The sequence below is a fragment of the Peromyscus californicus genome, unplaced genomic scaffold, assembly GCF_007827085.1.
Source record: "Peromyscus californicus insignis strain IS unplaced genomic scaffold, ASM782708v3 Scaffold_8__1_contigs__length_139910024, whole genome shotgun sequence".
Taxonomy (NCBI): Eukaryota; Metazoa; Chordata; class Mammalia; order Rodentia; family Cricetidae; genus Peromyscus; species Peromyscus californicus.
This window is the reverse complement of record NW_026294606.1, coordinates 86,490,933-86,561,853: the sequence shown is the minus strand read 5'-3', so window position 1 is coordinate 86,561,853 and position 70,921 is coordinate 86,490,933. Positions and strand designations below refer to the sequence as shown.

Genomic DNA, 70,921 nt, shown 5'->3' with positions numbered 1-70,921 from the left:
AGCAGGCAGGGAAAGGTGGAAAGCAGACAGAGAAAGGTGGAAAGCAGACAGGAGTAGGAGCATAGAGGAATTTAAGAAGCAAGTGACAGGGAAGGAGACTTCAGGTGATTTGTTTCCCTTCTAAGCAGAGCTGTGTTCCACGAAGTCAAGGTGAGCATGCTCCATTAGCATTTCTCACACTCCACTGTGTCTCAGCTTTGCGTGCATTGGAAGCTGGCTCTGAGTTATCTCAGCTTTTCTACATAGACATCTAAAGAATCTGGATGTGGGGATGGAGGTGGTGGAGGTGGAGGAGGTGGTGGGGGTGGAGGTGGTGGGGGTGGAGGTGGTGGAGGTGGAGGAGGTGGTGGGGGTGGAGGTGGTGGAGGTGGAGGTGGGGGTGGAGGTGGGGGTGGAGGTGGGGTGGAGGAGGTGGGGGTGGATGTGGGGGTGGAGGTGGGGGTGGAGGTGGGGTGGAGGAGGTGGTGGAGATGGTGGGGGGGGATGGAGGTGGAGGTAGCGGGGCGTTGACAATGGTAATAGTAATGGTGGTGACGCCGGAAGAGAAGTAACAAACAGCAGATGACCTGACATCCTACAGTTGTAATCCCACAACGAATAAAATAAAATCAAAACAGAGCAAAAGAGATATCTGGGGGGAGTATAAAATACATAGATTTTTCTAGGATTTTTAAAATGCCACAGATCTTAGAAGTTCAAAGACTGACTCTGAGGCACACTCAAAGAGCAGCACAGCTGGCACATCGCAGTCAATCTCCTAAAAACTCAAAAATGCAGAGAGAAACCTTAAAGGCAACCTGAAATAAAACAGCTTGTGTGGGGTTCCAAGTTGGCGAAACTGCAGTCGGCTGCCCAACAGAAGCCACGGCCACCAGCAGGCAGCCCGGGAAGAAAAACCTGCTGACCTAGGATCCTATGCCAAGAAATAACATCTGACAAAGCTGAGAGCAAACTAAGGTTTTCAAACAAGCGAGGGCTGAGACCTGTGCCTCGGGGACCCTCCTTCTGCAGACTGACCTAAGACCCGTGCCACGGGCACCCTCCTTCTACAGACTAACCTAAGACCCGTGCCACAGGCACCCTCCTTCTGCAGACTGACCTAAGACCCGTGCCACAGGCACCCTCCTTCTAACAGACTGACCTAAGACCCGTGCCACGGGCACCCTCCTTCTACAGACTGACCTAAGACCCGTGCCACGGGCACCCTCCTTCTACAGACTGCCCTAAGACCCGTGCCACGGGCACCCTCCTTCTACAGACTGCCCTAAGACCCGTGCCGCGGGCACCCTCCTTCTACAGACTGACCAACGAATGTCTTCGGGAAGAAGGGAGATAATGCAGACTGCAGGAGGGCGGCCAGGTGTGGGGACATGTGTGTGGATGTTTTAAAGGCTTGTGCCTCGGATGTGATTCCTTAAAAGCAGGGACGAATCGCCTGTTTTCTGCTTTTGAACACAGAAAGCTTTTACAAGTGTGTGCTTGTTGCTGGGGTGGCCCTGTGACAGAAGGGAGTAATTGTAACACAGACTTGTGGCCCTCACGTCTGGGATCTTACAGAACTCATGCCACTGCTGGTCTAAATCAAACTGTGGAGCTAACCTCACGTGCAGCATATAACTTTGCTGGCCTCAAGTCCTGCCCCTACCTCCCAAGTTCTGAGATTATAGGTACACACCTTCACACCTGGTTTACGTGGGATTGAACCCATAGCTTTGTATAGGCTAGGCAAGCCCTCTACCCACAGAGCGACAGCCACAGCCCAGAAAGAAAGATTTCATTTCCGATCCTGTTTCTGCTGTACCGTTTAGGATACATTTACTTAAAACAAAAGCCACCAGTGTTGGCGGAGTACCGGGGCTTTATTTCATTTGTTTAAACAGAACAAGCAGGCCCAGTGAGATGGCCCCGCCCATCCTATCTCTCTGCATGTCTGTCTCTATTTCTGTCCCTAGCTCTTTCTCTGTTCTCTCTGCCATCTGCTAGGTTACAAAGAATCTTTAGTAACACGTCTCCATCTCTCTCACAGCTTTGGAGGCTAGAAATCTGCAACGAGCATAAAGGCCTGACTGGCATCTTCCAAAGCTAAGGGCCTTCTGACCCAGCCCCTCTACATATTTTTTGGCTTATAGATGCATCACTCCAAGCTCTGACCTGCTGTCATGGTGTCCCTGACCTATGTATAGCTCTATGTCTCTCCTCTTTCTTTTTGTCCAAAACAATGTTTCTCTGTGTAGCCCTGGTTGTCCTGGAACTCTCTCTGTAGACCAGGCTGGCCTTGAACTTAGAGATGCTCCTGTCTCTGCCTCCTCCCGAGTACTGGAATTAAAAGGTGTAGGCCACTACCACTCAGCATATCTCCTCTTCTTTTTTTTTAAATTAATTTTTTTTTTGAGACAGGGTTTCTCTGTGTAGCTTTGGAGCCTGTCCTGGATCTCACTCTATAGCCCAGGTTGGCCTTGAACTCACAGAGATCCCCCTGCCTCTGCCTCCTGAGTGCTGGGGGGATTAAAGGCGTGCGCCACCACCACCTGGCCATCTCTCCTCTTCTTAAGACATAAAAGAGCATTAGATTAAGGGGGCACTCCGAAGTCCATGTCTTCCTTTCTTTTTACAGTGTGTGTGCGCCCATGTGTGTTCACACATGCACATATGTGGTGCATGTGGAAATTAGAGGATAATTTGCAGGAGTCAATTAGGTTTTTCCGTTGTTTGGATCCCAGGGATTGAACTCAGATTGTCAAGCTTGCTGTCAAACACTATTAACCAATAAGGATGCGCCATCTCAACAGCCCATATCTTTTCCTCCTGTTCTTTTGTGACATGTATGAGTGCTTTGCCTGTGTGTGTGTGTGTGTGTGTGTGTGTGTGTGTGTTTGTGTGTACCATATACATGCCTGGTACCAGCGGAAGTCAGAAGCCAGTGTCAGATCCCCAGAACTGGAGTTACGGATGGTTGTAAGCTGCCACCAAGGTGCTGGGAACAGAACCTGGGTCCTCCCCCAGAACTGCAACTGCTCTTGACTGCTGAGTCATCACCCTAGCCCATGTCTTCTCTTTCAAAATAGCATGTGCAAAGAACCTTTTTCCAATAAAGGTACATCTTTGAGGTACACAATTCAACCCACAGCCCTTTTATAAACTGCACCTTCCATCAGCAGACGAGATGCAGTGTCTTCATGGCTGGCCACCCTTTCCAGGCCACCCGGCTCTGTCTGAGCCGGCTAGGAGCTACACTCTGGATGCATAAGCCGCCAGGGGGCACCACAGGACCAAAAACTGATGTACAACACTGGATGAAATTGGTCCTGGACTGCGTTTCTAAAGTGAAGGTCTTCACAAACTGGATAAGGCAAAGAGATGGAGGATGTCCTGGTTTCTCAGTTGCAGGTGCTAAGCAGCTTTAAAACTCACTGCCATGGGAGATGGTTGACCGTAGCTGGAAGTGTTCCTGTGTCCCACCCGGTCCTGCAGCTGCTCAGACACAAATAAACAAACAGAAACTTATATTAATTACGAATTGCATGGCCATGGCCTACGGCTCAAGCTAGCTCTTATAACTAAACTCAGCCCATTTCTATTAATCTATATGTTGCCATGTGTTCCATGGCTTTACCTGTGTGCCATTACATGCTGCTCCCTGGACAGATGGCATCTCCTGCCTCTCCTTTCTCCTCTCACTATCTCCCTTGGATTTTCCCACCTGGCTCCATCCTGCCCTGCCATAGGCCAAACGGCTTTATTTATCAACCAATCAGAGCAACACATATTCATAGTGTACAGAAAGACATCCCACAGCAGCTGACCCCAGATCTCTCCAGAATTTGAGAGTTGATAATGGAGGAGTTGGATGATGTGTCCATCAGGCAATAGGTTAGAGTAGACGGCCAGTCTGAAGGTGGAGATCCAGCTTCCTGGAGGAGGGCATTTTCAAGGTAAGCAAAGCTCCAGCCAGGAAGGACATCTGAGGTGGCCACTTCCCTGCCAGTCCAATCATTGGTCTCCTTCATAGGCAGACACAGGTCTCTCCAACTTTTATGTGACAGTATTGTGCAGCAGGCTTCACAGAGCCTCCAAGTCCTAAAAGCTTCTACAAACCAATTTCCAGTTATCTTACACTCAGTGGTAAGCAACAGTCCCTCCTTTCTTAGGGGGAATTATAACATTCTCTCAGTTCTCTCAATAGGGGCAGAGGAAAACACACACACACACACACACACACACACACACACACACACACACACACACACACACACACAGAGTGAGGGGTCTCAGACAGGGCTTGACAACCTCAGTGGGGAATCTCTGTCTTGAGATTTAATGCTTGGTTGACCTTAAACAAGCCCAGGCTCCTGGGCTGAGTCTTAACAGTGGTTCACACAAGCTCCACCACTCCTTTTCTGGCTGCTGAGGGCAGTGACAGCCCTCTCTAGTTCTGCTTCATTTAGTCCACAAATGTTTGCTTGGGACCTGAAATGTGCCTGTGTTGGAGCCCACTAGGTTTCTTAGTGGCTGTACCCAGCAAGACTGCATGGGAGGTTGATTGGACCACGGGCCTGGGTACCAGGTGACTGTAACTAGCAAGAGGGAGGTCTTTTGCTCCACCCCTTGGCTTTGTTATAAATAGACCTTTGAAATAAAGTTCTGGGCCGGTGGATAAGGATCCAGGCCCACCCGAGTCTATCCTGTGTTTTCTCTCTGTGTCTCTCTCCCCCCTACTTCTAACTAACTTGCTTATCCCTCATTCCTCAAGAGTTCCTGGGGTAAATAAGTGTGGGGGCTGGTCCCCCACAGATGGCACCTGAACTGAGGCAAAGTAAAAGATTGAAAAAAAAATTCCTAGGGCTTGGTAAAAGGATTGTAGGGGGTGTTGTGAGTGTGGGCATGCCGATAAGGAATTGAAAAATGAAGGCAACGGTATTTTATTCTCTGGTGTATAAGCTAGGTGGTGAAGGAAATGCCAAGAGGCTGCAGCATTAGAAATCTCTCTCTCTCTCTCTCTCTCTCTCTCTCTCTCTCTCTCTCTCTCTCTCTCTCTCTCTCTTCTATCTATAAAAAATAAGGAAGGTAGAATGTATCAATATAGTGCAGGACCTATTGAATGTAACTAAGACTTAGGTAAGGTTTAGGCTTAAGTGAGACTTAGGTGAGGTTTATAAATACAGGTTTAGAGTTTGAGAGAGTTTGAGAGTTTTAGTGTAAGTTAAGAATAAGAAGTAATATGTTTCTTTTAGGTGTTCGCTAAGTTAGATATTTGAAAAAGTACTAGAGTAGTCCTATAGAATGTAAGTTTATTATGTAGGCTTGAATGATAGAATGTAGGTTTAAATAGGTCATAGATTTAGTATAAAGTGAGTCAGAGAAATGTAGGTTTAGAATATATAGATAGGCCTTAGGTTTGAGGATATGGTGGAAAAAGTAATTTAGAGTAGGTTTTCCCAACCTGGGACTCGGAGAGCAATGTTCACGGTGGACTGTGAACTTGGCAGTTCCAGAAACCACCCATATTAGCAAAACAAACAAAAAACAAAAAACCATACAGCTCCAGAGACTGCTAGCTTCAGAAATAGCAGCCAGAGGGTCTCGGAAGCTGAGACCCTCAAGGCATCAACACCTTGCAGATGGCAGATGCACGAGGGTCTACAAAATTTCTACCGAAAGAAAGCCACGGTGAAAAATGAACAAGCTAAGCCACGAGAGAGGCTAACGACAAGCAGCAGTTTGGAAAGCCCTGCAGAGATGCTGCGCTGAGGGAAAAGTGAACAGTTAAGGTTCTGCAACCTTTGAGACAGCGAGAAAGGCGAACGGTAGAGAAAGCCCAGCGGTTTGCGTTGCCTTGGGAAAGATGAACAGCTAGCAGAGCAGCGATGAACATCGGAAATGGCAGAGACCAGACTGCTTCCAAGCGGTGTCAGTGCTGAACAAACAGCTGAGACACGTGGGAACTGCTGAGTGCTCCAGACTGAACAGCCAAACCAAAACTGCGAAAACTGCTGACTGCTACAGAGGATTCCAGACCAGGTTTGCTGAGCACTTGGACTGTCAGTGGTGCAGGTAATAGGTTTTCCTCCCAAAGTTTGGATTGCCCTGGAAGGCCACAGTTTCAGCTCATGGCAGCTGAAGGAGCCTTGAGCCCATGTGGCTATGAGATAAAGTTCTCTAGCCTAGTCCGGGACTGGTTACGGAAGGTTACAGACAGCAAAGTGCAGCAGTAGCTGAAATCTGAGGTTTCAGAGAGACTTGCTTGAACTGAGACGTTTGGTTGTGGGACTTCTATTTGAAACTGTTTGCTTCAGAGTCATTACGATTCTGACAGCTAAACACAGACTTAAGGGCAGCTGAAAAGCCAGGCCCTGACTATGAGCACTCAAAGGAACTTTTAGAAATGGTACCAGAACTCTTTTTGAACTTTTGAACTTAAAAAATAAAATGGATAGTAATGATTTCATTACAATGGGACAGTTTGAATTTACTTATGCATATAGACTATCAACAATGATGACTTATGAACTGTTTGTGGAACTGTTTATGTAAAAACGGAACTAGAGAAGTTTGGTTTGGTTTTGTTTTTTAAAGAAAAGGGGGCACAGAGAAACCCTGTCTCGAAAAACCAAAAAAAAAAAAAAAAAAAAAAAAAGAAAAGGGGGAATGTTAATATTCCTCAGTATATTTAATTTAAAAAATACTTTCGTGTTACTTGAGTGAATTAATGTTACGTTTGGTATAGTTCTAAATTGTAGGTTGAGAGTAGGCTTGTATGTTGAGAGTAGGCTTATAGGTTGGGAGTAGGTTTGCAGGTTGAGAGTAGGCTTATAGAAATTACTATGTTATCCTATTGATATTGATGCACCATGGTTTGGTGAAGTTAAGAAAGTATTTAAGTTTAAGATGTATACATCAGAAGTTCATTATATGTTTTGTTAGCAAGAAATAGTAAGAGTTTGCTTTAAGATGTAAGATTGAGAAAATTGTAACTATACATAGCAATATTTATATTAGAATTATGTTAAACTGATTGTCTTTAAGTTTGATGCGGTTACATCAAGAATTTTTTCTTTTAAAATATAAAGAAGAGGGACCTGTTGGAGCCCACTAGGTTTCCTAGTAGCTGTCCCCAGCAGGACTGCATGGGAGGTTGATTGGACCACGGACCTGGGTACCAGGTGTTTGTAAGGGTCTGACTAACAAGGGGGACGTCTTTTGCTCCACCCCTTGGCATTGTTATAAACAGACCTTTGGAATAAAGCTCTGGGCCGGTGGATAAGGATCCCGGTCCACCTGACTCTATCCTGTGTTTTCTCTCTGTGTCTCTCTCCCTATTTCTAATTAAGTCTCTTATCCCTCATTCCTCAAGAGTTGCTGGGGTAAATTAATGTGGGGGCTGGTCCCCCCCCCCCATGCCTGGGTCTGGGGAAAGCGCTAGAGGAGTCAAGTATAGCACCAAAGGCTGGTCCCTGACCTCAGATCCCACATCTAGGGGCAGCGGCCACAAATTCTGGCTGAACAGAATAGAACTCCTGGAGGAGGGGCTAAAGCAGGAAAGGAAGTGGGAAGGTGTGACCAGTGAGGAAATCAGCTATCTCAATGGTACAGTGGGTGTCAAGAACTGCTTCCAGCCAAAACCCTCCCTGGGAACCACAGAGAATTCAGAAGGAAGGATTCTGGACAATGCAGAGCCAGAGCCATCCCCCTTCTGGAGTGTCTTCTAGGCCTGAATCCTGCAGTTCTCTGGTGGAAGAGGAATGCATGGAAAAGGAATCTCTCCCACTGGAAGGAAACTGCCACCACACAATAGAGAAGGTATCCTGGAAGAAACAGGCCCTGGGACATCTGACCATCGCAGATCATGTCCTAGCCTCCAGATGGTGACAACGTAACTGTTGTACAAGCCTCTGAAGCTATGGTGCTCTGTGAGGGCAGTTAGATCAGAGCAACACTGAAGAGCAGCATGGTGTTCGCGGTGTATGTCAGCTGGGCAGCTGGTCACACATGTTTAGCAAAGGAGGAAAAACCTGACTCTGACCTGGATCTCTCTGCTGTTATGAAGCCCAGGTTAAACTCCTAGCACTGAACAAAAGATGCACGGTTCACCAAGTTGGTGGGTGGAGATGGCGTTGGCTATCTGTCTGGGCCCAAATAAAGAATGAGAATGGAAGAGCATGCTCAATTGCTGAGGACAAGAGACGAAAGCCAGAGGATCCCTCCAGCCTAGGAGTTTATGACAAGACCCTGTCTCAAAAAAACAAACAAAAACCCAGCATGGGTGTTATACCACCCCAATACTCAGAAGACAGAGGCTGAAGGGTCAGGAGTTCAAGGCCAGCCTGGGCTACATAGTAAGACCTTGTCTCCAAACACTAAAGAATATTTTAATAAAAAAATTAATAAAGAGCCATGGGTTGAAGCTCAGTATTAGAGTGCATGCTTACTATTCAATCCCCAGTACCAAAGAAATGAGTTCCTAGTCCCACTATTTATAACAGAATACCTTTAATTCAAGTATGTTGTGTTGAGTAGAATGCTCTCAGGATGTGGTGGGCGTTAAGTTCTTTCTAAGTGATTTATCGGCATTTCAGAACAAAGCTCAAGCATATCGCATCATCTCTTAAGTAAACATCCCCATGTCTGACAGTCAGTGACAAAGCACCTGGCCCGTGACGTGGGTAAACACTGCCCATGAGGAAGAGAAAAGTCAGCCGCTAGAATGGCCTCGCAAATCCCCTACACAACAAAACTCGGCTGAAAGCAAGACGAAAATCGTCGTTGGAACTATGGTCTGGGCTGGGGAGACGGCTCAGCCTGCCAAGTGCTTGCCCTGTGAGTACAAAGATTCGAGTTTGATTCCCAGAACCCACATTAAACAAGCAAAGAAACCCAGGCTTGCTGGCACAGGCTTGTATTGCTAATGTTGGGGAGAAGACAGGCTGATCTGTTGTGTGCGGTCTCAGTGGGGCTCACTGGCCAGCTGTCTAGTTTAATGGGCAAGCTGCAGGCCAGGGGGGATCTCCTAAGGAATGAAAGCTAAGATTTCTCTCTGGCCTCCACAAGCACATGAACAGAATTTCATGTACATCTACACACACACACACACACACACACACACACACACACACACAAATGTACATACACAGACACAACATAAAATAGACTGTGCAATCAAGAAGCTGGAGGAGAAATGGGAACTAAATGTACTCCCAGGGTTCAAGGACTCACACTCCATGAGAGAAGCATCATAGTGCCTGGGGGTGTGCAGGCAATGTGGACACCCATGGGGTCCACAGCAAGAAGATACTGCTGAAAGATTCCTGAATTTAGAGACGCAAAACCAAGGAATTATACAAAACCAAACAGCAAAAGGATTCAGGAGAAACGTAAATCCACGTATCCTAACGAACTCCCACGGACAGGAAGGGGTGAAAACATCTGAAAAGACAATGGTTGAAAACATTCCAAGTTGGATAAAAACCATAAACTTGCAGAACAAAGAAGCCTAATAAACCCAAGGACAAGAACCATGATGAGAGGTCCATCAAGATCAAATTGCTTAAAACCAGAGAAAAAGACGAAACCATTAAAACTGAGCTATGTGACCCATTTCACATAAAGAAACGAAGGTAAAAGTGACGCACACAGTCGTTGGAAACAAGTTCGATGAGCAGTAGACTATGAGAAACTGTCAGCTTCTAAGTGAGTTGGCGCTTCAGGGGCAGACTGTTCAATACACCTTCAAAGTGCCCTTTATTTATTTTTAGCTAAACCTGTGTGCAAGCTGAGCATGCCTAGAGGCATTCCTGTCCACCATTTTAACCTTTCAAACACATGTTCCCTGCCCCAAAATGTGTCTGACATCTTTCTTACTTCAATTATCACTTTCAGTTGAGCATATTCAGGACTGCACTGCTTAGGGCCACATGTGGTGCTGAAGGAATTCTCTGCCAGTACATTCACTTCCAGGTCTGTTACCAGAGTCCTCTGAGCAGAAGGAAATGGTACCAGGCAACATATCCCCAGTGTAGGACTTAGCTGATAAACGTAATGTGCTTTTCTTTTCCTTTATTTTCTTTTCTTTTGTTTTCCATTTACTTATAAGTATGTAGACACACACCTGCTACTCAGAAGACACGTTGGGGGACTCAGTTCTCTCCTTCCACCACGCTGGGTTCGGGATCAAACAAACGCCTTTATCCACTGAGCCACCACGCTGCCCATAAAATCTTTTTCTTAGTGCAAAAATTATTTAAAAGAATTGTCTAAACCTAGTATGGTGGTGAATGCCTACAATCCCAGGATTTGGGAGGTGGAATACTGAGGATCAGAGTTCAAAGCCAAGCTGGGCGGTGGTGGCACACGCCTTTAATCCCAGCACCTGGTAGGCAGAGTTAAGCGTACCTCTGTGAATTCAAGGCTATCCTGGTGTACAAAGCAAGTTTCAGAACAGTCAGGACTGTTACACAGAGAAACCCTGTCTTGAAAAAAGAAAAGCAATAAAAGTTCAAGGTTGTCTTCAGTTATATAGCAGGTTCAAGGCCAGGCTGGACTACCTGAGAATACATATAGCATATTGAATAGTGATTGGCCAATGAAAGAAACCAGGCTGGGGATGTGGCTCAGTTGGCGAGGGGCTGACCTCAAATGCACAGGGCCCTGGGTTCTGTCCCCAGTACCACGTAAAACCAGGGGTGGTGATGAAGGCTGTGATCCCAGCACTTAGGTAAAAGCAGAAGGATCAGAAGTTCAAGGTCATCCTCACTACATAGTGAGTTTGAGGCCAGCCTAGGCAACATGGGACCCTGTTTCCAAAAAGAAAAGAAAGAATTTAAATTCTTTTGTTGTTGCTGTTTTGATTCTTTGAAATAATATGTTACTCTGTAGCCCAGGCTGTCTGGAACTGCAGTAACCCTGCCTTGGCCTCCCAGGTGCTGGGGTTAGAGGTGCAGGCCACCACACTTGGCTAAGAAATTGCATTTGGGAGCAAACTAGGAAAGCAGCAAAGTTCAGGGGACATGGGAAGGGAAGAAACACCTGAGCTTTTAATCTGATTACATTTCCGGTAGGCTCAGAGTCAAGAAACTTCAACACAATTGACAAGATTGCCTGCAACAAATGAATCTGCTTGCTTAGGACCAGAAGGTGACCTTTGGGTTTGACCTATCAGCGCCCCTCTCTTAAACCTAAACTTAAACAATACACCTCCTAAGCCACCTTACCATTCAGTCACCAAAGGAAATTCTTTAAGCAAACAGGCAAACCAGCTGATTGGTTTTTACTTAATTTGTTTTTACTTAATCTTTAAATGTGACCTAATTTTTAAACTTTGCTTATCTTTTAACCTCGTTGTACGTTATGTCTTTTGAGTAATACAACTCTAAAAACCAACAGGTTCACATATGAAGATATTAAGACTCTCTGAGGCCTTTTACAACACTCATACTTGAAACTAAAGCATGTACTGCGTCTATCTCTACTTAATAATATCTCTGTCTCTGTCTCTGTCTCTGTCTCTGTCTCTCTCTCTCCTTTCTTTCTTTCTTTGAGGCAGGAGCTCATGTAGCCGAAGCTGGCTTCCACTCTGAAATGTAGCAGAAGACTTTGAACTCCCGATCTTCCTGCCTTACTTCCTAAGTGCTGGAATTAATGGGCCTAGTAGGTCGTCAGGCCTGAAATTCCTTACTGCATCTAATCAAGGGCCTGCTTCCTCTGAGTGGAGGTCCCTGAGGGCAGCCAAGCCATGTCTCCACCTGAGGCCAGTCACCAAAGGACACATGGTGTCCAAGGTTAATTTTGTGAGGTTCCTAGAGGGGTCGGGTTTGTCCAACAGAAAGCAAAATGAGGTCTGTAGACGCTGGAGAGGAGGGAAATAAAGGTTCTGTGAAACAGTTTCAGTATCATCCGTTTAGATGGCTGAGATATAACTTTTGTGTGTTTTCATACACACACACACACACACACACACACACACACACACACACACGGGGGCGGGGGGGGGTGGCTGCTTAAAGCAGACATTAGTAAGGTAGAAGATACAGCACATAGCCAGAACCATGACATCCAGATCCTGGGTGCTGGCAGAAGTGAATGGTAATTGTCATAAAGTTCTTATATTCCACAGGAAGTATGTGTAACACCACTGGAAGTGGACTGAGATGATATAATGAGTTATGCTAGAGTCCCTAAAGCCACCACTCAATGAACCTTACAAGACATTATTATAGAGACGCAACAAAAGAAACCACCCAGATCACTGGACACAAATGTGTTGGCTGAACCGGGTAAAAAGCCGTGGCACCTGCAACAGGAAGTGCAGGTTTACACACGTGTCGAACGATCCAAGCGTTAGCTCACAGTGTCCATCATGCTTCAATAAAGTTGTTTCAAGTAAACGAAGAATGAATCACCTAGAGTTGGAAACTTCAGTGTGATTGGAACAGCTTCCCACAAGTCCTCTCTTTCCCCTGGGGACATATTTCACTTCTTATCTGTGTTCTTTAGAATTATCTATAGTCAATGATTTCTCCAGCCTGTTAGTTCTTGGAGACATCTTCCTTGGGTGATACACAATGTCTCATTTCCTGCCCTCACCTGAGTGATTTGAGAGTGTGTTCAAGATGCACCTGATCAGCTTGAGGCTGACAGGGCCACAGTGAACCACATCAGCCAGTCTAGAGGTGCCAAGATTGTCTGAGCAGGAACTGAACTTCACTGTGTTAAGCACAGATGCATTGGGATAGCTCTGCTCCTGCAGCTAATCCACCCCATTCAGGCCAATAGTCCCTGAGAGCGGGTATGTCGCAGAGATCTGGGGTTTTGTTTTTGGTGTTGGAAGGCTGTCCTCCAAGGTATCTTCCCGCTTGGTGGCAGTCCATTCATTCATTCATTCATTCATTCATGGGAGTATTTCCACCCGCCTGGGTATAACTAAATTCACACTGTCAAGCTTCCACACGTAGTTGCAAAGCCTGGCTCCTCCTTGAGGTAACACCCAGATGTTTCTGAATACCAACTGTTGGATGCAGTTGGCTCATATTCCTCAACTCCCGCCATAAAGGGCCACATGCTATGGAGGGCCTTCACTGAGTCTGACCCCAAGGACCCATGTCACAAAGTCCTGAGCATCAAACTGTCATCATTAAATATGAGGTCCTGTCACACTGTCTGGCATAGTCTAGAAGCAGAAACATAGTGCCAGTTTTGTGGAGGACCCACAGACCTGGGAAGGAGTGGGATTCTGCTTTCCTTAGGACAATCCTTCCCCTCCTCCTTCCCCTAGATAGGTCCCCCTCACCCTCACTCCCACCCCCGACCCCGGCACCTGGACCTGCTTTCAGTCTGCCAAAAACCTCCTCTGAGGAGAAGGAAGGCAGTTAAAGATGAATGCAAGTTAATATGTTGGTAAAATTTCCATGCACAGCCAACAATGTCTCCGGATCAGAGCGGCCTCTAGGGACACCAGGAGAGGCTTACTTCCTCCTGGACCCAAACTGCTGAGATACCAAGACCTTTCACCCTGCATTCAGAGAATCTGGCTCTGTCAAAACTCTGCCGTTTCTTGTTCTAGTTTTCACACAGACTTCGCTGGTGTGGACAGAAGTATCTCTCTGGGTTTTGTCTTATTTGTCCCCTAAACAGTATCCTTTCCCAAGGTCTTTCGGCCTTCAGTTTTCACAAAACAATATTATATATATATATATATATATATTTATATATAGCTTTAGAGGAAAGCATGCTTTTTTATTTTTAAGACTAGTCAAGTCCAGCAGTGAGAACAGGGGAGCGTGTAGAACAGGAGTTCAACCTGTAACTGACTGAACAACTGAGATAACTCACAACCTCTGACCAACCAAAAAAAAGCATGCTTTTCTTTTCCCTGCCACCCTGAGCAAGTTTCCAGTTTCTGTCAACACACAAATTAGCACCATACCCAGTGACTTCCTCCTGGCCAGCAGCAGTGTGGGACAGGAAGGAGGAGGCTGATCTCAGGTAACGCTGACCTCCTCCTGGTCTGGGAAGCCCAGTTCTGCTGAATGCTTTAATCAGAAGCAGTTGGCTTTGCTCAGAGCCTAAGCCCGCAGAGCAGCAGAAGGCCAAGCAATAGGGTACGTGCCTCAATCCCAGCTCTTGAAGACCTAGAAGCAAGGATAGATGCCAATTCAATGCCGGTCTGGACTACATAGTAAGTTTGCCAACCTCCGCTACAAAGTGAGACTTTGTATCAAAAATAAAAGCAATAACAACAAAAGGAAAGCAGGAAAGGAAGTACCTGAGTCCTGGAAGAACTAGATACAAAATAATTCTAGGAAATTATAGCTCTCAGTATTTCAACAGTGAGGTCCCCTGCATGGAGGAAGGAGATGGAAGGATATTCATTCGCTATTAGTATCAGCAACAAGGAACAAGAGACAGCTCTAGGCAGCTGCCTGGAGCAGTCCGAGTTCTTTTCAAAGACCGCTTATCAGGGGAAGCTGGGTTTTTTTGTTTTGTTTTGTTTTTTTAAGACAGGATCTATCTACCTAGAGCCCTGGCACTCACTATATAGACCCAGCTGGCCTTGAACTCACAGAGATCCACCTGCCTCTGCCTCTCAAGCACTGGGATCAAAGATGTGCACCACCATGCCCAGTTGAAGCTAGGATTCTTGACTGCACAGCAGAAAATAATTTCAGAACAAGCCAGTATGAAGCAAAGTTGGAGTTTATTAAGAAGATGGGGGGGGGGCTGGAGAGATGGCTCAGTGGTTAAGAACATTTGCTGCTCTTGTAGAGGACCTGGGTTTGGTTCCCAGCACCCACATCAGGTGGATCACAAACCCTCTGTAACTCCAGTTCCAGGGAATCTGATACTCTCTTCCGGCCTTCAAGGTCACTTCCATGCATGTGATGCACATGTATGTGTTCAGGCCCACACATGTACACATAAAATTTTAAAATAATAAATCTTTTTTTAAAAACCTTGTTTAGCCGGGCAGTGGTGGCACACGCCTTTAATCCCAGCACTCGGGAGGCAGAGGCAGGCGGATCTCTGTGAGTTCGAGGCCAGCCTGGGCTACCAAGTGAGTTCCAGGAAAGGTGCAAAGCTACAGAGAGAAACCCTGTCTCGAAAACCAAAAAAAAAAGCCTTGTTTAATTTTCTCTTACATGTGTAGGTATTAGACTGCATATATGTGAACCATGTGTATACAGTGCCCATGGAGACCAGAAGAGAACATCGATTCCCCTGGGACTGGAGTTACCCAAGGTCGCTAACTGTCAAGTGGGTGCTGGGAATTGAATTTGGGTCTCCTGGAAGAGCAGCTGGTGTTCTTTCTTCCTTCCTTCCTTTCTTTCTTTCTATCTTTCTTTTTTTTCTTCCCGAGACAGGGTTTCTCTGTGTAGCCCTAGCTGTCCTGGACTCACTCTATAGACCAGTCTGGCCTCGAGTTCAGAGATGTGCCTGTTTCTGCCTCCCAAGCGCTGGGATTAAAAGCATGTGCCACCACCTCTGGCTACAGCCAGTGTTCTTAATAGCTGATCTCTCCAGCCCCCTTAAGGTAATAAAGATTTGATCACAGAAATTAAAAGATAGAGAAAGAAGAAGAAAAAGACAAGGGTGAGAAGGCGTTCTCAAAAAGAGTGCTGGCTAAAGACAGGGCTCAGTTGGTAAAGTGCTTACTAAGCATTCGTGAAGCCCAAGCTCAATCCTCAGAGCTGCATAAACCAGGCCTGGTGGTGCAAAGCTCTCATCTCAGCACTCAGGAGGCAGAGGCGGGAAAATCAGAAGTTCAAGGTTATCCTCAGCCTACATATAGCAAGTTGGAGACCAGCCTTAGTCACATGAGATCCTATCTCAAAACTAAAAATAAAGAGAGAGAGAGCACTTCACGTGTCTTAATAACAGCATATATATGATTTTGGTTTTTATTTTGTTTTAATTCTTTTGTTTGTTTGTTTATTTAGTTATTGTGTATGTGCCTGCACACATGTATGCTTACTATTTAGCTTGTGTGTGCATGATTGAGCATTGGGGTCAGAGGATGAACCTTCTATCATGTGGGTTCCAGGCCATCAGGCTTGGTGACAAGTACCTTTACTCACTGGACCATCTTGCCAGCCCTGGTTGTGTGTGTGTATGTGTGTGTGTCTGTGTGTGTGTCTGTGTACAGGTGCACGCATATGACTGTGCACATGTATGTAGAGGCTAGATGTTGATATTGGGTATCTTTCTCTATCACTACCTTCTTTTCTGAGACAGTTTCTTTTTAAATCTGGAGGTTACTGATTTAGCAGGAATAGCTGACCAGCAGACCCCATGGGTCACTTTTCACTTCTTCCCCGTGTTAGGATTACAGGTGCACCCTACAGTACCCAGCTTTTCACACTGGTACTGAGACTCTCAACTGGGGTGCTCATGCTTTGTATGGCAAGCACTTGACCAAATGAGTCATCTCCCCAGCCCTCGCTTTTCTGATTTGAGGCAGGATCTGTCTTAGTTGGGGTTTTCTATCACTGTGAAAAAACACCAGGGCCAAAAGCAACTTGAGGAAGAAAACGTTTATTTCAGATTATACTTGCACATCAAAGTCCATCATCAAAGAAGGTTAAGGCAAAACCTGGCAGCAGGAACTGAAGTAGAAGCCATGAAGGAGTGCTGCTTACTGGCTTGTTTCTCATGGCTAGCTCAGCCTGCTTTCTTGTATAACTTGGACCACCTGCTCAGTGGTGGCACCATAGCGGAATGGGCCACTAATTAAGGAAATGCCCCATCAGCTTGCCTACAGGCCAGTTTTATGATACTAGCTTGTGTCAAGTAGACAAAAATACCAACCAGGACAGAGTCTCATGTAGCTCAAGCTGGCCTCACACTTACTATATAGCTAAGATGAGCCGGCTTGAGTTCTCAGTCCTTCTCCCTCCATTTCTCGAGGGATGGGGCTACAAACATGCCACCACACTTGGCAATGTTGATGCCCCCTCTTTCTTTTTAAAAAACGAGATCATAGAGTTGTTTCTGAAGTACACTTCATAGAATTAGAAGCCAAGACAAAAGCATAGGTCACAAGGGCCAAAAGATTCTCTACTAAACTAAGTCACAAAGGCTAAGACATGTTTTTGTTTGTTTGTTTGGTTGGTTTTACCTAAAACTCACTATGTAGACCAGACTGGACTCAAACTCAGAGATCTGCTTGACTCTGCCTCCCAAGTTCTGGAATTAAAGGCCTGTGCCTCCATGCCCAACTCAGACGTGTGTTTTGAATGTAATCTTGTTTGTGAGCTCCTCAGAAATAATACCGAATTTACAGCTTGGAAACGTTGCGTACTGGGGCCTTAAGCACAGTTCATTGCTATTTTAACATTCTTATATAAAATATCTCTGTATTTAAAAGTTGTGTAAGCAATCAATTTTGTTATTTTAAAACATTTCTTTTTGAGCTGTGTCTCTTTTATAACCTTGTTTCCCCTCCTTGCTGTGTAGCCCAGGCTGGTCTCCCACTCAAAACAATCCTCCTGCCTCTGCCTCCCGAATGCCGAGATTCCAGACAAGAGTCACCATGTCAGGCAATCTCAACTGCAACTTGTGCATGCTGCACCAGCAGGAGACTTCAACAAGACTCTAGGATGAGGGCTCCTTTCCCTTCCCACATCTCCTTAATTTTCTGTGTCACAAGACAAAAGAGTGAAATACTGGGCCAGGCAGCACCGGGCAGGCGGGAATGCCTGGTGATAGATCCGTGGCAGAGCCAGATGGCCTAGGGTAAAAAGGTACACAGTGGCCTTTTCCACCACCCAGGCCTCTGTTGCTCCTGGGAAGAAGGCAGGCTCTCAGGCCCTGGTTTGCTCAAGGGGGCCAAATTCCTGACCCCAGTTTGCCTTTCAATAAATGTCCCCCGACCCCTTTTCTTGGGAGTAGGAGTAGGTTCTGACCTGCATTGCTTCCTAAGCCGAACACACCTTTGAAATTAGAGGCAGTAAGGGCCAGGCAACACTGTTCCCCAATCTCTAATGCACAGTCCCCTGAAAGAGGTGAGTCGGGGAGTTCAGGTGACCAAACACACCTGCTTAGGGTAAGAGCTTGGCTTTCTGCTGGTGAACCCTCTTCCCTTCAAAGCAAGCCCTCGGGCGGGCTGCTGTTCACCCTAACCTGGTAGGTCACACTTAAGGATGACTGAGTTTGTGTTGCAATGCCATCTGGAAGGATCTGCCGGGTGCAGGCACCCCTCCCGAGCCCCGCCCCTCCTTCCTTCCTGGTCCCCCTTCTTCATCCTCTCTCGCCTCCACCTCCTTCTCCTAGTAGGAGCCTCTCACCAGTTCTCTGGCTCTCCCTCCCTCCTCTTCCCCAGCCCCGCTCCTCCTTCCTCCTGCGACCCCGCCCCCTCCCCCCTCTGCCGGGCTCCTTCGCCGGGCGGCGGGGCGGCGGTGCGCAGGCGCGGAACCGAGTCCCGCTGGGCCGCAGCCGGTGGCCGGCTCGCAGTGGGCCTGTACCCGGCCCTTCACGCTCCGTTCCCCCTCGCTCTGTGGAGACTGGAGGACGTACCAGATCCCACGGAACTGTGGCGGCAGGATGGCGCAGACCGCCATGTCCGAGACTTACGGTAAATCCCGCGGGTTCGCGCTTATGTGTGTAGGGGGGGGGGGGCAGGCCTTGGGGTCCCGAAATGTGTGTGGCTGGGGTCAGGGTCTCCAGAGCCGGTGTTTAGAATATCGAGATGTTGGGGCTGGGCTGGGATCCTGAGAACCTCGTGGTGTCAGAGGCCAGGTGGAGATACTGAGAATCTTGGGGTGTTTAGGGCTGGGCTGGGATCCTAGTAATCGTGGAGTGCCAGTAGCTGGGATTCTGAGAATCTAGGTTTCAGGGCTAGGTGGAGATACTGAAAATCCCGGGGTGTCAACTGCTGGCATCCTGAGATTCTTGGGGTGTCAAGGTCGGGCTAGAACTTGAGAGCGCCTGGATGTTTAAGGCTGGGCTGGAATCTTAAGGATCTAGGGGTATCAGGAGCTGGGTTGGACTCTCTGGCCAGCAGGTGCCCCCAGCTGTGCAGAGCATTGTGATCCTCTCCTCCAAGTTCCCTCCTGCCTTGACCCTGGTTTCACCCTACATTCCCCTCCTTGGATTATTTAAATAGCTCAAGGTTGGGGGAATCAGTTTATCATTGATTCTCCCCCCTCCCCGCTGCAGCACGGAGCGCAGGGATGGGGGCTCAGGGCCACGCCTGCGTTCAGTGTCTTTGGGGGCATGGCTGTGGGCCTCTCAAGGCTTGGAATTCCTTTCTTTGCATTGAGATTATAATGAGTTTTAAATGGATGACTGCATCTCTTTTCTGGAGACCCCTGGCCTTCCGTATCTTTCCCTCCCTCCCTCCACCCTGTTATAGGTCGCCTTATAGCTCTTTATAAACACATATCCTCTTTATGACCATAAGCCTTGGAGATGGAGCTGTATCTTCTTCATCTTTGTCCCAGTTTCCAATGCATGTGCTGGGTGCTCCCCCTCCCCAATCGAGGTAAGAATAAACTGGTACTATGCATGGTTACCAGTCCCTACTTGAGGCTTGAGACTTTGATTTGGTATGTGCTGGTTCCAGGGAGGGACTCCCATGGAAAAGCATGGTGATCAGTCCGGGTTATCCCAATGTGCCCCCTGATTCCTTCCTGCCACAGGGTGGGGCCAGAGGCCAGCCAGGAAGGTTCTAATCATTGTAAAAAAGTGCCGTGGAAACTTCCCCAAGAGTTTACAGTCCAGTGAGGAACAGATGGTTAATTCGGTTGTGACCTTAATGGATAAACAGTTAAAATCCAGGCAGCAGTTCTGAGGAGTATGGTCTGGCCAACTGTGTGAGAAAGAGCTGACACAGATAGGTCAGAGAGGGGCAAGTGGACAGGCAGAGTTCAGGTCTGGAGCATGGTGTGGGCCCCTTAACTTGAGGAGAGCGAGGAGGCAGTTGAAGAACCTTAAGGTTTGGACTTTGAGAGGGCGGGACCCTGGGAAGGGTAATATGAGGCACACAGCCGCCTGGTTCACTGTCTCCTGGCACCAGCACTCCTGGGGCACTGAGGCATAATGTCTGACCCTATAAACTTCAGGCACTATCCATGGGTGACTGGCTTTGTCCGGGCCACAGGTGTGTTTGTCTTTCCCTTCATTTCAAGGTATTTTCCAAATATGCCTTTATTTTTTAATTTTGGTTTTTGTTTTGGTTTTTGTTTGTTTTGACACAGTTTCTCTCTCTCTAGTTCTGGATGACTTAAAAATCAGTGTAGCCCAGGCTGGCCTCACACTTGTGGCAATATTCCTGCCTCTGCCTCCTGAGTGCTAGGATTATAGACATGTGTCCCCGTGTCCAGGTTTCTACTTTTTAACTAAGTCTGAATGTAATCTTTCCTTTCAAGGGAGAAAACAAACAAACAATGAATAGAAACTAAAAAGTAGAAGTCTAGCTTTAGAAAGAGGCAAGAGGGGTCTCTAGAGCTGCTGGCGTAGAAGAATAGTCACCCAAAACCAAGGCAGAGGCTGTCACCTTCACTCATCCTTGACTGTGTTTATACAGTTTTGTTCCCCAAATTAAAACAACCAAGACCTCTCCTTCTGGACGTTTGCCTGTTGGCTGGCATAGGAATGTTTGCCTAACCTTTAAGTTCCATGTGTTCGGGGCTGGTTTTCTCTCTTCTGTGAAAGGAGGTTCTGTGCAGCTTGGTGGAAATTCGATGAGACATAGGAGCCCGTGTTTTACGGCTACTAATGAGCTGGCTGCTAACGGCCTGTAGAACAGTCCCTGCACCTTGCACTGACTGAGTGGTGTCCAGCATTTTCTTGATCTGAAGTCCCTAACTCTGTGAACCTGTGCTTTAGATCACATAATATCATAATATAAATTGGAATGTTAAATAGGTAGGCTTCTCATTGAAATGTGGTTGACCTAGTCCACTTGATTAAACTGAGACACTAGGATATTAGTAAAGTGTACCTGTGGGTGAGTCTGTGGTGGCTTTCTAGGCATGATTAGATCCCGAGGGCTCCAAACTAATCAATGAATTAATCCCTTGATATATTCCTGATCTGATGTTATTATGGCCCGTGATCCAAGGTTGGAGGTAGGACATGACTGGAGGAAACTGGGGGGATGTCCTTGGAACTCCATCTTCCCCCTGCCTCTTCTTGTAGTCCCACTCTCTGCTTCCTGGCCTCTGCTTCCTGGCCTCTCACATCAGTGAACTGTCCCATCACATATTCCCAGCTCCGAGGGGCTGACTCCTGGGAAACTGAGCCAAACAAATCCTTCCTCCCTTCCCTTCTCTCAGGCATTTTGGTCCCAGCTAACAAAAGTAACACTGACCCTCAACCTGAGTGTCCCTAACCTGAAGGGAGCTTGTCCTAGTGATTGTTAGAGACACAGCATCATCCTATGACTGTGTTCAGTGAGCGCTAGCTGGGCCAAGGACTCATGTCAGCAGCCTGAGACCCGAGAGTTTGAAAACTCTCCTTAATTCCTGACACCAAATGGTCAGTCGCAGAAATTGCTAAGCAGTGTATATGGTGGGAGAATGCCAGGGAGCGTTTAAAACTTCAGTTGCTAGAGAAGAATGGCACGGAGGAAGAATTGATGCCATGTACTATTTGAAAATCTCCCGAGACAGAAGAATTCTGCTCCTGTTGCTGGCCTCGTGGTTGTTTCTACCATAGTATATTCAGTATAGTATATTCCACTTAGAAAATAACGCACAGCATTCTAGTGTCTAAAAGATAAGGTTGAGATCATCAGAGTATTTTCTGCTAACTACACAACCTCATTTGTGTATGTGAGGTTTGAATTGTGTCCTCAAAGTCACACTTAAGTCCCAGTTCTGGACCTGTGCATGTGACCTTATTTGGAATAGGATCTTTGCCAGTGATTATTGAAGGTGGAGTCATGCTGGAGTCGTATGCCCCAAACTCAGTGACTGTGTCCTAATGAGACCAGGGAAACATGGACACAGACATACACAAGGAGAGTGGGCTGTGGCAGTGAGCCTCAGGTTAGAGAGGTCCAGTACCCAGCCAATGTACCCCCCAGCGTAGCTGGCAACCACCAGAAACTAGGAAGAGGCAGGAAGCACCCGTTCCTGAGCCTGCAGGAGCTCAACACTGCCACACCTCACTGCAGCCTCTGGCTCTGACAGCAGATACCTGTCACGTTAAGCCATTGGACTTGAGGAACTTCGAGGTGCAAAGCCTCCGAAGCTATCTCACAGGTCTTAGTTGTTATGCAATGAGTCTTGAAGAAATGTAGGCTTGATAAGGCAATTAGGATTGACAAGGATATCTCAAATAAAAAAGCAACATTTTTAAAGCCCTTTCATTCATAAAGTAAAATTAATTTCCTGTTAGGAGAATCCCCTGAATCCCCGTCGCCTTAACTCACAACTGACAAAAAATTTAAACAGTTCGAGCAGACATCAGAAAAAGAACATTTGTTTGATTCAGTACATTTTTGATTGCCAAAGTCGTAGTTTTCTTTTTCTTATTCACTGAAAACTTACTGGTGAGCATTTCAAGAAGCAGGGTCTGGGCCTGGGGTGGGAGGCATGTCCATGATCCCGGCACTTAGGATGTGGAGGCAGGAGGATCAGAAGTTGCAAATTATACATACTCACAGTAATAATAATAATTTATGTGGTTTCACCTGTAAAAGGGTCAGTTCCAGGGGAGAGGCTCCCCTAAAGCTCCAGATGTAGAGGTGCTGTTGGCTCAGGAACTGTGTTTGAAATCTTTATTAGGCGTGTCCAACCTTTTGCTATTACATGATTTTGTAGTCTACAAATGTGTTGAGCAGCATTCTTAGCTATCCTGGGATGCTTGTGACCATGGGTAGAGGTCAGACATACATTAATGTAGTTGATATGACTGTATTGTATCACAGCTTATCCAAGAACATTGGAAACATGATTCTTTGGCAGAACAAGATCAGTATTCCTCTCATGGTCATCTGGGTGCTAAAGCCTGTGACTTTACTTCTGATTCTGGGATGCCTCCGATTATATAGTACCAGTTCACCATTAGTTCCTAAGGATCTTATTTCTCCATCCCCTCCCTAACTATTCCACCTGGGTGCCCCCAGAGAATCAGAATACAGTGTGTCCCGTGCCCAGTCACATAACCCTCTGCCTACCCGGGCTGCTGCTCTCTGAGTCCCCACCTGCCTTGGAGAAAGCACCATTTAGACTGTTCCCCACCCTCAGCTCCTGAGTCCAGCTCTCTGCTAAGTCTCCAAGACGCCTTTCCACAGAGTTCATGTTACTGTTCTCCCTGGAAGGGGCAAAAGGTAGTTGAGTCAGGGCTGCTCGGCCAGATCCTGAATAAAGGGAGGTTCTCTTGGTTCCCATCTCAGTGACTTGGCAGGTATGGAACATCCTGAGGCTTGCTGCTAGCACATCTACCCCTGGATCTGCAGCTTCTGCAGGCTTCTCATGGGACCTACAGCTCCCTGGATGTGCATGAGAGAAGGGGCCTTGAGAAAATTATGTTGGAATTCAGTATCATTGGAAAACCATGATGATTGAGTAAATTAAATTCCCCAAACTTTCCAAATTCTCCAAAAAGCAATTTCGTGTAAACATAAGTTTGAAATTTTCTTCTTGCTGTAATAGTGGTCCTTCTTTTAAAGACCATGTCGGTGGGTTTTTTAAGAATTCACATGTTGGCCGGGTGGTAGTGGTGCACACCTTTTTTTTTTTTTTTTTTTTTTTTTTGGTTTTTCGAGACAGGGTTTCTCTGTGTAGCTTTGCGCCTTTCCTGGAACTCGCTTTGGAGACCAGGCTGGCCTCGAACTCACAGAGATCCGCCTGGCTCTGCCTCCCGAGTGCTGGGATTAAAGGCGTGCGCCACCACCGCCCGGCATGGTGCACACCTTTAATCCCAGCATTCAGGAGGCAGAGGCAGGTTGATCTCTGGGAGTTTGAGGCCAGCCTGGTTTACAAAGTGAGCTCTAGGACAGCCAGAGCTGTTGCAAAACCCTGTCTCAAGCCGGGCGGTGGTGGCGCACGCCTTTAATCCCAGCACTCGGGAGGCAGAGCCAGGCGGATCTCTGTGAGTTCGGGGCCAGCCTGGTCTACAGCGCGAGATCCAGGAAAGGCGCAAAGCTACACAGAGAAACCCTGTCTCGAAAAACCAAAAAAAAAAAAAAAAATTAAAAAATTAAAAAAAAACCCCTGTCTCAAAAATAAATAAATAAATAAATAAATAAAAATAAAATTCTGTATCAATTATTCTTAATAGACTTTTTTTTTTTTTTAACAATTCAACATTGACTCATTGTGTAGATCAGACTGACCTCAAACTTAGAGATCCACCTGCCTCTGCTTCCTGAATGCTGGGATTAACCCAGCTATTTTTTGTTTTGTTTTGTGTGTGTGTGTGTGTGTGTGTGTGTGTGTGTGTGTGTGTGTGTGTGTGTGTATGCCACATGTATGGGTGCCCACAGAGACCAAAAGAGGACATCTGAGCTCCTAGATCTAGCATTGTAGGCGGTTGTGAACTGGGTGCTGGGATTGAACTCTGATTCTCTGGAAGGGCAGGAAATGTTCTTAACTATTGAGTCATCGCTCCAACCCTGAACATTTCTTTGAAATGAGAAAAGGTTCAAGTTGTTTCTGGAATTTCTTCTCTCAAACCCTCCTAGGGGGTGTGGTCAAACTGAGTTGAGTTTTTTGTTTGTTTGTTTTTTTGTTTTTGTTTTTGTTTTTTTTTGAGGCAGGATTTCTCTGTGTAGTTTTGGTGCCTGTCCTGGATCTCGATCTGTAGACCAGGCTGGCCCCGAACTCACAGAGATCCGCCTGGCTCTGCCTCCTGAGTGCTGGGATTAAAGGCATATGCCACCACTGCCCCATGAGCTGGTATGTTTTTATCATTCTTAGTAATTCTAGCAGAACGTTGCCCAGTTAAAGATTTGGAAGCCTCTGCTAGCCTGCATCCTGGCCTGGGCCTTAGCCCTGTTGCTGTGATGGAATTTCTGAGATAGGGCAGTTGTGTTTATCTGTTTGTTAAAGACTTACTTAACTTTTATGTGTATGAGTGTTTGCCCGGATGTATGCAAAGATACCGTGTGTGCCTGGTGCCTGCAGAGCTCAGAAGACAATTGGGTGCTCTGGAGCTGAAGTTGGGGGGATTGTAATATGGATCAAGCCCTCACCCGGTGTCATTGTCCCGTTTCACGGCTGGGTTGTTTTCTGTGCACTTGAAGGCTGTGTGACATTTGCTAGTCAGTGGCTATAACTGTGGCATAAAATATAAGATGACACAGGGCACTGTTGCTTAAAGGGTAGAACTGGGTGTCATGCCTATAGTCCCAACATTTGTGAAGTAGAGGTAGGAGGGTAGCCTGGGCTATATGAAACCCAGTCTTTAAGAAAGATTTTTAAAAAAAGGAACCACATTATAGCAGAGAACATAAGGCAAGTAAGTACCGTGTACTTACACATTTTATTTTATTTTATTTTATTTATTTTAAGCTTGTCTAAGAGTTCCAGGAACTGAGTAGAACAGCCTTCAATCCTAGCTCTCAGAGTCAGAAACGAGCAGATCCAGTCTGGTCTACACAGAGAGCCACAGGCCAGCAAGGGCTGCAAAGTGAGACTTTGTTTCAAAAGTAAGAGTTCCAAGGGTAGTTGATGTTGTGAAAGACTTGGTCAGTACAAACAAGTGTGTGATGGCCGTGGATCTGACGTCTAGTAGAACCCGTGCTCCGGTGTGCCTCCAGCAGCAGCTCACAGCACTTAGTGGCTGCATCTTGTGGGTGTTTCTGCTTCTCTCCTCTGGTTTTGTGTTGTTGTTTCAAGACAGGGTTTCAGGCTGGAGAAATGGCTTAGTGGTTAAGAATACTTGCTCTCTTCCAGATGACCCAAGTTCAGTTCCCAGCATGCATATCAGGTTGTTCACAACCTGTAACTCCCCTGTTACTCCTGTTACTCCAGCTCCAGGGGGTCTAATCACCTCTGGCCTCTGCGGGCACCTGCATTCATGTGCATATACCCACACAGACACACATATGCTGTTTTAAAAATAAGAAATAATAGGGCTGGAGAGATGGCTCAGAGGTTAACAGCAAGCACTGGCTTCTCTTTCAGAGGTCGTGAGTTCAGTTCCCAGCAACCACAAGGAGGTTCACAACCATCTGCAATGAAATCTGGTCCCCTCTTCTGGCAAATCTTTAAATCTTTAAAAATAAAAATAATAAAAGAGACAGGGTTTCCTATAACCCAGGCAGGCCTCAAACTTGCTTTGTAGCCAAGGTTAGACTTGATCCTGATCCTTCTGCCTCCACCTCCTGAAACAGACTACCTGATTGAACCACCATACCTGGCTCCATCTCCTCACAGGTGTGGCATGCTTTGGCATTTAAACCTTAAGGAGTCATGGTATTTGGATGGGAGAAGAAAGGACGCTATTCATAAAGTGCTAATAAATTATGAATGTAAGGTCTATTTTAGAGAGACATTTATCATTTTCTTTTCAAACATAAATTTTTAATCACACAGAAAAGCACTGGAGACTCAAGAACAAAAGCAGCCCTCCTTCATCACCGCTGTTCATATAAGTAGAGTGTGCGTTTAGCAACCCCACTGTCTGCTGGTGTACCTTCCACAGCAGTTATTAGGAGAATGCTCACAAAGTAAACACAGGTCTGAGCACAGCCCATGGATCCTTGTGCAGATCAGCTCTTGCTTATGATCAAAGCAAAAACTTCCTTTCAATGCTAGTCTTCAGGAACAGAGGGTCCAGGTGAGCATCTGCCTTGGTCCTCTGTACAATCCAGGGCACAGCCAGCCAAAACAAGCTTTGATGTGAATCCATTTGAGAAACAATTTTGCTCTCAGTCAGAGAAGATAAAACAAAAAAGACAAAATAAATAGAAACTTGACTTGGAGGCCTGGTTTGACTATTTTCTTTGTGGTAGAAGTCAGACATTATGTTAGTGGAAACAGAACTCTAATAAAACCCGTTCTGGAGATCAAATTTCCTGGACTGACAAGGTCACGTGGGTACTTCACAGCGTCTGAAAATAGGGAAAACAAGCGTCCCTGCTGAGGACCCAGATCTGAAGCCAAGGCCCTGCCAGGCCTCTGAGCCAAGTGTGGGAGGACCTGGTTCTGCAGCTGCCAGATTCATGTGACGGTCGGATGAAAGCTGGGCAGCCAAAGAAGTGACACGGTGACAAGCAGGCTGTAGGAGACCTGCCCAGGTACTGCTGGGCAAATCTGTGCCCCGCACTCAGCTTGGAACCCCAGTGGGGTGCTCTCATTGGAGAGCCCCTGTGCATTCAGGTGTCTGGCTTCCTTGTTACTGATTGCAGAGGGAACTCCTGTTTGTCCCAAGTCATGATGACATGGTAGCCCCTCATTTACTTTCCTCTCCAACTCCCTGTGTAGACAACTCCCATCCACTTCTGATGCTGCTGCCTCCGCCCTGAGTGCTGAGATTATAGCTGTGCACCACCACGCCCAGTTTAAGGACACTAGGTATCAACCCCAGTGCTTTGTGCATGCCAGGCTGGCTCTCTACAGCCATAAAAACATTATGGACGCTCTGGTCTGTTTTAGGACTGCAGTTCACGCTCTTTAGTTGCACATGCCCATGAATGGACTATCTCTAGCTGTTGTCAGGCCTCAGCTTGACCGCTGTCTGACGCCCTTCTGACACCAATGATAGTCCTGTGCCCAGTGCTACACTGGGGACTTTCCCCACGCAAGCAGCAGGTATGTGCCTGAGTGGGCAGTTAATCTTACCTGCAGATGGGGGTGGAGTCCGATAGTCCAGAACTCAGACCCACTGTGAGGTGGGCCTAGGTCCCATGTACAGGGGGAGATGACCAAGAGGCTAGCCTTCAGCAGTTCTACTGATGTGACCAGATCTTGTTGACTCACTGTGTTCCATACAGAGCAAAATCTGTCTGTGGATCCAGGGCTAACTAGAGCTAAAAGGTGAGAGTGCATAGTGGTACCACAGACTTCGGAGGCCTCTAGAGCACAGACACTGGCCATCTGAACAATGTCCCATTGCTAGGTCACGACAGCAGGAGGTCAGACTCTCAAAGATGATGAGACCTCAAGTCTCTGCCCTCCGTTGTCAAAGCTGACACCTCATGAACCAGCTCCCCATAAAGGAGGAGCTGAGAGCGAGTTGATTGTACTCTGTCTAGCATGCTTACCTGCTCTCCCAGTAGGCCATGGCATGTCAGGAAGGTCCTTTGGGTCGGCCACAAGTCAGGTTAGCTATTCACACTGGGTGGGGTCACACACACTTGTAATCCCAGTACTTGGGAGGTGGAGGCAGAAGCCTAGACTGCATATTAAGACCCTGTCTAACATGGAAAAGCTGTTCAGCTCTCTCCCTCTTTCTCTCCTCTCTGTCTCTCCTCTGATTGAAATATTTTTTAAGTCATCTTGACAGATTATTTGCCCTTATTTCTTTATAGAGTTTGGCAGGCTTCATCCTCCTGTTAACCTAATCAAATTCGACAGTCTACTCCTTAATACACCCCAAATTTGTTCCTCATTAAGGGCAGCTGTTCCAATCAGACCTCTTTATCTTTAGTTCACTGTGTCCTGCACTGGCAGCTGACTTCCCATTCTGGGCTGCTGACCCCTTAGGAGGGCACCAGACTTTGCATTTCCTGAAATACGCACCCCCTTCATGCTGAGCCCCGCCAGCCCGTTAGAGTTGCCGTCGTCCATGGACATTCAGGCTAGCCATCGTCAGGTCATCTGCCGAGCGTCCTGCTTTGTCCTCAGCTCCTGACGTGGTGCCCGAAGCGTCTGTACAGAGGACAGGTCAGCTCCTCAGCCTCGCGGCTCGGCAGGGTCAATTCTGGTCATCTCCTCTCCTGCTTTAGGTATTCAGTTCCCTGACTTCAACCTGGGCATCCTCTGTCCAGTTCCTATCACTGACCACATCCATCCTGACATGGAAGTTCCTGGGCCTTTGAGAGGCCATGGTCTGCCTCCCTTCCAGATACCCTGCCCTCCACCCCTGGCTCCAGCATCTTTATCTGTTGCCACTGCTTCTCTGTGCTTCTAGGACATGTGCTTTGCAAAGTCCTGGCCCAGTCCTTAATCAGACCTGCTGCGATAGGACAGAGAGCTTTGTAGGGGGAGATGGGGGCAGGGGTGCAGCTTGTTCACCCCAGCACTCTCCTGTATGTCAGCTGTCTTCCACATCTCAAGCCATTATCCGCCCCGGTGGAGCCCACCAGTAGATGAAGATACTGGCAGAGGATGTGCCCACCTGTTCCAGTCAGCACATTCATCTGTGCCTTCCCTATTGTCTCAGAAGGAAGTCTTGCCATCCAAGATGAACCGGCCTTCTGCACAAGCTGTCCCCAGGTCTCAGTTGCTGCATCTCATCCCCTCCCCTCCTTCTTTCCTGGTGTATCCACTACTCTGCATCCCCTTCTAACTCTCTACCTCTTCCCTCCCAGCTTCTTGGACGAGCTGCCAGTATTTCCATCCACACAGTATCACTTCATTCTTCAGCCCACTGTAGTCAGGATTCTGCCATGCCTCAAGGGCACGGACTTCACCTTTTCACGGTCAACCCCTGTGAGGGATGCTTCCTGTGGGCTCACCTTGTTGGCTTGCAGGTGTTATCAGCTGAATCTGCCACTCTGTATCTCAAAATAGATTCTTCTTGCAACCTTTGGCATCCCTTATATGGGTCTTCGAATTCCAAACTAAGCAGGAAAGTAAGAACCGCTCCCCCCCCATGCCTCCATCCTACCTATCCAAAGCTAAGTGCCATCCAGCCTGAACCCTTTCTGTCAGGAAGAGGGACCCCTGGAGAGAGTCCTGCAGTTCAAGGGCCTCCAACCTACCATGGCATGCAGAAATCTTAGCATCAAAGTGGCTACATGAAGGGAAAACCAGGACGGTGTCAGAACTTGTGTTCAAAAGCTCTCCACTGTGAGGTTGGCAGCGTGCATGAGGGTGGCTGTCCTGGAAGGAGGCCACTATGTTTGTGTCTCACGTACCTCTTTCCCCTTCCTTAGAGAAGTGGGCAGCATTCTTGGGAGGACCCGGATGCTGTCCCCTGAAATCTGGTGTTGACACAGACTGCAGGTGGCAAGTCCCCCTCCCCGCATAGCATCCTCTCATCTTGGGGGTTGCACATCCCAGTTCCAGATCAGTTTTATGCTAACAGTCAGAAGAAAAGAGCAGGATCCCATGATACAGAGTGGGGCCATGGTCTGAGACTGGGAACAGGCCCAGGATTAAAGCAAGATGGAGGTCACAGACAGCAGCAGCTCCACAAGCAGAGGCGCCGTTACTCACCAAGCCTGAGGTCACTGGCACGGGCTGTTTGGTCATTTTGACCTGTCCCCTACTGCATACCCTGCTTCTGTGCCTTAGCTCATGGTCCAGCTGTGGGTCTGCTGGGGTCTGGGGAGGAGGTAAGGGCACTGAATGTCATGTCCTCTGGCAGCTGTGACTGTTTTTACTCTGTAATGCCTCCATGGAAGGGTGGCTGATGTCTCCCCACTGATTGCTGATTGCTTGATAGCTTTCCCATAATCCCTTCTGACATTTATCATATGGAAAGTTAAAAGTACACTGGTATAATGTCCCATTTTAGCATTTCTATTTTGGGATACAGACTTTTCCCTGCCTTCAAGCTAATTCCTCCCTGAAGAAACCATTACCTTGTGAGTATAATAACCATGGGGTTTTCAAGCGGATTCAGGGAAGAAATACCCTAAGAAGAGAAATCCGTTCCACTATGATTTGGGAGGAAACAAAGGTCACAAAAACAAAACAAAACAACGCGGAAGAACCCACAGCTCAGCGTCTACTGTGCTGTCACTTGAGCAGCCCCTTTTCATGTTAGCCAACCCCCCTCTGCTCTCTCCCTTTTTGTTGTTTGGTTGGTGGATGGGTGGTGTGTGGTGAGGGCTTGTTTTATTTATTATTGTTGTTGAGATAGGGTCTCACAGAGCCCTGGTTGGCGCCTACATCCTTAAACAGCTGAAGTGACTTTAGATTCCTGATTCTGTTGCATTCATCTCCCAAAGTGTTGATTACACCACACCGGTCCCACACAGTTCTCATTACAGTGTTTTAGTGGTTGCTAGGGATACAGCATTATACACGTGCAATATGTCATCACTGGCTGTTGCCATTTACCAGATCCAGGGGAGAACCCTTGCCTTCCTTTGCTCCTACCTTCCCTTGATTATAAGATGTTATGTATGTGTATGAGTGTCTCACCTGCGTGGATGTCTGTGCAGCACATGTATGCAGTGCCCTTGGAGGCCAGGAGAGGGCATGAGATCCCCTGCAACTGGAGTTACAAAAGGTTGTTGCCTGCCGCATGGGTTCTGGGAACTGAACCCTGGTCCTCTGCAAAAACAGCAAGTGCTCTTAACCTCTGAGCCATCCCTCCAGCCCCCTCTTTGTATTTCCTTAACTTCGCCATTTCTCACTTACTTAGGCAATTCTAGTACGTATTTCTACAATCATGTCGGACAAAGTCATCATTTTGTTTTTAAAGCAGCCATACATAGTTTAGAACTAAAGAGAAGGAAGGCCAGTTGCACTTGCTCATAACTATGTTACCAGAATCTGAGAACTCCTGACTCTCAAAGGAAGAGGAACACCTAGGCGAGTAGCTGTTGCGCCCATCACTCTGACCTTACAGTTGGGGCACCCCATCTCCTTGAGGGAGTCTTCCTTCCTGCTGATTGCGCCACACTCTCTGTCCACTTTGTCCTTGTCTGTGTGTACACTTACTCCTCTCAGCAGTTCAGTGTTATTTTTATTATGATAATTTTTGTTTTAATTTTTTTTTAATTATTATGGCGTGTATGTGTATGACGGGTGGGGCACATAATGTGCCACCATGCTCCCACCTTTACATAGGCTCCGGGGATTAGTCTCAGATCATCAGGCTTGCCCAGAAAGTACCTTTACCTGCTGAGCCACCTTGCTGGCCCTTGTTTTGAAGCAGGGTCTCACACTGTAGCCCAGGCTGGCCTTGAACTCTTAGTGATGCTCTTGCCTCTGCCCCCCAAGTCCTGGGACCTCAGGCATGAACTACCACACCCAACTGATTGCTTTAATGTCATATATATATATCACTGTTTCTTTTGGTGTTGATCCCTCTTTTACAGAAGTTAGAGTTCCCTCTGTCCTCTGTGTCTTTGGGGTTCCCCTGTTTTCTTGGTGACGCTCTGTTGTCTGCTAGTAATTTTCCTCCAGCTTCTGCTCCGCTCCTTCTGCCTTCATTTTGTCCATCTCCTCTTTAACGTATTTTTGTTTTGTTTTCTCAGCACTGGAGACTGAACCCAGGCCCCTGTACACACCGGGCATATGTTCTCTACCTAGTCATTAACACATGCCCAGCCCTCTTCTTCTGCTTTTCATTATGAAACAAACTAAGTTGTCCAGGCTGGCCTTAAACTTGAAATCCTCTTGCTTCATCCTCTCAAGTAGCCGGATGGCAGGCCTGTAGCACCAGGCCCTGGGAGAACTTACATTTAATGGTTGTCTTTTCTCTCCCTAGGCAATCTAGACTCTATTCTACCCATTCTCTCAAGCCTCCTGTTCCTTCACTTTTAACTACATTTTCATGTTATTGGTCATCCCGATGACCTCTTACCAAGCTGCCCTTTAGCAGGTCCTGAAGACAGGGTCTGCACACATTGAGGCACTGAGATGATTCCCATGCCCACTAGCCCCTGTTCTCTGTGTGTGAACTCCAGGAACCTCACATAAATGGGATCATCAACATTTGGCTTATGTCACGTATAATGTCCTCATAAGGAGTTGTTTCTTTGTGTGTTTTATAGCTTTAGGTTGTAAACATCTTCAGAGGGCCATGTGTGGGGAACCTTTGTGTCTCTAGTCAGGGTGTGCCCTTCTGAAGTGATCTGCATCGCTTTCTGGGGCATATTATTGTTGATTTCCTGATTCAGAGTATATTGTCTGAAATAATTACAGTATCAGCTCATAATTCATTGTCAAAGGGGAATGTTTCCATCCTCTTGGGAGGAATGAGTGGGCTTTACTAGTTGTCGGGGCACTCCAGACCCCACCCCACCAAGGCTGCACTCTGCTACTGTTCCAGAAAAGCAACATCATTCTGTTTTCCTAAACGCTCCATTGTACTTCGATATTTGGCCAAAGTGATTTCGAACAAGCTGTTTTCTATGTATAGCCTCTTACTTTTTGAGCGTCGGTGTTTTGTTGTGATTGTGTATCTTGCCCGTCCCTTCTCCATCACGGTATGCCGAGCTGTCACCCTTTGGCCGGGTGTGGCAACGGTGCAGTCAGCAGTTAGTTTATAAAGGACAGCTCAGCAAATCCCAGCCCGTGTCCACACTGGGCTATGTGAGTCCAAGGTCCAGAAGCAGGGATTTATGCTCTTCGAGCAGTCTTTAGTGTGCCCTGGGAGTCTCCCTTTGCCTGCCTGTTGCCAGCCTTTACCTTCTCCCTCTCCTAAGGCAACAACAGACCCAACTTTAGCTCTTTTTTATCTTCTCTTTATAACTTATACAACTTTGTTTCCTAACAAAAGAGAGTGTTGAATAAGGTTGAGAAACTTCAGTTCCCTTTAGCCTGGCCATCTTAACCAACTGAAATTTTGAGTATACATTTCAGTGATATTAGAGTACAGTCGTATTTCATGGGGTTGCTAGAGAGATGGCTTGGAGGTTAAGAGCACTGGCTACTCTTCCAGAGGACCCAGGTTCGATTCCTAGCACCCATATGGCAGCCTCAGTCCCAGGGGAGCTAACTCCTGCCCTGCAAAGGCACTGCATGCACATGGTGTATAAATATACATGCAGGCAAAACACCGATACAATAACTCAAAAATAAACAAGCTCTCCACTAGAGAGCAAAGACGGAAGCACAGTCACGTTGTGGAATACGGTGTCCACCACCGTCTCTTGAATTCTCCTATTTCCAAATGGATGCTCGTGCCCATGAAATGGCAAGTCTCCAATTCCACCCCAGGCCCTGGCAATCTCTCTCTACTTTCAGTCTACTCTGAAGACCTCACGTAAAAGGATTCCGTATTTGTCATTTTATGACGAGTTTATGTCACTAGCGTCCTTCAGACACTGTTAGAGCAGTTATTAGGAGCTCTTTCCTCTTTAAGGCTAAGCCCTGTTCCATTGAATGGAGATAGCACATTTTAGGTATCTGTTCTACTGATGGACATTTGAGTTGCTTCCCTGTTTTACTACTGTGAATAATGCTGGTGTTAAAGTTTTATTTTATTTTATTTTTTTTTTGTTTTTTTCGAGACAGGGTTTCTCCGTGTAGCTTTGCGCCTCTCCTGGAACTCACTTGGTAGCCCAGGCTGGCCTCGAACTCACAGAGATCCACCTGGCTCTGCCTCCCGAGTGCTGGGATTAAAGGCGTGCGCCACCACCGCCCGGCTAAAAGTTTTATTTTTTAATTTTATGTGTTTTGTCTGTGTGTATGTAAGTGCACTGTGGGTGTACCTGATGAGTCAGAGCCCAGAGGAGGATGTTGAATCCCCTGGAACTGGAGTTAAAGATGGCTGGAAGCTGCCATGTGGGTGCTGAGAAACCAACCCAGGTCCTCTGCAAAAGCAGCCAGTGCTCATAACTGTTAAGTCATTTCTCCAGCCCTTATAATAACTTGTTTTTGAACCAGAGTTGAAGTTTATTAAAAGTTTTTGTTTTGTTTTGTTTTTCGAAACAGGGTTTCTCTGTGTAGCTTTGGCGCCTTTCCTGGAACTCAGGCTGACCTCGAACTCAACAGAGATCCGCTTGCCTCTGCCTCCCATGCGCCAGGATTAAAGGCGTGCGCTACCATCACCGGGCTATTAAAAGATATTTTGATATAGATTTTATACTTAATGATTGAGAGAAAGAGAAGCACTCAGGAAGAAAGTCAGACACATGCAAGAACGTGTGTGTAGGCATCTCAAAGAGGGGCGGCGTCTCCATGTCATGCTTTAAAAACATACAATGAGAAGCTGGAGTGACTGGTGTTTAAATGCTGGCACAATTCTAATGGCACTGTGCCATGATTTTCTGCCACCATTTGGATATCACTGGAGACCAAATAGGCTTAATTTCTGAGTGATGATTATAGTTCTTGGAAACTGGTAACAGGGCCATGCCGAAAGCCAGCAGCTGCCTCAGCTTAATGGGGGAGAGCAGGGAGTGGCTAGGATCATCAGCACTTGGTCCTATCTGGAAGATGATGTGGTCTGGCGAGACTTAGGAATACAGAGCATGGGTACCAGGCAGAGGAGGAGGGGGGGGGGGGTTGCAGTAGGTCAGGGTTAAGACAAGGTTAGGCTAGGCAGGTCCATTCAGAGGACAAGGAGCCAATGTGTGGAGCTCCCAGTTGGGCAGGACTAGAGTTCGTACTAAAGAGAAAGCAGTTGGCTGGGTGAGGTGAGTGCCTTTAATCCCCGCTCTCAGGTGGGCAGGCATATCTCCAAGTTGAAGCCAGCTGGTCTACAGAGCAAGGTCCAGCCAGCTAGAGCTACATAGTAAGACTCTATCAAAAACAGAAAGCAAGCTAGCCATCATGCCTTTAATCTCAGCACTTGGGAGGTGGAGGCAGGCAGATCTCTGGGAGTCTGAGGCCAGCATGATCTACATAGTAAGGTCCTGTCTTAGAGAAAGGGGGTGGGGGAGAGAGAAGGAAAGAGAAAGAGCAATTGAAGTGCTGGGTATGATAGTACACTTGTAGTAGTGCACTTATGAGGCAGAGGCAGGAAGATCAAGAGTTCAAGACCAGCCTCTGCTACACTGAAAGTTTGCAACCCTGACTTTCTGAAGCTACTTCATACTAATTAACAAATTCCATCTTGGAAATCTTTTATTTCAATCTTGTAAAAGGAATATACCAAGAGCTGGAGAGATGTTGCAGAACAGTAGTTCTCAACCTGTAGGCTGCAACCCCTTTGAGAGAGGGGGTCAAATGACCCTTTCATAGGGGTCACATATCCTGTATATTAGATATTTATATCATAATTCATAACATTAACAAAGTTATAGTTATGAAGTATCAATAAAAATAATTCTATTGTTGGGGTCACCACAACATAATAAAAGGAACTGTAATAAAGGGTCACAGCAATTAGGAAGGTTGAGAACCACTGCCTCAGAAGTTAAGAGCATTCATTGGCTGATCTTCCAGAGGAATCAAGTTTGATTCCTAGCTTCTGCATAGCAGCTCACAACCATCTGTAACTCCAGCTCCGGGGCATCTGTTGCCCCCTTCAGACCTTTGCACCGCACACACATGGTCGGTACACAGACATACAGGCAAAATACCACTACACATAAAATAATACATTTTTAAAGGAATATTCCAAATTACGACCCTGTCTGCACCGAATCAGACACTAGACCTTGCAGCCTGAACTTGGCCTCAGCTGCCTTCCAGGAACTACAGCCAAGGGATGAGAAGTGATGCATGGAGCTACATGCCTGGGAACTCACCTCTGTGTAGAGAAGAAAGGAACAGATTTTGCTTGCAACTAAGTCTGTGTGTTTGTAGTGGTTAGCAGGGACCAGTTTATTCACTGTCAAAGTTAATTTTCAACCTTCAGGTTTCTGAAGTTGTTGAAGGAGCAGTTTGGAAAAGCTCCGAATATATCCGAAATATGCAAATGTAAAATGTGTAGACATGAAAAGGCAAGCCAGTGTGTGTTTTCACAGAAGATTCAGTTACCTCCTCTATCATATCACTAGATTCTATGACCATATTCTGAGTGTGTTCATAGCTCCCTTTAAAGTTATTTCTTATTCTTTTTTTTTTTTTCTTTCAGACTTCTTGTTTAAATTCTTGGTCATCGGAAATGCAGGAACCGGCAAATCTTGCTTGCTTCATCAGTTCATTGAAAAAAAATGTGAGTGAGACCAGACATTTTTGTAAAGTCTGAGCACCCTGGGCACAGAGGTGCTTATGGGAAATCTGAGCTTTCTGGAGGGGGAACCCATAGCTTCGAAGTACTTCAATTCTAAGTTTTTATTATTTGAAATTTTCATACATGTATATACTTCGATCATCTCCACCCCCAGCCCCTTATCCTCTCCACCTCCCTCTAGAACCCTTCTTCCTAAGATGCCCCAACCTCTCCCTACTTGCATGTAACATCACTGAGTTTGATTAAGGTTGCTTGCATGCGTATGTGTGGGGGGTTATTTACTGCGTCATCGAGAGCAGACAGCTCACCACTGGCTACACTCTGAAGTAAAGTGACTCTCCCTCCCCTAGCGGCCATTGACTGCTAATATCTCCTCAGCTAGGGCTAGTGCCTAGTGGGCCCCTCACCCATCCATGCCGGAGTGTTGACGGCCCCACTTCGTGCAGGTGACTTCCCGTCAGTGCGGTGAGTTCGTGACTGCAGTGGCCGCGCCGTGTCCAGAGACAGCATTTCACAGCAGCCCTCCCCACCCTCTGGCTCTCACACTTTCACCTGCTCCCCCCTCCCGCCCACTTCTCTGTGAGCAGCAGCCAGGCTCTGTCTTCAGCACTTTGAGCAGTTGTGGGTCTCTGCATCAACTTCTGTCCACTCCAAAAGGAAGCTTCTCTGACCAAGGTTGAGAGCAGCACTAATCCACGGGTAGAATCATAAACGTTTAGAAGGCAGCTTGACAACATGTCCATTTAGCAAAACAACTATACTAGGTTCTCCGCTGAGGTCTATAACCTCTCCAGCATGGGCTTTTGGCCAAGATTACAGTGCTAGGCATGAATTTCCTCCTGTGGGGCAGGCCTCAAATCCAGTCTGAAGGTGGCTGGTTCCTTCTGTAACATCCAGGCTACTGTTGTGCCAGTGGGCGTGTCTTGCCTGGTGGGTCAGTATTGTATCCCACAGGGTCTACCACTAGGTCAAAGGACTTTTAAGTAGATTACAAGGTTGTGTTTTGGGTTTTGTTTCGTTTTGAAATATAAGGTCTTGTTATGTAGCCTTGGCTACATGACTGAAACTTACTATGTAAACCAGGGTAGCCTTGAACTCAAAGAGATCCACCCAATGCTCCTTGCCTTCTGAGTGCTATTATTAAAGGTCTGTGCCCAAATAGGTTGTATTCTTAGACTTTTACATGACAGAATTTTTATTAATTTAGTATTTCAGTTTAGTAGTGGCTCAGTTATCGTCTTTTCCTATCCTAAGAGATGACAAGATGGTTAGCATAGCCAAGGATTCTTCAGCAGGGACCCTGTTTCCGGCAGAGCAGCCAGATACACATTGGAGTGCAGTTGGGCAGGTTATAGCCTTCAGTTGCTCTGGGTGGCCTTTAGTGCCTCTCAGGCCCTTCTGTCTCCTGTCCTGTCTACAGGCCAGGAAGTGAAATGGAGAACTCAGAGGTGCTCCTGGGAGGAGTGTCTGTTACGGGGGACTCTGGACACAGCCCCACATGCTTACGTTGACTAGTAACATTTAGGAAAGGGAGATTTGATCTTTCTTCCACAATATATGAGAGTATGGAAGCCGGTAGGCTCAAAAAAGCCCTTAGAATAAGCAGAACTGTGATCACAGTGTAAAGAGCTGTGGAGAGTGATCTGCTAGTTTAGGGCCGTCAGAGGAAAGCTCGACACAGAACTGGCGTAATAAAGTGCACCTAAGGTGGGAACCCCTCAGGTGGGGAAGAGTACAGAGTGTCTTGACAGAGAATGAAAAGATGTTTCTGGAATTTATTCTGCCACTTCCTCTGCCCAGCATAGGCTCTAGTGTGGTTTACCAACAGAGGTGGTTGGTTCTCTGTACGTTCGCTTGCTTTTGATTTTTGGAAACAGGTCCTCACTCATCCTTTAGCTCTCGGGCTATAGCCAACTTGGTCCCAAATCCATGCCGGTCTTCTTGCCTCAGCCTCCCAATTGCCAGGACTGCAGGCATGAACCAATACCCCTGACATCCTTTCCGTAGCTAGTGTCTGCTCCATCTCTGAAAAGAACAGAGCAGCCAGGCAGGGTGTGTATCCATCCCTAACTGTCCCCAGAGCCTCAAGGACGAGCTCGCTCTCTCCTTGTCACAACAGCACGCCTCCACCTGGGCTGCTGCCGAGGTCCTCCGTGCAGTGTGCCTGGGGTGGGGGGGAGGGGCTTCCTACCTGATCACACTGAGTCTGTCTCTGGCGTCGGCTGGATTCACTGTCTAACCTCTCATCCTTCTAGGAAAAAAAAAAAAAAGACGCATCAAGTGGCCCCCCTGATTTCAGCAGCAGTCCGCTGTGTCCAAGTCATGATGGGAGCCGGCAGGGGACAGGAGTAGCATTTGTTCTAACTCATCCTTTGTCACAGCCACCTTGTACTGATGGCATGTCCCAGGTGTATTTAGAAGTGATGGGACTCTGCAATAAACTCATTCAAAGTTTTGCTGTGCAATGCTAGAATTAATGAACATTTGGCACCAGCAATACACATAAGAAAGGACAAAAAAAATTTTTTTCCTCAGACAGACCCCAAATCAGAGTTCTATGATCAGGTTATCCTTGGGGTCCCCTCTGTTCAGTTCTTTGGAATAACTGCACTTTGACCACCTCACTGCTGACCAAGTGTCCAGCTGGTTACCAGGCACATGCCCTACTGTGCAGCAGGCTGGTGTCAGAAGGTGGCTGGTGTCAGACTTCTCCATGGACAGTAGGGTGTCACAGGCTCAGGGCAGCCTCTTCCAGTCACTATAGCACGTGTTAGGAGATGGGGGAACACCCTACTGTCTCTTTGAGAAAAGGAATCACGTGATTTAGTTAGTGTCATTCGTCAGCTGACTGTTAGAGATGGATGGCTGAAGCTAACAGCCTTCCCATCTGCAGAGCCCTTGGTATGTCCCCTGCTGTGGGAGGTCTTTCTGTACACTGTGAATATGTGTTGCTCTGATTGGTTGATAAATAAAGCTGCATTGGCCTATGGCAAGGTAGCTAGAGACAGGCAGAATTCGAAGCAGCTAGACAGGAAGAGAAAGGAGAGGCAGAGAGATGCCAGCCTGCCACCCAAGGAACAACATGCCAGCAGACTGGTAAGCCATGCAACATGTGGCAAAATATAGATTAATAGAAATGGATTAATTTAAGATATAAGAGCTAGCCAGCATGAAGCCTGAGCCATTAGGCCATACATTTGCAAGTAATATAAGCCTCTGTGTGTTTACTTGTCCTAGCGGCTGCCGGATGGGCAGGACACAGGAAAACTTCTGACTACAGTCCCCTGCCCCACTTCTTTTTACTATTTTTATTTTAGCCCTTGATCCTAACATTACTGTTTAAATCTGTGAATTGTTAACTTCATGTTCTAAAATGTAATTATTTGTTCTGTTTTTCTTTTTTAGTCAAAGATGACTCAAATCATACCATAGGAGTGGAATTTGGCTCAAAAATAATAAATGTTGGTGGTAAATATGTAAAGTTACAGATATGGGACACAGCCGGACAGGAGCGATTCAGGTAGCTCTCTTAATTTACTAAGAATACTTGAACTTGGACTCAAACTATTTAGCTAGATTCCCTCACTGCGTGTGGTCTCAAACCAACATGTACACTGATTTCAAAAGCTCCAGCTCAGCCTGGAAGTTCTCACTGCTCAGAGTACTGACTGGACCCCAGATACCAAAACAAACAAGCAAGAGACAGCACTAGATAACTAGAACCTCTGAGGTGGCGGCAACTCAGTCAGGAGGCTGTGACGCTGAGCATCTCTGTAGCTGGGTTCAGCTTTCGTGATGTCTGTCCTTTGGTGTTTTGAGGCAGGGTCTAGCTGAGCAGTCTGGGTAGACCTCAGGCCCATGACCCTCTTGTGTCATGCTCTTGAGTGTCAGGATGACGGGTGTGTAGCACCATCATAGCTGTAGTATGCTGCAACAGGACCAATGGCTTTTTCCACATTACACTTCTGTGAGGAATTTTCCACATTACACTTCTGTGAGGAATTTTTAAACACCCATGGTGGGTTTTTATTCCTTTACACTAACTGCTGTACAGCCGCTATGAATCCTGCAGGACACTCCTGCACAACTGACCCCAGGTCCCTGCTAATCAGGTTGTGTGGTTAGCATCTTGTAACAGTGAATGCAAGACAGTGTGTGAACATTTTAGTCATGCTTTCTGCACAGTCCATCAAGTCATGGAGTCACCCCCACAGCAGACTTTTCACTTTTTAACTAAAATTGGGGCTATGGTATGGTGGTACCTATAGTCCTACTTTGGAGGATGAAGCAGGAGGATCATTTAAGTCCAGGGGATCAAGGCCAGTCTGAGCCATACAGTGTGAGACCATAGGAGGTGCCAAAGCAAATGTTACTTTGCTAGTATAAAAAAAAAAAATCTACCAAGATGGCTCAGTAGGTAAAGCCGGGCAAGCCTGACGATCCGAATTCCATCCCCAGAACCCCTGTAAAGGTGGAAGAAGTCACGTCACAAAGTTGTCCTCTGACTTCTACATACATGCCCCACCCCAACGTCATACACACAATAATAAAGTTTTTTTAAAAAGCTAGCAAAGAAAAATTGGCATTACAGAAGAGAAACAGATCATTGAGAATGTGAAGTGGACAAAAGGCCAGTCCTCGTAGAGCAAGCAGTAAAGAAGGGTGTTCCATGGGGCAGAGTAAATGTGGGCCGACAGCAGGAATCTAGGCTGCTCCCATCCTGGGCTTTTCTGGGGAAGGAGGGAGAGAATGGCACAGGACACCCGCAGGTGGCAGACAGAGATGGGAAGGTTTCCCAGAGCTTGGCGCCCACATAGAGCTAAGGACATTTGGGCCACATGCAGACGCCAGACCTCCTGTGCCTAAGGAGCTGCTCAGCAGAGCTGCCCCTCTTTGAAGAGAGTGCCCCTTGTCCTGGCTCTGTGTTGTGGTTCACAAGGAAACATGGTTTTTAATGGGGAGAAGTAAAGGCCTCGATTGTTAGAAGCCTGTCATTCCTTTAGGTCTGTGACCAGAAGCTACTACAGAGGTGCAGCAGGGGCACTCCTTGTCTACGACATCACCAGGTAAAGTCAACTCCCCACCACAGAGGCCACCTGGTGTTCTGCGTCCCTGTGTTGGTGAGATGTGTGATTCACTTTGGTCTAAGAGGGAGCATGGCTGTGCCCAGCAAACCTCTGGGCCCTCTCCTGGGGATTCATAGAGGTCTTTTGTGTTTGTCTGTGAGCTATTGGGTCTGAAACAAGCCTTCTGCCTCATTGTTCTTCTTCACACCATGTGGGACACATTCCGAGGTCTGCAGGGCTCTGTGAATTCGCAGAAGTGAACCAAGAGGCTGAAGATGTAGACTCAGATCACCTGGGTTCAGATCCCAGCTCCAGCCAGTGACTTTGTGATCTCTGCAGGCCCTGACCTCCCTGTTCTGGTCTTGGTTTCCTCATCTATAAGATGAGGGTAACATTCTCGGACCCTCAGAAAGCCATGGGGGAGGGGTTTAAATCAACTAATGAAATACTTGCTGCAGTTGCTCGCTGCGTGTAACAGCTTAGTTCCACTCCTGAGTTGCTCTGGCCCCATTTCAACTCCTCCATGCCACATGTGGCTGGTGACCACAGGGTTGGCCAATGCAGGTTGCAGCACATTCCTGTCCTTGAGGACATCTCATCAATGCACTGGCCTCAGGGTTTGCAGCATTGCCCTGGAAACACGTGATCCAGAGGGTTCTACTAAGGGGCCCTTCCTGGGAGGAACCTGACCCGAGAGAGAACAGCACAAGGTTGTCTGTCTCTTCTGAGAGGCGGATAACATTCCTGACTCCACCCTCCTCATTCCCCAGTGCCATGAGAGGCTCAAGCTACCAGAGTGTGATATCACTTGTGCCAGTCCTTAAATGTGGGAGCTAACCTGCAGGTCTGAGTTGGTCCTGGGTGGACAGAGCCAGGGAGTCCTGCATGTCCCTGAGCCCCAGCTCCTAGTGGCAGGAGGTCCTTGCAAAGTCATTGTGGTGAATTCCTGTGGGTCAAGGTGCCCACAAATCTACAGGTAACAGTGATTAGTGTTGCAAGCCAGGCACATACCTTGTACATGCTCAGGGCTTAGGTGCATTTGTGAAGTGAATGAAAAGTCCCCTTTCCCTTTGAACCCAGAGTGTCTGACTCATGGATTTTGTTGTAACAAAAGCTAAACATAGCCCATGGGTCTGATGCATCACCAGGCATTGAGGTTCCCAAGTCACTTCTGAGGTGCGTTTGCCCTTGCTGAAATGTTGTGCATGGTGAGGATGACTGGAAAGAGTTGCTAGTTTTATAAAATACATGTATTATTTCCACAATCTTATGTTACACAGCCGAGAAACCTACAATGCGCTTACTAATTGGTTAACAGATGCCAGAATGCTGGCGAGTCAGAACATTGTCATCATCCTCTGTGGGAACAAGAAGGACCTGGATGCTGACCGTGAAGTCACCTTCCTTGAAGCCTCCAGGTTCGCACAAGAGAATGGCAAGTGACTGTTTCCTCTTATAGCTTCTCACAGGGTGGGTCTGGGCACAGTGACATTTATTTGGGTTTAAAACATCTGGTGGAGCCGAGATTAAATTATCTTAGGAAATTGTGAAATCTCCACTGTCAACTGACTAGTTCAGCATAGCTCAGTATGTCTTTCTGCTGACAAAGGCCGGTGCATGGAAGAAAGCAAGGTGTTTACCTTCTGTAAGGACTTTTAGGTCTCTGGGATATCAGCCGTCTTTGGGTGGCAGAGTTTTATGTATCTTGAAACATGGTTGGCAGTCATCTCACATAGAAAGGAAGCAGAAGAAACACTCAGCTAGCTGGCTTCATTTTCTTACATTAAGTCATTTGTTTAAAGGTAACAGATCTCTTGTTTGTTTGTTTGTTTAATTGTTTTTGAGATAGACTCTATGTAGTCCTGGCTGTCCTGGAGCTTGCTATATAGACCAGACTAGGTAACAAATTCATTAATGTTAAAACTCCATTTCAAAATCAGCCACTGTTTATAGAGATAACAGCATTATAAACACATAGAGCCAGCTGAGACTAGGATATCCTTATGTCCACATTTGGTTGGACTCAAGGACAGAAAACTGTTTTCCCAGCCTGATGGGTTCCTACTAGGAAATAAACACGAACCAGGCATGGTGTTGGCCTGTAGTCCTTGCATTTAGGAGGGAGAGGCAGAAGGATTACTGAAAGCTTGAGGCAAGCCAGGACGATACAGTGAAACTCTGTTCCAAAAGCGGGGTGGGAAGAAAAAGGAAAGTTAGTGCAGTGCAGACCGTGTACATGAGATGATGGTTTAGAGCAGTGGTTCTCAACCTTCCTAATGCTGGGACCCTTTAATACAGTTCCTCATGCTGTGGGACCCCAACCATAAAATAAAATTGTTTTCCTTGCTACTTCACAACTGTAACTTTGCTACTGCTATGAATCGTAATCGTAATTGTCTTAGGCGACCCCTGTGAAAGGGTCGTTCCACCCTCAAGGTGTCACGACCCACAGATTGAGAACTGCTGTTCTAGAGCTATTTAGAAAGCAGGAGCTGTTTAGTGTGGCAAGTCCTCCACTAGTACGGACCAGAGGCCAACAGCTGTGGTGCAGCGAACCGCACAGAGCAGACTTTCCACTGGAATCAGCCCCTACTCTGGGGATAAAGGAGCATGACTTCAAGTGGGACTTCAGGGATAGAGAGTTAGCTCAGTGGTTAAGAGCCCTTGTTCTTGCAAAGGACCCAGGTTTAATTCCCAGCTCAACCCCTCCTTTGGCACCAAGTACGCACGTGGTGCACAGACATACATGCAGACAAAATACTCACACACACAAATGATAAGTAGTCAAGTGAGACTTCCACCCAACCTCCCCAATTAAAACTATCAATGATTAGAGAACTAGTAAAAATATCTAGGATACCCAAATGCACACATTTTCAAATTGAATGCAAATTAAAAGCCCCGGATGGGGATGGCTTTTCTTGGACAGCAGGGCTGTATCTGGCTTGGACGGACATGGGTCCTGCTTGTGTGTAGTGCAATGTAGTGATTTATCAGCTCCGTGTCTGCATTCATGGTGACTCGCAGATCACTTGGAGAAGAAAATTGGGGCTCTAAGTCACAATAGCCAGTATGCTTACTTCACCCTGTCAGTTCAGGGGAACTGATAGTGCTCATTCTTCAGTGGACTCCCCACCACTTAAAGTATCAACATCCCCGGATGTGATGGTACCTGTGATCCCAGCACTTGGGAGACAGAAGAGGTAAGAAGACCAAGATCAGTCTCAGCTACGTGAAACCTCATCTCAAAAAACCAGACAACAACAAAAATATATATTTATGGTTATAGGAATAGAGGAGTTAGGTACTGGATTGAGTTTTGCCTGTCACTATATGAGAATGCTGAGCAGTCTGTTAGCAGTTGAAAGTCACTGTCACTGGGCCAGCAAGATGGCTCGGTGTACAAAGGCACTTGCCTCTACGCCTGAGGACCAAGTTCCATCCCGGTGACCCACGTCGTGGAAGGAGAGAATAACTCCTACAAAGTGTTCTCTGACCACCACACGTGCCCCATAGCACACACTCTTCCAAAATGAATGAATAACGATAAAACATTTAAAGACCACTAGCTTCTAAATGTGCGTCCATCTTCTTTGATATCATTTTTAGAGCTGATGTTCCTGGAAACGAGTGCCCTGACTGGTGAGAATGTCGAAGAGGCTTTCATGCAGTGTGCAAGGAAGATACTTAACAAAATTGAATCAGGTAACCTTCTTCCCTGGTCTTATCTGTGGGTTTTGCCCTGTAGCTCAACAGGGCCCCCTGCCGGCTGTTATGAGCAAGGCTGTAGTAAGGCGCCCTAAATAGCATGCCAGTCATACTCAGGCTCACAGATGTATTCTTGGTCCTCAGGTGAGCTGGACCCAGAGAGAATGGGCTCTGGCATCCAGTATGGAGACGCTGCCCTGAGACAGCTACGGTCACCACGGCGTACACAGGCCGCAAGTGCACAGGAGTGTGGCTGCTAGGCATGCCAGCAATACAGGTGGGTTCTAGAGGCCCTGCATGCTGGACAGAACAGAGGGTACAGAACTGCAATGGGAGGGTTGGGGAGAGCAGGGGAGGAGATCCACAGGGATAGTCAGAGGTCTGCCCAGCAGCACTGACCCTGCAGGAACTCCTCCCAACCATTCAGAAGCAAAGGCAGAGCACACAGAGCTCAGTGGTACCTGCTGTGGTAGTTCCTTCTCCTTAAACCATGGAGTAGACTTGGCCTAACTGAGGCCTCCACAGGAACATATCTAGAACCAGCAAGCTCTCCATTAAACTTTTTTTTCCCTGTGTATCCCTGGCTGTTCTGGTACTTGCTCTGTAAACCAGGCTATCCTAAAACTCAGAGATCTGCCTGCCTCTGCCTCCCGAGCGCTGGGATGTATGCCACCATTGCCTGTCTACTATACTTTTGAAAGCTTTCTCCCCCATTTACCACAGTGGACTTTTTGTCAGGGAAGTTGAAGCAGGAGCTCACCGTATAGCCCAGGTGGGCCTACCACCTTATGGCAATCCTCCTGCTCAGCCTCCCAAATACTGGGGTTACAAGTGTATGCTAGCCTGCTCAGCTCACGGTGGCACTGTAAGCCGGTGTTAATGAAGGGTGACACTGTCCTGTTGGGCTCTGAGCTGTTTTGCATGTACAACCACACAAGCATCTAATCCCGCTTCACATTTCTCAGGTTCAGTGGTGGTTTCTGGAGCACATCTGCTGGAGCCTGAAGGGGCTGAAGGTTTTACTACCATCTGTTCTACTCTGCACGGAAGTAGATCTTCGTGGGGGAAACAACAGTGCACACCGGCGGACAGGACTCAGCAGCCATACTGCAAACTAACTCAGCGGACAATACCTTTAGAGGCCACATGTATGCAAAGATCCCTGCCCCACATCTGCCCCTCCTGTTCTGTTAAATCATGCTTGTGCTGCACACAGCCCGGCCCGTTCCTCCAGCAGAGCCAGTGTGACATGATAGAATCCTGCACTCAATGAAGCTTTTTTTTTCCTTTTCCAACTCACAGGAAATGCAGTTTGTGAATGTGAGCGTGCTCCTCTCATTGTGTTGGCTACACACGTGACTCAGTATCAAAGGACTCTGGCGCCACCAGCCAGGGCGTTTCTTATTTAATCCCTCTTACCCTTTTTACACTGTGTCTCTGTGATCCACACCTGAAATGCTAAACCCACAGGACTAACATCCGGAAATAAAGCGGAACCCAGTTTCTCATGCACAGTACACTGTCCTGCTCTGTGGACTGTAAGGCTCTTAACTGAGGTCAGTACAAGAGCTGTCGTGGGCCCAGGTCAACCTGCCCATCCTGCTCGGCTTCCACATCACCCTCAACCTCCACTGTCTGTCCCCTTGCTAGAAGACCCATTATAAGGGCATCACTGCCTCTTTTTCCACTTCTTACATTGTTTTGTAGTCCCTTTCAGCAAACTCACTACCTCTAGCAAAGGATGCTGCTTATTAAGAAATCTGGGCTCAGTAGTAAAGTGCTTCACTCAGCATGTGCAAGGCCCCGGGTTTGATCCCCAGCAAGCACCTCCCCATCATACACATTAGCATTATGCCAGGGGTGGTGGCACACATCTGTGATCCCAGTGCTCAGTAGATGGAGACAGTAGGAGGCTATCATGAGCTTGAGACCATCTTGAACTAGAGACTGGAATGAGTCCAGGGGAGAGGTGAGTCACACAAAATTTCCTTGTGGCTCTTCTTGGAGACATAAATGCCTTACTGTATACAATTATCAAGTGGTTTTTGAGACAGGATCTTACTATGTAGCCCTGGAACTTGATATATAGACCAGGATGACCTCAAATTCAGAGATCCACCTGCCTCTGCCTTAAGAGTTCTGAGATTAAAGGCATGGACCACCACACCCAGCAAAACCTGTTTTCCTAACAAGCAATGTTTCCTGAGCACTACCTTTCTTGTGCAAATTTTAATATGACTAAACTTCATTTCTCGCCTATTTAAAATGTTTTCCAACTTTGATACTTTCTCTTTGGCAATTTATGTGTGTGCTGTTGAATTTCCACCTGACCAGATCATCTGTCACTAATTTCTAGTTTAATTCTACCAGTCACAAACATACAATGCATAATCTTAATTGACTGGCAAGGTCTGTTTATACAAGAGGATTGGTGTCTTGGTAATTGGTGTCCTGGAAGAATTTGCATGCCTATGGCAGAGGATTTGGAGCCTCTCACTGTTGGCGTTTGGTCATCACCAGGCTTTCCTGCCTCATGGCTCATTCTCACCTGTTATCTCTAGTGCTCTCAGGAGGTGAAAGGTTCCAGCTCTTACTCTGAATTTATCAGTCCCATCAGATTTCCTATTTGTAGTTGACTCATACAGCTCTGGCTGTCCACACAGCCCTTGCCACCGGATGTCTTCACTTACCTGTTTCACTCTGGGTGTGATGCTCAGACATCCTGCAGAGTCAGTCATGTGGGTCCCAGGAATTCTCAGCATCTTCACAGCATGCTGACATGGAAACACCAAGAAGGCACTGTAGACATTGATATGTTTGGCTTCTTTTGCATTTCTTAAATGCTTTTCAGCTTCTCTGAAAAGGTTAAACATTTCTAGTATTATCTCATTATAAAATTGTCTAGCCCAGGCTGGCCCCCATACTCATGGCAATCCTGCCTCAGCCTCCCTCATGCTAGGATTATGGTTTATGGCAACATGCCAGCTCTGGGTACAGAACTCCCAGGTGACATTTTTCTTTCTCTCTAATGATCCACTTCCTCTGGCCTCCATGATCTCTATGAAGAATACACCATCATTCAAACTGTTAGTGCAACATGTGGGTTTTCTTTGAGCACTTCATGGCATCTTAGTTCTGGGCAGTTCGAGGATGGTGGGCCCAGATGGGTATTTGTGAGAGACAGGGTCTCACTAATGTGGCCTCCAACTCAAATCCTCCTGCCTCTGTCTCCCCAGTTCTGGGATCAAAGGTGCTCAGTTCATTCCTTTGGGTTTATCCCACATGGTGTTCACTCAACTTGACTCTTTTAGTTTTATATCTTTCATCAGATTGGGAGTTTCCAGCCATTGTCCAATCTTTTAAAGCCTTCATTGTTTATCTTTCTCATCTCCCAAGCCACGGGTCCCCATGAAACGCTGCTCTTCCTTGTCTTTCTGTTGTTCAGACTGATGATTCTTCCGTCTCCATTCAGCCATTGGGTCTATCCAGCTGTGCTCTCTCTCAGTTCTGATATTCTCACTTAGAGTTTGTGTTTTAAGATACAGTCTTACTCTGTAACCCTGATTGACCCGAAATTCCCTATGTAGCTCAGGATGGCTTCAAACTTGCAACAACTCTCCTGCCTCTGCCTCCCCAATTCTGGGATTAAGTTGTACACCAACACATTTGCCCAGGCACTTCCTGTTGTCATCCTCATTCACAGTCTAATCTTTGAGAGGGTTTGGATTGCTCATTAGAGCTCCTTCAATGTTTATATCAATATCTGCTATCTTTCCTCCTGAGCCTCCCAGTTCAGATGCTAAGGGGCATGGCCTTGTCGATACACTGTGGCTGTCATGTTTAACCTTGTGCAGAGTTGACTGTGTTTGAACCCACCTTCGGTCAGTATGATCCCAATTCTGCATCAATTCCTAAAGCCCTGGCTGTGCTGTCTGGACCTGTGCCACCTGTGACCCAGAGGCCCCCTGCTGGTTCAGTTTCCTTTGGCATGCTAGTGAGGCCCAGTGTGAACCCCATAAGCAGTGGCCCACCCGGCCAGTGTTGTTTCGGCACTCTGAAGTGAATGTGGTGCTCAGGCTTAGAGCCATGGTGGGAACTTTCCTGAATACAATTTTGTTACTGTTGAAGAAATCCAGAATGCTGGGTATACTGCAGGAATGAGGGCTGACAAACCCCAGCTGCCATCCTGTGGGCCATCCCCCAGCTCCCACTGCCTAAAGACCCCCACTAAAAGTCCATAAAGTTAAAAAATGCCCAGAGGTGACTGACAACTGCTTCTTGTGGAGATTTTTTAAATCTTCAGGTAATTTCAATTATTTAAAAGCTCTTGTGAATAAAAGAATTCCCCCAGGTCTCCAGATTTTCATACAAGAGGTACTAAGGATCAATCACAGATGACTGCATTCCCGTGACACCTTCCATGGTGCTGACTTTGGTGCTTAGAAAGCCTGGCTGTAGACCAGCTGGTCCTCATGTGGTCATATTTGAGATGCGCTGCAGGGATGTATCCCAAGAGCTGAACAGCCACCTCATAATATGGCGCTCATGTCTGATGTAACTGTGTCTTGTACGAGTCTAAATAAAGAAAAAGAGGGAAGATGTTCATGAAGATATACAAATGATGGGTGGACCAGTATATAGAGACCTTAATATGCCACTAACTCACCTCCTTGTAGAAACTAATAGCAAAAAATAGGTAAGTTGCTGCCAATCTAAAGCCTACCTATTTTGAAGACTGGAAATGTAACTCAATTGGCAGAGTAACCACCTAACATGCATAAAGCCCTGGGTTCTTACCTCCCCAGAATCACATTAACTAGGTGTGATGATGTATACCTGTAATCCCAGCAGTTGAGAGGTAGAGACAAGAAGAGCTGAACGTTCAAGGTCATTCTTGGCTATTTATTTCCAAAGCCAGTCTGGGCTACATGAGACCCTGTCTTTAAAAAGAAGAAAAATAACCGGGCATGGTAGTGGATGCCCTTGGGAGGCAGAGGTAGTTGGATACATAGCGAGTTCCAGGATAATCAGGGCTACATAGAGATGCTTCAAATTCACTCAAATTCAGATGCAGGTCATGACCAGGTCATGTTTAAAGGATTGCATTTATACCAGCCACAGAGTATACAGCGAAGATCTTACCTGGGCCAGGCGACTGCAGAATTGGCCATGGCATAGCATTAGTTTATTCATAAAGTAGACCATACAGCTATCCTGTTTTTCCTGAGCAGTGAACTTACCTGGAAAGCAAGCCTCACCTTCCACCTGTGCTGGGCCTTTCCCACTCTTCTCCGATACTACTTCTGGTGTCCTAAGTGTCAGGAAGTCTTATTCCGTTTACAAAGTCTTCTGAAGACATCTTTAACTGGAAAGTTGTGCCGAATTCTCTTTGGTTGCTGCTTTGTTTCTTGTCATGTGGGGGACCCCAGTGCCTCCTACATGCCAGGCAAGGGCCCTGTCACTGAGTGACAGTCCCAGCATGGTAGACATTTGCTCTTTCGGAAATGAAGCCTTCACCAACAGTCCATTTGCTGGCTCTCTTTCCTTGCAATTTAGTCCAGTTATTGTGACCTGAGCAGACACACCTTTGAATGAGCAGCCAACCTTCAATGAAACTCAGCTACAAAGATGTTGTAATAGGAACTGCCAGGAACATGGGCTGCTGCCCTGTGAGCAGGTAAGACCACCCACAATGCCTTCAATGAACTTGAAAATGTATAAACATGTTAGAGATTCCATGGGGGTAGAACAGATGAGCAGACACATAACCAACGCCCAGTATTCAGATATCTGCTAAACATACCTTTTAAGAATACATTTCTATTCTCATTCTCATCACTCCAGCAGAGCTGGGCATTCTTACTTCAATATTCTATCATTAATTTTAAGGTAAAGTAGCACCAAAAAAAAAATCAAAAACACTTATGGAAAAATTTTTTAATTAAGACCTTAAAATCAAAATTTTTAAAAAGACTTGTGTATCATTTATTTTAAATATGATTATATTCCCAAACATTTTCAAACATTTCCCGCATGGAAGCTAATTTTAAATTATCTCACTGTCTTGCAACTTGTCCTATATTAGTTCCTATGATAGGAAAAAGCTGATCAGATCAATTGGTTAGAAATTTCATAGGCTCAAAAGGTAATCACCATCTTTTGAAAATGAGGAAAATTGGAGCCTAAACATTAGGGACGCGGGTGTGGGAGTCACAGCTAATCCATACTGACATATTTGTGGTGTATGAACATTAAATATTCTCCAAAGTCCTGATCATTTGTGCTCTGTGTAAAAAGAAGGTGGCAAAGACACCAACATGGCCTTTCAGCACACCTCAGCCTGGACTTCTGCACACACGCAGAAGGATGCAAGCGTCTCCTACACAAGTCTGAAGGCCAGGGTGGGGGTCCAGTGTCCTCCCCACCTGTCTTTCTGAGATTGTCAGGTGCAACTTAATAATGTAGGGCTGAGTGGAGAACACAGGCCTTCAAGGCACAGCTTTACAAAGAGTAATTCTCAACAAACTGGGCCACTGTCCCAATCACCCTGATTATGTGACATTTGGGGACTATGTGGTTAACAGAGTCTCTAGCAAGGTTGTATTTGGACAACATGTAGAACTTACTCTTTAATTAAATATACACCTCAGTGGGAGGGCTCTGTACACAAGGGACTATACAAAACTAAGCAAATATTTTTAAAGTTTTTTAAAACACTCATGATTCTTCAGTATGCATTTTCAAAGCCTAACGGTTTTAAGATGACATTATGTGACAATTTTATATGGAATGAAATCAGTTTGTGTTCTAGAAATTATCATACTCAAAAACACAAAGTAAAAATATCATGGAAATGCTCAGCCACACGCCCAGCACTCAGTTTTACCCAACAAACTCAGATGCTGAGTGGGTGCTGGCAAAAGATCTCCCTGTCTCTCAGGAAGAACATGGTGCTCATCTTCTGAGTGTCTCTTCGGCATGATGGAGAAGGCACCCATCTCATGGAAACCTTTGTTTTTTAAAACTATTTTTTTTTAACCCTGACAATGGTTCCCTACTAAAAGAAGAACATTTACAGCCAGGCCAGCACACGCCCCATTCTCCCACAGTTCAGCAGCACAGATCACCAGGCAGGACATCACTTAGTCACGTTTTCGACCTACACTACCAGCACTGTGCATCGTGAAGCCTTCATTAAGTTCTAGAGAAAGAGAAGCAGAATGGAGGCGGTGACAATGGTGTCTGCTGGTCCCTTCCCCACAGGTCAAACAAACTCGGTTCATTAAACGTCATTTCAGATTACAAATTTTCAGTATCGCCATCAGCTATCTCTGAAGAGGGGAGTGGCGGGACAGACTTCACAAGCAGCTGATGATACCATGTGTGCTCTAAAAGGGAATACTGCAGTTAAAAGAATGTGACACTGACTCAAAAGAAATGGCATCATTGCTCTAAACATGCACTGCACGTCACTCACTGGAATGTACTAGAACTATTAAGTTATATATCAAATAAATGTCTAAGTGATGATGTAAGGAGAAAAGGTGAGCCCGGCTCTGGCCAGAAAATTCTTAAATACCATAGTCTACACGGAGGTGGGGGGGGTGAAATATCAAGTGTCAGTGTTAGGCAGCAGAGTTCTCATTCGTCAGGAACAGCTCTGATCTCACGCTGATGCCCTCACTTTCCTTGGTGCTCCCTGCAAGGCAAACTGCACAGATGTGGTGCCTGGGAGTCCTGCACTGCGGGACAGGATGCCCCTGCCAGCTGTGGAATGTGGCATTGATGGAAAAGGACAGTTCCAACTATACTACAGGACGGTGTGGATGGGAAGCGCCTAGAGCCAGGTAAAGGCATTTGGTGTGGGTATCTCCAAAGATTAAAATCTTGAAAATAAAACTCTTACAAGAATATCAAGACTTGGGGACTTGTCTTCATAAACAAGCCAACATCTATGGCTTCAATGGTCTGCCCTAACTACTCAGGCAGGTGACCAACCATCATGAAAGCAAAACATCTCTTGAAAATTCCTAAGAGGAGCCTTGCAGGACCAGTCAGTTTCTTCCACCTGTGTGTGGTCCCATTTGATAGTTTTTGTTTTCTTTGTCTTTCACAAACACTTGAAAGAGGAAGTCCCAGCATCTATGCCCTTGCTGAGTAGCATCGCATGTACTCTGTCAGCCACGGGTTCTCTGCAGAAGTTGGCTTTACCCTCCGGTCCTTTTCCACATCCACGGAGTGAGCCCGCTGCCTCTGGGCGGCCAGTTTCCTTTTCTCCACCTGTCTTCTGTTCTTGGCACGAAGTGCTGATTCATGGATCTAAAGAAAGTTCAAAAATAAAGGTAGTAGCCTAAGCGGCTTAAGGACCAATTTTTTCTTTTAAAGATTTATTTGTTACGTATACAGAAGAGGGCGCCAAATCTCATTACAGATGGTTGTGAGCCACCATGTGGTTGCTGGGAATTGAACTCAAGACCCCTGGAAGAGCAGTCGGTGCTCTTAACCTCTGAGCCATCCCTCCAGCCCTTAAGGACCAATTTTTAACAATATCTAACTAAAATTCTGGGGATATAGCTTAGTGTAGCCTAATATAGATGAAGCTCTGGGTTCTATACCCGGGGTGGTGGCATACACCTGTTACCCCAGCACTTGGGAGGTAGAAGCATGAGGATCATAAGTTCAAAGCCATTCTTGGCTACATAGAAAGCTCAAAGCCAGCCTGGGATACATGAGACCCTGTCTTATGTTACTTAGCCTGATTCCTTGAAGCAAGGAGTCAAGCCCTCCCAATCTATGGCATCAATGCTTCACAGAATAGACTATCCTGTCACCACAATTCACCCCATTACCAAGGATAGCAAAGCTGAGCACAGAAAATTAAGATTTAGGGCTGGAAAGATGGCTCAGAGGCAAGAACAAGTATTGCTCTTGCAAAGGACCTAAGTTCAATTCCCAGAACCCAAGCTGGGCGTCTCACAACTGTCCGTAACTCTAGTTCCAAGGGGATCTGATGCCACCGGCCTTCAAGAGCACCAGCACTCACACAGGCCCACACACATACACATAACTAAAAATAATATTTTTAAAAAATAAAAGTTTGGATATAAATGGCAAGCAGCTAACTTTCATGCAATCTAGGACCAGCTTGGGAAAACTTGTTTTGCTTTTTTTGAGACAGGATCTTGCTACGGAGCTGTTTGGCCTGTAACTTACTACATAGATCAGACTGGCTATAAACTTCCAGGGATCCTCCTGTCTCTGTCTGCCAAGGACTGAGATTATAGGTGGGAACTCCTCCACAGTGAGCATGTAAGAGTATGTAAGTTCTTGATAATGCTTTAAAACACTGCATTAAAAAGTGTGGAGGACAGCCAGGTGCAGGCGTACAAACAAGCCTGTAATCCCAGAATTTGGTAGGTAGAGGTATGAAGATCAGAGGTTCAAGGTCATCCTCAGCTAGGTAGTGAGTTTCAGGCCTGTGGCTATATGAGATCCTGTCTCAAAATATAATAATAAAACAAAAAATGTCAGGGGAGTTTATCCTGTGACAGATGCACACACTGTTCAATCAGTCCCAGAGACTGGTCAGAATCCCCTGCTAACCACAGTTCCCTTGTCTCAGATTTCACTTCTGATAAACAGCATCTGCCACCTTGACTATGCTGGGGACGTGCCTGGCATTACAGGGAAACTGAGTGTGCACTTTCTTTTCCTGCCTGCTCTTCGGGCATCCCCGGCACTCAGCTGGTGCTAACACAGTAACTGTTTCATGATGGACCATACCCTCTCTGTCCTCCTGTCTAAAATATCTCAGGTCTTGAAAGAATGTCAAACCAAGGCTGAGTCAGGTGACTGGAGCTGCTGGGAACAGAACACTAGTGCATACAAGTAGGAGAGCAGCAAGCTGAACTTCATCAGAAGGGAAAACAGAGGTGCCCAGTAGACGTCAAGTCATCAGACACGCCGAGGAGAAAGCCTTGGTCACAGACCCAGGTTAGCAAAGCTGAGGGAAACCGAGACCTCTCCAGAGGGATAGCTCCAGCTCCCAGTGTACTTTCCCCCTGTGGCCCGGGCCACAGAACTCAACCACATGACATCTGCCTCTTCTCCTGGCTGGAGCCCTAGGCCACCAAAGTCTACTCCATCTTCCTAGTGACCAGAGGCCCCTTCTTTCAACTTCCATGGGCCCCACACCACCCGAGGACCTCCCATGGCCCAGAGCATTGACAGCCATAGGAGCAATGCCCTGTGGCAGCACATGGCTGGACTTGCCCTTCGGAGGCACACCTCATGCACAGAGGCTGATGCACAGACATTGTGTGTCTTCTGGCTCCCCGTGTCCATCTGTTTCTCTCCCCAGCCATAAAGAGCAAACGGGTGCTTGTTCTCTTTTATTTTGCTCGTTGATCTTTGGGGGCTCCTGGTTGCTTTCTTACTTGCTCTGGCAAATAAGGCACTAGGCTGTTGTCGAGGTTCGGGGCCAACGGGCGCCCTGTGAGTCTCTTTTGCCTTGGTTTGTTGTTCAGGATTTTCTTCTGTGTCTTCTTTCGGTGGTGCTTTGGAAAAAAGGGATGAGACAAGATGGAAATCCTTTAAATCAAGTTTATATATAATTGCTTAATTTAAGCTGAGAAACAATAAAGCTTCATCAAGTCAGTTACTTACATGTTTACTACGGCTAAACTCAACAGGTTGTACTGAAAGCAAGATATGGAAACAAGTTTGTAGAATAACTGTCATTTACCCATTTAAAAAATTGACAACAAGGGCTGGAGAGATGGCTCAGTGGTTAAGAGCACTGGCTATTCTTCCAGAGGTCCTGAGTTCAATTCCCAGCAACCACATGGTGGCTCACAACCATCTATAATGGGATCTGGTGCCCTCTTCTGGTGTGTGTATACATAATAAATAAATTTTTAAAAATGACAACAAAGGTACCAACATTAAATCAAAACAATTCCAAAGCAACCTTGACTGACGGCCATCCTCAGGATTCATCATCGCGATGACAAAGTGATGGACACACCCCGGAGCTCCCTCCACAAGCCCCAGACGGTGTGCCCCGCTCTGTACGCTTCCTCTGGGGACAGACCAGGCTCTCTTCACCAGGCTGCTGCTCAAGGTTAGGCTCTAAGTCACTCGCTGGAGTTCCAGGATTCTGCTTCCTTTTTGATGTACATTGATAGAAAACCTCCTCACCTGTGCCTCCAAAGAGGTGGCTGTCCACCTGAGTCTAAGGGCACTTGTCACAGTGACAGGATGGGGTCACCACAACCACTGACCACTCACCTGCGTGTAGCCCTTTACAGCATCCCCAGTGCAAAAAGCAAGAGATGTTGAAACAGAAGTGACTTCATGAGTCAGGGCCACCCATAGTGCTGTGATTGAATACGTAGTGTCCTCACAGGCTCATGAATCTGAACAATTCCAGCTGGTGGTTAGGAGGTTGTAGAATCTCTGGGAAATGGAGTCTCGATGGAGGAGGTAAGTCACTACAGGATGAGTGTATCTGAACCATCAAGATGTAAGCAAGCGGCCTCACCTTCAAGCTGCCATGAACTCTGACACAGCTTCCCCATCGTGATAAACCATACCCTCTCCAAGCATAGTCAAAAGAAACCTTTCCACCCTCCAGCTGTTTCTTATCAGGGATTTGGTCACGGTGATGAGAAAAGTAACTGACATGTATGGTGTGTGGGGCCTGGGGAAATAGAGGAAAATGGCAGGGATGTGGTTGCCCAACCTGGGGTGAATATCAGGTATCAAAGAACGCTCCAGAATGGCTCTAATTTCCCTTACCTACCTTTAGCGATTTTGACATTTTTAACACACATACACACACCCTTATAAGACTTGATTTTTTGCATAAATCCTTCCTGAGCCTGTTTCCTTCCCACCTACACACACACCAGAATATGAGCTCCTGTGAGTCACCCGCTGCTCAGGCATGGCATCGCCTCCTCCATCAGCTGTTGCAGAACTTGGCTCTTCATGACAACTATACAGACTGCTGTAACAGAGCTGGGTCCCCCCAGAGGACAGACCCTCAGCCCTGCTGCCCTTGGCTGGGCATCTGTTTCATATTCCTCTACGAGAGAGTGTACCCGAAGTGGGCAATCCAGACGGGGCATGCCTGACTGTAGGAAACCTTTACTTCTGTCTTAGCTCTAACAACCCATTTATTTTTACTGCGCATCCTAAGTATCAGGTGACATATGCCAAGCCTGGGGTCTAACATCTACATCCTACATCAGGCTGTAATCCCAGCAGTGGAGCGAGCTTCATAAATTCCACTTCATCCCAGGACTTAAGTCCACGTACTGCCCAAGTACCTTTCTGCATGTTGTACCCATACCCTTCCTCACCTGAGTGTAGGATGCGGGAAAGGGAACCTTGAAGTCAAAGCAAAGAGAAAAAGTAGCAGGGGACAGGACCTACGTAGATCAAGTATAGAGAATGAGGAACTATGTAGTGACCTGAGTTTTGGGTCCCTTCTCCTCCTCCTCTCCTCCAGATCTCCCAGGGCAGCTTGCCCAGGAAGAGACCTGAAGAAGGAATGTGCACTGAAAGGGAAGAGGGGATAATCAACAGTTCTAAGGACATGTGCACACGCAGTCACCAACCACAGGCTGGGAGCAGGTGACACTCGAGAAAGAAAGCCTCTCTGTGCCAAACTTGGATCGGAGGTGGGAGTGATTACACCTTAGAAATCATGGGGAATCAGGGAAGGATTTTAAGCTTAGAAATGATGTGGTGCCGTCTATATTTTTGGATGGGTTGGATAAAAGAATAGGGCCAAGTGCCTGCCAGGAAAAGCTGACAACAGCCCAGGGTAAACAGATACCCTGGCACCATGCTGGCCTGGGGGTGGGGCAGGAGAGCCTGATTGGTCTCCATAGATGTTCTAAGCAGATGGTCCTCCTATCCATGGACCCACGGTGTCCCAGGCATGAAGGAAGGAACTGTACAGGATGGAACAACCAGGCAGGCTGCTAGCAGACAGCCACAGGCACCTTGAGAGAGAAGACAAAGCTGGGGACCAGGTTCTGAGTGCACAGGACTGCCTAGGAGAAATGTGGAGCAGGGGGCCAATAGCGCACAGTTGGATCCCTGGGACACTTACTTAATGATCCGGCAGAGAAAGAACCCAAGAGTAGGCCAAAGGAGGGATGTCTAGAAAAGTAAAAAGAAACCAGAAGGAAACCTGCCAAGTGCCACGTTCCACACAAAAGCCAGTGTGATGATGGACTGAGACCCTACAACTCATCAGTGAGGCTCTGGTGGGTGCACGAGGGACGTGAGGGTCAGGGATCAAGCCAAGCAGCAGAGAAGTGGAGACTGCTCCACTGAGCTACTGGATCAACCCTCCTTACCGCAGGGACCCAAAACAGCTCAGTGAAGAAGTACAAAAGTCACTGCCCACAGGACCTAGGCAGGACCCCAGCATCCAAATGACTCCTACAAATAATTTCACACAATTACCAGAGTGTCACGGAAGATAGCCCAGCACCCAAGGAAAGATAACGATGCTGAGACAACCAGTTGGAGCAATAGACTTAAGATACTTAAATTATCATCTACAGACTGTGAAATAATGGTGCTTACACTCTGTGCTTCAGAAAAAAAAAGATAATGCTTGAAAATTATTCCCAGCAGGAGACCAAAGATGGACAGAACAGAAGAAAAGAGATAGACTGTAATTGCTGTAATTTAATATTTATAAAACTCTCAAAATAGTGCCTGATACATGGTAATTAGATATAAGTATATGCTTTTGCGATCCTATTTGAAAGAATGATGTTCAAAATAAGGATATTTTCAGACAAACAAAAACAGTATTTCCCACAAGATTCAGAGGAAGACTAACATTTTTCTCATCAACGGAGAGAACATTCAAATTCAAATAAATCCAGTCTTTAGGATGGAGCTGCCCAATCCAATGGCCTTTAGCCACATGTGGCTATTAAAAATAAATTCAAGTAAATTAAAAGGAAACAAAATGAGAGGACTGTGCACCTGTCAGACATGTCACAGGTCAACCATTCAGTAACACCACAGTGGATACCGTAGAAAATGCATCTACTACTGCAGAGCTGTTCTGAAGAGTTCTGTTGAAAAGAAAAGAAAAAAAAAAGCAGAACAACAAATGACCCAGTTGGGGGGGGGGGGGGGGGGGACAAACACCAGGTAACTGGAGATGGTGCATTCCCATCAAGTGGATGTGGAATACATATAGCACTTCATAGCCACAGCCATGAAAGGGAATCTTCACACATACACAAAACTGGACTTCCATAAACTGAAAATATACAGAACATAGTCTCTTAACCATTAGCAAAATGAAGCTAATACATCAAAAAATAATTTTCAAATCTCTTTCATTTTTGAGCCCAACGTGACAGCTAACACTTGTAACCCCAGTACTAGGCAGACTGAGACAGGAGGATTACTATAAATTTGAGATCAGTCTGGTCTACACAGTGACTTCTAGGTCAGCTTGGTACATGATAATTACATATAAGCACAAGCTTTTAAAATCCTGTTTGAACAAAGGATGTTGTTGACAGAGTGAAGTCCAGTCTCAAAACAACAACAACAACAATTTCCATTTTTGAAATTTAAAAATAGTCTAGGGGCTGAAGAAATGGCTCAGTGGGTTAAGAGTACTTGCTGTGCGAGCCTGAGAGCCTGAGAGCCTGAGAGCCTGAGCTCAGATCCTAGAACACACGTAAAAAGTCAAGTGTAACACCGTGCATCTGTAACTCAGCACTGAGGGTGGGGGTGGGGTGGTGCAGACAAAGGACTGTTGCAGCTCACTGGCCATCAGTCTAGCTCCAAGTTCAGTGGGGGAGCCTGTCTCAAGGGAATAAGGTAGACAGTGGTGAAGCAGGACACTTGACATCCTCCTCTGGCTTACACTTACACTTACACACACACACACACACACACACAAAGAGAGGGAGAGAGACAGAGAGACAGAGACAGAGAGACAGAGAGAGAGACAGAGAGAGGGGGGAGGAGGGAGGGAGACAGAGAAACCATGCTTAATTAAACAACTATGAATCAAAACCAAAACATACAGTTGTTAAAACACATGAAGTACTTAATGCCAGGAGCTGTGCATTTTAAGAAGGTTAAAACGGTAAACTTCGTGTTCTATATGTTTTACCACAAGTTAAAGTTTCTATTGTAATTACACTTGGGAGATGGAAGCAGAGCAATTAAGTTAAGGTCACCTCAGCTGTATACTAAATCTGAGGTCAACCTGGGTTATGAGATAGCAAGGACCCATAATCCCTAGGAGGTTGATGGAGGACTTCTAGTTCAAGGTCAGCTTGGGCTATGTAGCAAGATCCTCTCTTAAAAACAAAACCAGTGCATGGTAGCTTAAACACCAGCACTTGGAGGCAGAGGCAGGGAGATCTCTGTGAGTTCAAGGCCAGCCTGGTCTACATAGTGAGTTCCAGGACAGACCTATCTGACGGGGTCAAGGAATCCTATGTCCTCCATGGGCACCTGCATGCACATGTGCATATGCACACACAGACACATAAGTAAATAATAAAAATAAAGCAGGAGGGTCTGTGCAAAGAAGCACTGCAAACATGTCCTTAGATCTCTTCTTCCCCCAAGTCCCGAGCCTCAGTAAAGGCCAAAAGGCACAAAGACACCGGACAGGGGAAGCAGCGGGATCACATGGAGGGTACAGTATAACACCGAGCAGCACGTAAGCGAGGAACACAGGTTCAAATCACGCAGAGGGGGCCGACTGCCTGAAGGGAGGCCCAGGACAAAAGCTGAGCCCGAAGAGAGTCCACTAGGCACATGGGTCTCACAAGGCCAGGGCAATGGACTTCCTTTCCAAAGTCCCAGCAATAGCCAGCCCCTACTCCACACCCTTCTGTAAAGCAATGGACACATTTCCACTGAAACTGGATCAGGGTACCCCCAACTCCAGGCTTGAGCAGATTTCTGTGACTTCTAACGAAAGCAGGCTGAGAAGGAAAGATACTGTCTGATCCACAGAGAAACTGGAAAGGCAGGCCCCTCCATCCAGTCTATTTTCTTGTGTGCTGTCCTAAAGACCATCCACACACAATGAGGAAGGCCCAGCACAGGGGGAAGCCTTGCAAGTGTTGATCTAGCAACAGCTCAGCTGGTCTCTCAGCAGAGGCCAAGCTATCAGACAAGGTGTGCCAGCCTCGGAAGGGCCCTGTGTCTAGCCCAGAGCCTACAGTGCTTCAGGGGTGGTATGGATTTTGGCCGAGTTCAGGTGACAGTTTTGCAGCGATAGATAACCCTCTTTCTTTCTTCCTTTCTTTCTTTCTTTTTTTTTTTTTTTTTTAGCTCTGGCTGCCCAGGAACTCACAATGTAGACCAGGCTGACCTTGAACTCACAGAGATCTGCCTGCCTCCCGAGTGCTGGGATTAAAGTCGTGTGCCACCGCCGTCACCACCACCACCCAGCCTCTTTCTTTCAGTCTACTCAAAGTGCCTACTCCTCTCCTCGCAGAATGCCAGAGTGCTGTTTAAAGATGGAGAAGCAGAGGGGTCCTGGACCTGGGCCCCTAGTGCAGCAGAAGCCAGGGCGATACCTTCCTGACAGGACTGGAGGCCTCAGCACAGAGCGTTCTCTACAGCTTTCCTCCTGGGCTCCAAGTTCGTGGCAGACTGGCTGGTTCCCCTGGGACAAGATTGGAGGCACCATCTGGGAAGGGCACACAGGAGACTCCCAGAGGGTAAGTTTTAAACTCCCCAGAGAAACACCTGTGTCTTTCTCTTATACAGCCCATAAGCAACCCCAAGACTTCCTGGGTACTTTCAGGCCTCACCATTAAATATGAGCAGAGAGCTTAGGAGCAGACATCTGGGTACGACCCCTCTCCCCATTACATTTGTGTGTCTGGCTGGCTGTCACACTTGGAGGTTACAGCATAACTTGCAGAAGTTGGTTCTTTCCTTCCACCACGTGGGACCCAGGGATCCAGGTCAAGTCCTCAGACTCTCAGCAATTGTCTTTGTCTACTGAGCCGCCTCACCAGCCCGTGAATGCATATTTAGATGAAACAGACACAGAGATGGGTGCAGCTAGCCAAGTTAAAGTGGAAGAGTTCAAGATCAATATGAGAGGCTGGAGAGATGGCTCAGTGGTTAAGAGCACTGGCTGCTCTTCCAGAGGACCTGGGTTCAAGTCCCAGCAGCTACATGGTGGCTCACAACTGTAACTCCAGTCCCTGTTGATCTGATGCCCTCTTCTGGTCTCCCTGGGGACCATATCCATGCAGGCAAAATACTTACACACGTAAAACCATTATTTTTTTCTCAGACCTCTCTGAGGACCTCTCACTACATAGCTCTGACTGTCCTGGAACTCACTATGTAGATCAGGTTGACCTCTAATTCACAGAGGCCCACCTGCCTCTGCTTCCTGAGAGCTGGGATTAAAGGCTTGGGCCACCATGACCAGCAATAAAATAATATTCTTAATTTTAGTTCTTAAAATTAATTCTTAATGTTAGAAGGTTTGATTCAAGAGGCTTATCAGCCAACAACAAAAGAAAATAATTGGGGTATGGTGGGACAAATCTATAATCCTGGTACTCAGAAACCTGAAGCAGAAAATTTTTTATAGTGTGAAATCAGTCTGGACTACAGTGTGAAACCCTGTCTCAAAGACAGAGAGAAAAGAGGGATGGGGGTGGGGTGGGGGGTGTTCAGTAAGAGGAGGGGAGAGAAGAAAAAGACAGCGAAACGTGAAGCAGAGAACATGAATTTGAGTGGTATTAGGAAATCTTGATCTGCAAGAAGCTTCCATATTCCAAACGTCCAGTGCAATGAATGAATAAAGACAGAAGGCACACCACTGAAGCTGAGAATCTGAAAAGAAAAAGAATCTTCTGGAAGCTTCTGCCTCCCACCAAGACATGCTCAGAGACAAGAAGTAGAAAGAGCGAGGGGTAGGCATGAGTAGGAAATGGGGCAGGTTGTTTAAAATAAGGCGCATGTAAACCTTACCAAAAGTAAAATGTGCTTGAAAACGTGACTATGAAATAAGAACTGGAGACAGTCTAACAGGCCGGCAGTCTGACACTGTCACTGCCGTGGACCAGAGTGACACACCTCCTTGACACTGTCACTGCCGTGGACCAGAGTGACACACCTCCTTGACACTGTCACTGCCGTGGACCAGAGTGACACACTTCCTTGACACTGTCACTGCCATGGACCAGAGTGACACTCTTACCTAGCATGGAGGAGCCCTGTGGTGGGTCCCAAGTATTACAAAAATAAATCTGGAAGCCGTCTTCACCATCTTTCAAAGAAGCATGTCTAGCAAGTTATAGAATTCCTGCTAACCCAGCACTCCCACCTCCAACACAGCACCCAGGACTTACAAGGAACTTATCACAGCCATTTCTCAAATACGGAAAAGAAGCCAACAGATCCCATTCATTAGGGAAAAAAAGGCCTCCCGAGAGCAATACAGAATTACAAGCAAAAAGAAACAAAGCAAAAAAGGGGAGGATATACTCTGCTAAACACACAAGGAGAAACAAAACCCTCTAAAAGTATCTTTTACAAGAAAAAATACAGTGTACCCTCATCAAGAACCTAATACTTTTGCAAGCAGGGAGCAGTGCCCTCCCGTGATTCCCAGCACCTGGAGGATTCAGTTTAGGCCAGCCTGGGCTACATAGGAAAACTGTCTCCAAAACAGGAAAGAAAAAAAACTACACAAACAATGAACTTGATACTTTTTTCCCTTTGAAACAAGGTCTCATGGATCTTTCTCAGACTGACCTCGAACTCACTTCCCAGCCTCCGGCCTCAACCTAAGTGCTGGAATTACAAGCACGCATTACACCACAGGTGTTTGTGCTGGGGCTGGAACCCAGGGCCGTGTGCATGGAAACAAGCACTCTATCAGCGGAGCCGCCGAGCATTTGATATGACGCACGTGCTTGACTTGATTTCGGCATTACACACTGTATACACCTGTGGAAACACCGCAAGGTGAACCATCAATGTCTATAGTTTTTATTTACCATTGTTTTAATTTCTAAAAGAAATAATAGACCAGAAGCTCAGTTGCACAGTGCTTTCCTAGCTATACAAAGTCTTGAATTCCACTTCATAAACCACCCCCAAAAGGAGAAATAAAATGAAATTAAAAAAAAATAAATCAAGAAGACTCCCCAGAATTAAAAAGAGAAATTGGGGACTGGAGAGTGGCCCAACGGTTAAGAGCACCGGCTGCTCTTCCTGAGGATCCAGGTTCTATTCCAAGCACCTACATGAAAGCTTACAACCTCCAGTTCCAGGGGATACAACACTCTCTTCTGGCTTCTGAGGGTACTGCATGTACACAGTATACAGACATATATACAAGTAAAACACACACATAAAATAAAAAATAAAGAAAACAAAATTTAAGAGTTTGGTTATAGGAACTTCCAGGTAACCTACATCAATTCCTGAGAGTCAGGACAGAAAAAAAGATTCTAACAGCCCCCCTCAGCACAGTTATAGGTATGGATCAAGAATTAGAAGTCAAGCTGGGCAGTGGTGGCGCATGCCTTTACTCCAACACTCGGGAAGCAGATTCAGGTGAATCTCTGAGTTCCAGGCCTGATCTACAGAGTGAGATCCAGGACAGTCAAGGCTATACAGAGAAACCCTGTCGTGGAAAACAAACAAACAAAAGAATCAGAAGTCACAGCAATAGAGCAATGCTTCCAGATGTTTTAGAAACAATGAACCATCATCACAAACTCAAAAAGTATGATCCTTTTTAAACAGTGGTCTCAGAAATTCGACTTTCTTAAGCTGATAGGTAGATGACCTCTCCCATGAGGAGGTAAGTCAAAACATGACAGTGATTCCCATCTGTGAGAGAGAAGCTGTGCCTGACGTAATGTCAAGGCCCCTCTTTAGACAACAAATGTCAGTCAAGCCTGCCACAGGGGCGGCAGGCAGGCCAGACAGAAGTAGGTCGGTGGCCCCGAGGGAAGAGTTAAGGTGAGTGTGATGGTGAACCACTGTATTGGCCACATTGTGAGAGAAAGAAAAAGGACCCAGAGAAGCAAAGTGGGTCAGCTTTGAGCACTCCCCCATTGCCATGGGCCCAATATCACACAGATATGCTGGCTATGAAGAGTGTGTGGAAACAGACATGTGTATTAGGAGAGTAGAAATAAAAGCCAAGGTAAAAAAACAAAAACAAACAAAAAAAGGGGGGCGGATATCAATTAGTGTCCATAAAGGTATATAGAAGTAAATACCAGCCAAGTGTGATGACATTCACCTGTGGGCTGAGCTACTCGGGAAACTGGGGCAAAAGGATGGCTTAAGCCTAGGAGTCTGAGGCCAACCTGGGCAACACTGTAAGACCTGGCCCCAAAAGAAGAATACAAATAAAAAGAGGCTGGGCTTGGTAGCCCAGGCCTATAATATCAGCTACTCATTCAGGAGACTGAAACAGAAGAATCATCAATTTGAGGCTAGCCTGAGCTACAGATGACATTCAAGGCCAGTGCGGCTTAGTGAGACCCTATCTCAAAACAAAAGATACAAAGAGAACTAGGGATGTACAGTTCAGTCATAGAGCATATGCCTAGCATGCCCAAGGTCCTGAATTCAATTTTCAATACCACAAAAGGGAAAAAGCAGAGAAGCTAGAAGCAGGTTACCTAAGAAGTAGGCAGCTGCTGGAGGGCACTGTGTTTTTGTAATAAGCTTTGCAGAGCTTCAAAATTCTTCATGCAAAAATGCCTTGTAGCCGGGCAATGGTGGCCTAAGCCTTTAAATTTCAGCACTGAGAAGGCAGAGGCAGGCAGATCTCTGAGTTCCAGGACAGTCTGGTTTACAGAGTAAGTTCCAGGACAGCCAGGGAAGACAGAGAAACCCTGTCTTGGGGAGCGGGGGGAGGGGAGATGTGGGGGGAGGTGGAGAGTGGCTTGCAGTACAAGTAAGGCAAATGTACTTTAGAGCAATGCAAGCATCCACCAGGAACATTTCTCATATTGACACTGGCCCGCAGGAGCCATGCAAAAGAGCTGGCGATGAAGAATCCAAAGCAGGGCACATCTATATTCCCTAATGCCTACACACCAAAAATTTTAGCAGGGATTTATCGAATCTTTGGGGGAGGACTCAGTATCTCCATGGAAACCCAAATAATTATGAACTCCGGCATTCCTAAGTAGTCAAACACAGGCACCAAGCACACTAAAATGCTATCAACAGTTTTCATATAGCACACACAGCTAGTGGGTAACCTCATCAAACCACGGAGGGAAAAAGAAAAGCCTGTGTATTCATCCCGATAAAATAAACCTCATCGTTAGAACCGGATAACTGGGAGTCACGCTCCTAGCCGCACCCGACACACACACCACTTTCTGACACTCTGATTTCTAACCACATCACTGAAGCATCAGGAGTGGTCGTCACAAGCGACCTGATGACAGGACGCAGCCTGAATGCAGGAACTGAGAATAGGCAAACAGGGTAACCAAGAGCAAAAGCAACCGGATCCTTTCAGAGTCTGACCATGGATCCCAAGCTCCCAGGTCTTTGTTTACAAAACTGAGATTAAAAACAAAGGCCCCATCTTATAACTATCTGAATGTCTGGTGAGAAAATACATATTTCTAAACGAGTGGCTGACTAATAACTTTTTTTATCACGCGATTCCCATAAGATCTCGAGGAGGTGGCTAGCAACCATAGTGATCTCCAGTTTAGCACCGCCCTGAGCCCCAGCACCCTCCAGGCCTCTCTGCTGACAGACCCACTCCGCAACAGCGGGAAAAGTGGCTCACAGCCTAACCAGGGTGCGCGGCTGGCACCCGCGTAAACAAAGAGGTTTCGTCCACAAACACACGCACACCATTCTTCAAAAACAGCGCGGCCAGGCCAAGGAGTTCACACAGACAACCATGACCCCATTATGACAGCTCGGGTTTTCTTAACTTCGTGGGTCATCTTGGGAATGAAAAGCTCCTCTAGCATCCTCTAGGGATGCGCAGAAACAAACAGATCCGTCATCTGGTGGATCGAGGGCTCACTGAGGCGGCCACTGCCTTGCGACCAAGGACCCCTGACCCGGGGATGGGGTGAGGAGGGTGGGCACTTAGAGGTCATAAAAGGGCTCCGCCAAGAGTCACCAAATTAGGGAAATCTAGGGAGGGAGAGCGGAGACGCGGCCAGCACCTTCCCCTCTTAGTTCAGCAAGCGGATTCTGTCAACCTCAACCAAAACAAAACAGGAAGCCATGCCGGGAGAGGGGAGAAACGCGCAGCTCAGTCGTTGGAGCGACCCGCTGTGTCCGTACCTGGTAGCACTGTGTCGTGCTCCTCCGCGTCCCCAACCTCCGCGCCCCGCAGCTCCGCTCCGCGCTCCCCGACCGTCCGCTCCTCCTCCCGCGCGGAAGGTGCCGAGGGCTCCCCTAACGCGCCCCTGGGCGCCGGACTGGGGGAAGCCGAGCTGTCTGAGGGGCTGTCTGGGCCCCAAGCATCCCAGAGCCAGGGCGCGTGGGCCTGCTCCAGCAGCCGGCGGCCCAGGCGGTAACGCAGCAGCTCGCGGTAGCATGGCGCATACTCGTCCCAGCGCGGCTCCCGGTAGCGCTTCATGTACTCGCTCTTCACTCCACTGCCCGGGGACATGGTGCCGCGCGCCGCAGACTGCCTGCTCGGCGCCGCCGCCTATGGGCCCGACCCGGCTCAGAAGCCCGGCCCGCCGCGCCGTTCAAACTCGGAGCCCCGCCCGGACCGGAGGGAGGAGGCTGGGGCAAAGAGGGGCGGGGAGGAGGCGGGTCTGTGACGGAGTGATTCCGGGAGAGGGGCGGAGTCCTTGGGGGGCGGAGTCTCGGGCCAGGGGCGGGCCCTGGGGTTCAGGTAGCAGCGGGGGCGGGGTTCCAGGAGGGATTCCAGGAGACTTGATCTAGCTACGAGGAGTGGTACTCTTGGGTGGTAGGGCTGGGGTCCGCCTCACCGGGTAGAGGTGGAGACTACCGGACTCAGGGTGGCAAGGCCGGGTATCTGGGTCCCCAGGCACCCTCCTGGGCGGGGAGTGGGGACTCCGGGAGCAGCAGTCTTACCGCCTGCGCGTTCGATCCTGCGCGCTCCGGAGGTCAGCAGAGATCGTGGCGCAGCAGCTACTGGGTGACCAGCGTTTCCCCCGGGGAGTCCTCCACCAAGATGTCGCCGATGGAACGGCGGCCCGGCGGTCCTACGGCAGCCGGAGGCGAAGGCGCCGCCCCAGCCTAAAGCCTGCACCTCCCCGCGCGCCCGCTGGGCCCCCGCCCGCGCTTGGGGCGCTGCTGTGAACCCCCAGCTTGCTCGCCCACTCGCTACTGGCGCCCTCCGGAACAGGCTTCAGCTGAAGGTGCAACCTGCGCCTGTGAGCAGCCGGCACCTGGGCCAGACCCAAATCATGTGTCCCGCGTCGTTCCTTTCTGTTCACAACGCCAGGATACTCAGGCCTTAAGGTTTTTTGTTTTTGTTTTTCTTAATACATTCCCCTCCCCCGCCCCCCTTTTGAGACAAATCTCATGTATCTAAGGCTGGCCTAGAACTCATTCCGTAGTCCAAGCTAGTCTTGAACTCTTGATTCTTCTGCTTCAACCTCACGAAGTGCTGGAATTACAGGTGTGAGCCGCCTCACCTGCCCTCGTCCTTATTTATCTACAGGCCAACTTTTGTTTGTTTTTAAAAAAAAAAAAAAAACACTAAACTAAATAGCACCCCCCACCCGACCCCCCGGGTCTGCTCAAGGACCTGGTGCAAAAGATTGGCTTGGGCTCTGTCAAAATGTACAGTGTTACAGGAGTGTTACTGTTGCAATCCTGCTCTACAGATTGCTTTTGTAAGAAGCCTTGATGGCGGTCAGTAGCTGCAGGGAGGGTTTGAAAGGAAAAGCCTTCAGGAAAGATAATGTAGTTCAAAACACAGGCCCAAGCCAGGATGTGTAACCATTTCCAGTTGGCAGATTAACTCTTGAGATTTCTGCAGTTCAGATGAACTATTCCCATGTGTCTAGTCCTGCCTGGATACTTTCTTAGCTTAAAGTCCTGACTGTAAGACACTAAGCCTGCAGGATGGTTCAAAGGACAGCCTAGGGGGCTGTCCTGAGAACCTGAACTGATTATTAGTATCGTGGAACTGTCCAGAGCCATTTTCGGGTAGGAAACAGGAATTAAGGAAGCTGCTGCTAAGAGCAGAGGCCAGACTTCTCTCCCTACCCCTCAACAAGCCCCAGGAACCTTCTCATTGTATTCCCCTTTTATTTTAAGCTGACTGGGTTGATCTCCGGGGTCAGCAACCAAAGGAAGCTTATAAATATTTCATCACTAGGCATGGTGGCACACCGGTCACCCCAGCACTTGATCTGAGGCTGCGTGAGACCTTGGCTCAAAAACCAGCTAAATGATTTTTAAGAGTGTGGAAGAAATGATGTGCTGTGACATGAGAAATCAGGGTTAGGGTGTCTCAGCTTTTACTTCCTGATTGCAAAATTTAGTGGATTGGGTCACCTGTGATGCCTGCCTATAACCCAGCTCTCTGGGAAGGCAGAGGCAGGAAGAAAGTGAGCTTCAAGCCGGTCTGAGTTAGATACTGAGGCCTGAGGCCCTGTCTTACAAAAATAAAAAGTAAAAAATAAAAGACTGGAGATGCTGTATCATGGTAGAGCACTTGCCTAGCGTGTGCAAGGCCTGAGTTCCATCACTGAAAAGGAAAGTATAATAATGGCAACAAAGTGATTTAAAGCAACCGATATGACTTCTTTGGATGGCGACACAGAGGTGAGCCCAGCGTCCTGTGGAGGGGGCTGGGCTGGTCCAGAGACATTTGGCTACATTTGTCATGTCTAGTGGGCTAGACTGGGCTCTAAAAATCAGACACATGTTCTCCTACATTCTAATGTCCAAACAAACCCCCATGTGAAGACTCAAGGGAGAAAAAGCCCCATTCCACCTCTATCAGACTGCCACACTGAAAAGGACTGTACCCTGCTGGGGAGTGTTACACTCTGCAAATTTTATGTAAACAAAAATCAGAATAATGGATCCTAATCTGGTGTCTGTTTTCCATCCTTAAGATGTGTTGCTGTCAGCACTTGGGAGGCAGAGGGTCACGCATTTGAACCCAGCTTGAGCTACCCAGTAAATACCCTATCTCAAAGCATTAACAACAAAAAGTATGGTTTTCATTTCTCTGATTGGTTTGATTTTTTGAAACAGTTCCTGGTCTGGCTGGGGACTCACTTGTGTAGACAAGGCTGGCCTCAGACTGGTAG

The 70,921-nt window shown here is 47.1% G+C and overlaps 2 protein-coding genes across 2 annotated transcripts; one reads left to right on the top strand and one right to left on the bottom strand.

The window, feature by feature from the left end:
* Window positions 1–18,308: 18,308 nt before the first annotated feature.
* Window positions 18,309–47,140, top strand: Rab4a (RAB4A, member RAS oncogene family). Its single transcript, XM_052729396.1, has 8 exons — window positions 18,309–18,559; window positions 36,751–36,831; window positions 40,255–40,369; window positions 41,853–41,915; window positions 43,196–43,350; window positions 45,525–45,620; window positions 45,768–45,900; window positions 46,589–47,140. The coding sequence occupies exons 1-7, from the start codon at window positions 18,529–18,531 to the stop codon at window positions 45,881–45,883; spliced, it is 657 nt and encodes a 218-aa protein (XP_052585356.1). The 5' UTR covers window positions 18,309–18,528; the 3' UTR covers window positions 45,884–45,900; window positions 46,589–47,140.
* Window positions 47,141–47,963: 823 nt separating this feature from the next.
* On the bottom strand, window positions 47,964–69,269 carry Ccsap (centriole, cilia and spindle associated protein). Its single transcript, XM_052729395.1, has 4 exons — window positions 68,724–69,269; window positions 67,959–68,408; window positions 55,911–56,179; window positions 47,964–53,942 (listed from the first exon to the last, which is right to left on the bottom strand). The coding sequence occupies exons 2-4, from the start codon at window positions 68,287–68,289 to the stop codon at window positions 53,766–53,768; spliced, it is 777 nt and encodes a 258-aa protein (XP_052585355.1). The 5' UTR covers window positions 68,290–68,408; window positions 68,724–69,269; the 3' UTR covers window positions 47,964–53,765.
* Between the last annotated feature and the right edge of the window lie 1,652 nt (window positions 69,270–70,921).

Excerpts from the sequence above, each read along its gene's own strand:
- Ccsap (XM_052729395.1), bottom strand. The coding sequence starts at position 68,289 with ATGTCCCCGGGCAGTGGAGTGAAGAGCGAGTACATGAAGCGCTACCGG. Across the intron at positions 56,180-67,958 it reads GCACGACACAGTGCTACCAG|CACCACCGAAAGAAGACACA; the intron begins GTACGGACACAG and ends TTTTTTCCAAAG. Across the intron at positions 53,943-55,910 it reads CATCAGCCTCTGTGCATGAG|ATCCATGAATCAGCACTTCG; the intron begins GTGTGCCTCCGA and ends AACTTTCTTTAG.
- Rab4a (XM_052729396.1), top strand. The coding sequence starts at position 18,529 with ATGGCGCAGACCGCCATGTCCGAGACTTACG. Across the intron at positions 18,560-36,750 it reads CGCCATGTCCGAGACTTACG|ACTTCTTGTTTAAATTCTTG; the intron begins GTAAATCCCGCG and ends TTTTTCTTTCAG. Across the intron at positions 40,370-41,852 it reads GCCGGACAGGAGCGATTCAG|GTCTGTGACCAGAAGCTACT; the intron begins GTAGCTCTCTTA and ends TCATTCCTTTAG.